This window comes from Propithecus coquereli, unplaced genomic scaffold, assembly GCF_000956105.1.
Source record: "Propithecus coquereli isolate 6110/MARCELLA unplaced genomic scaffold, Pcoq_1.0 Scaffold372, whole genome shotgun sequence".
Taxonomy (NCBI): Eukaryota; Metazoa; Chordata; class Mammalia; order Primates; family Indriidae; genus Propithecus; species Propithecus coquereli.
The window spans coordinates 2,166,947-2,239,035 of record NW_012149419.1 but is presented as its reverse complement, the minus strand read 5'-3'; the positions used below and the strand labels follow the sequence as shown (position 1 = coordinate 2,239,035).

The window sequence follows — 72,089 nt, the reverse complement described above, 5'->3', positions numbered from 1 at the left end:
AGTAACCGGGAATTTGTGCTAAGGTACAAAGCAGGCCAGTATTCCCACTTGAGGGACCATAACATTCTTCCCACATTGAAGCCAGCGGTGAGGAACCTGCAGCTTTAAGGTACACGTGGCCTTCTAGGTCCTTGAGTGCAGCCTTTTTTTTTTTTTTTTTTTGAGTCTCACTCTGTTGCCCGGGCTAGAGTGCCATGGCGTCAGCCTAGCTCATAGCAACCTCCAACTCCTGGGCTCAAGTGATCCTCCTGCCTCAGCCTCCCGAGTAGCTGGGACTACAGGCATGCGCCACCATGCCCGGCTAATTTTTTCTATATATTTTTAGCTCTCCGATTAATTTCTTTCTATTTTTGGTAGAGATGGGGTCTCGCTCTTGCTCAGGCTGGTTTCGAACTCCTGAGCTCAAACAATCCACCCACCTCGGCCTCCCAGAGAGCTAGGATTACAGGCGTGAGCCACCGCGCCCGGCCGAGTGCAGCCTTTTGACTGAATCCGAGTTTTACAGAACGAATCCTTTAATCTTTATTAATACATTTTTGTTCATCATTTATATTTTTATTTATTTTTAAAAAGAATATATTTAAAATACCAAAGAATAAAATAAGTTTCAGTGAAATAATCCTCCCAGACTGGCTGGCACGATTAGAGCATTAGCAAGCCGTAGGGGCTAAATTGACAGCTGCCACACTCATGATTCAGTTCTAACTTCCCCTGCCTGACTGGCGCCACCACCCCCAAGGCTGGTTGGCCAGAGTTTATGGGGGTCGAGTACGCTAGTCTGTTACCAGCTTTTGACAACGGTGCACTGTGTTTCTGTTTGTAGTGGAATTTGTGAATAGTTGCACAGCCCAATAGTATTTTTTTTTTTTTGAGACAGTGTCCCTCTGTCACCTGGGCTAGAGAGCCGTGGCATCAGCCCAGCTCACGGCACCCTCCAACTCCCGGGCTCAAGCGATCCTCCTGCCTCAGGCTCAATTAACAAATAGTTTTCATTTTTTGAAATTATTACATAGTACTTAGAATTTCACAAAATAATGTATATTTTTAGGTATATCTAATTGAAGTTTCTTGAATGTGGCCTTCTTTGATTACAGCTGAATTAATGTGGCCTTCTAACATGACAAGGTTCCCCACCCCTGATTTACGCATAGGATAAGATGTGGAGCCTGCCCTGTCAAAGAGGGGAACGTGAACAAAACTACCCTGGGTATGTGAATTATGCCTCAGTAAAGCCGACTGTTAAAACACTGCGTTGAGACTGATCAAGACAAAAAGTCCTGATAACAGGTGGCTATCGGAGGGCTCAGCGTCGTGGGAGTATCAGTAGTGCAACCTCTGTGGAAGGCATTGGCAAGATTCATAAAAATTAGTCACAGTCTTGCCAGTGGCAGTCAGTTATGGATTTCTGGCCCTCAGGGGCGTCGACCATCCCATCCAGTCAGCTGTGGCCAGGAGGTGGGGCAGAGGGTGGGGATGTGGCTGAGGTGATGTGGCGCATTTTTAGTGCCTTGAGGGGAAACAGTCTGTGCCACTGGAGTTGAGGAGGGGTTGGGAGCACGGGTGGGGGTGGGGCCAGGGCACAGCCTTGGAGCCAACAGACCTGTCCATTCATCCCACCTCTACTGCCTACTAACCACTCTGCTTCTTTGAGCTTCTTTTCCCCATCTGTAGACTGAAGATGAGACCACCTGCCATGAAGTGTTTACGTGAGGGTGAAATGAAGTCCACACGTGGCCTGGCCCAGTGTCTCGTGCGTGGCCAGCAAGCAGCCATTCATCCATTTATTGCTCTTCCTACCTGCTGTGCTAATGTTGTGTCACCCTCGAATGCACATGTTGAAACCTAATCACCAATGGGAGGGTATAGCAGACGGGGCCTTTGGGAGGCGATCGGATCACGAGGGCAGGGCCCTCATAAATGGGATTCGTGCCCTTTTAAAAGAGGCCCCGGAGAGCTGCCTTGCCCCTTCCACCAGGTAAGGACACAGTGCAGAGGTGCCGTCCATGAACAAAAGGGGCCATCACCAGACACTGAACATGCTGGCACCTTGGTCTTAGACCTCCCAGCCTACAAAACTGTGAGGAATAAATTTCTGTTGTTTAGGCCACCTAGTTCATGGTATTTTGTTATAACAGCCCCAAGGACTAAGACACTATCTTTGTCCCTTCACCTCTCCTCTGGCCCATTTTAGTTGGGGCCAACACACCACCATGTCACACCCCAGCAGCTTCTAAGAGCAAACTTCAGACAACAGCAGACCCAGGAGGCAATTTCTCACATTCTCACCTGTTCTGCCCCTCCATCCTTTCTTCCCTGCTTCCTACTTTTCTTCCTCCCTCCCTCCCTTTTTTCCTCCCTTCCTTCCCCCTCCCTTGTTCCAGATGCCTGGTACACTGAGTGAACTTAATCCTTGCCTTAGGTCCTGAATTTCCCCACTTCCTGACGGGGCCCCACCCCCTGCCCTGCCAGCCCTGTCTCACCTTGCTCCTCTGGCCATGGGCTCCTTGCCTTCCCTAACTGTGGGAACTCCCCCAACCACACACTTTATGAGAGATGGGGATTTAGACGCCATCACTACTAGTCATATTAATGGCAATGCACTTTAAAAAAAAAAAAAACTTCTATTTTAAAATACAGGAAGTCCTCAATGTCATCGATAGGTTCTCATAACCTGTTGTCAAGGACAGAAAAAACAAGTGAGAGGTAATGGAATGTTAGGGATAGAAAAACAATAAGAAGGAAATGGTTGCAGAAAAATAAAAAGAGGGGACAGTTATTTCGGTCTTAAAGAATGGGGTGATCAGGGCCACAGAGCACTGACCACAGTCAGAGGATGGTTACGGAATTTTGCCCACCGTACACAAGCTAGAAAATCGACTGGAACATAACCTTTAAGTCATGTCCCTACCTCGAAGGAATTCAGTCCCCAAAACAGTGACATATAGTTATGAATAATTACAACTAACCTTTACCTAAACATAAAACATATAAAAAGAAAAACACAGAAGCAGCCAGAGTCTTCTCCACTGGCGGAGACAGACCCATTTCCCCTTAGGAAATGTACTTTCACTTTGCACCCTCGAACTTCACCCCCGATCAATTCTTCACGCACACCTGCTGAGTGTCTGTCATCTCTCTGTCGTGTGAGGCAAGGCTTGGGATGCCTCCCAGCCAGGAGCCCAAGAACTGGGGCAACACTTCACAGTCCAGCCGTGGACTGAACCGTGACACTGTGACTCCAAGTGAAATGGTGTATAAAGAAACCAATTTTGCCACAGGCTAGTAGACGTAAACAAGAGTTTATGTCTTGTAAGTTATACCACAACTTACCAGCTCCTGTAGTATATTTCTCATTACAGAAATATCACCAAACTTCTAAATAAAGACCCAAAACACTTCTAACATTAAACAGTGAAATAGGCCACGTGCAGTGGCTCACGCCTGTAATCTCAGCACTTTGGGAGGCCAAGGTAGGAGGATCTCTTGAGGTCAGGAGTTCAGGACTAGCCTGGGCAACATAGCAAGACTCCATCTCTACAAAAAATTTTAAAAATTAGCCAAATGTGGTGGCAGGCATCTGTAGTCCCAGCTACTTGGGAGGCTGAGGTGGGAGGACCACTTGAGCCCAGGAGTTCGAGGTTACAGTGAGCTATGATCACACCACTGCACTGCAGCCTGGGCAAACTTGTCGTTTAAAACCAAAAAAAAAGACAATTTTGGGGTTCATACTTTGCCACTGCAAATTTTCTGCTCTATCCAACCCGCTGAAAGGCCTGGTCTTTCCCTCCTCCAGGACTCTGTCCGCTCACTGGTGCTGCCTGGAAAGCACTCTTTATCAGCCAGAGACTCAGCCTGGCTTTAGCTGAAACAGAATTTGCTGGAAAGATGGTGGGCTGTGCCAGAATCTCGAGAAGGCGGGGGAGCAGAGCAGGACCAGGGCATCCTGCATTCCCTGGCCAGGTCCTCAGGGTCCCCATGGCAGGGGATGAAGGCCTGCTGCTGGCTTCGTTTTGTTTTTCCGTCCTTTGCCATCTCTTCGCAAAGCATTTCCACGTCAGCCCAGCCGGAAATGGCTTCATCCCCCTCTGGGCCACCCCACAGTCCCTCCCAACCAGAATGTAGTTTCTTGGGGTCAAGGTCTCAGTCTTTGTATAGTCCATAATATTTACTTTCCAAAGTAGGAAACCAAGAAGTATTGTGAATGACTAAATCCTGCCTCCAGAAGCAGTTAGTTGTTTTTTTTATCAAATTCTTTGACATTCATACATAACAAAACTGAGGGCAAAACTGTCCTTTTTCATTTCATTCTTGACTCCTCTTCTTAATGGGAGAGTCAAAGCAGTCAGTAAGTGAATTAGGCTTTTGAAATCACTGACAAAGCTTTCAAGGAGCCCATGAACTTGCAAAAAACAGCTACAGAAGGTTTTAATTAACAAGATGGGAAGAAAAGTCGCTTGACCTCTACATGCCCTTCTTTAAAAAGTGGGATAATGAGGCTGGCCACCTGCCTAGTTCAGTGCGGCGCTGTGTTCATTAACGAGGCAGGTGGTGGCAAGGTGCTGGGAACACTTCGGACGAAAGAAGGAGGAAAAAGCTCTCCAAATACAAATTGTCATAATGATGGTTCTAGCCAAAGATCCCATTATATCCATTATATCTAGACTCCCCCTGGTGACCAATTTAGCACACGGAATATAATCAATTTTGAATTAATTGGTTTCTACAGCCTCTCAGAAGCCTGGGAATTGCAGATTGGCAGTGGTTTTTACCTTTGCTAACACCATGAACAAACTCTTCTCTCAGTGGGAGACGAGGAACAGCCCCCGGCCACCTCTGCAATGCCAGGCTCTCTCCGCCTCCACGGTGCTGCCTGGCTCATCTCAACAGGTTTTCGTCTGGAAGCAGGGGCTTTCGGTGCTGCTGAGCACAGTTTGGGGAACATCACCATCACCATCCTCGGATCTCTGAAGGGCGGTTAAATGGAAACAGCAGTTGACTCATTCTGTTTGGTCCCAGAAAGCAAAGCTGGGACGGGAGAACCAGGTGAGCACAGTTTTCAGCTCAACATGCAAGAAAACGTCTTTCATAGGCAGACCACCACACACTGGGGCAGGCACCTTGCGGAGACGGCGAGTCCTGTCGCCAGACAGAACCTGGGTTGGGTCTGGGTTCTTGCTTTGTAGACATCTGAATCTACTCCAGTTAACCGTAGCGAAAACGGCTTCATAATGCTGGATTGGTGCAGCCCCTGTAGGTCAGAAAGGTGAGTTGGTCCACAGTGTTTATTACAGAATCACTGACTTCTAGGGCTTAGAGAGATGTTAGAGAGCAGACAGGTTCAGCCTTGGCAGACAGATGGACTGGGGTTGTCCACGTAAGAACCAACGTCACAGCTGGTTGGAGACAAAATCCATGTGTACAAACATCTGTCTCAGTGCTCTGTCTACCTGCCTCACTATATCCCTCTGAACTTCTGGCAGAGATTCTAGGGAAGGAATTCCTGCATTTGTTGGGAGACTAGGCCACATATACTCAGTGTCCAGGGATCCATAATGTTTCCCCAAGAGGAAGACATTATGGGATTTGGAAAACTGCCTCTGAGTTAGACTGACCTGGGTTCAAATCCTCACTCTGCCACATATTATCTGGGTGGCCTCAGGCAAGTCACTTATCCTCTGAGCTTCGGTTCCTCTTAAGCAATTTGGGTAACATAGTGCCTGTTTTAATGGGTTTTTGTAAAGAACGAAGAGTTGAAAGTGCCTGACACATAGTAAGTGCTCAATAAATGTTAGTCCCATTGTTTCCAACTCTTTGGCATTCAGTCAACAAAAAGTTATATTTCTGTGCAACATAAAAGTTGCACAAAACCTTTGGTACTTCCTAGAAGCATAAGAGAATGTAAGGATTCTCAGAATACTCCACGGAGATGTAACCCTTGAGTTGCCATATAAGCTTGCAAACATCTTCAGGACCATTCTTACATCGGCAGTTTTCCCAGTATAAGCTGTATCTAAGGGTTAAGAGTTACTGGGACAGTCTATTCATTAAAAATCCAACAGGAGGCCCATTAGGACCTGTTGCAGAACACACATTGGCTAAGACTGTTCCTAAGGTATATGATTTGGAGCTGAACTGAAACAACCCATCGAGTTAGGACAATTTGATACTTCCCACAGGGAACACGAACTCTCCCAATCCTGTATTCTCTTTTATTCTTTCCAAGGTGAGGCTCAGAAAAGAGTTCTGCCCCAGGAATCACCAGGAAGCGGGTTGCACCTGCCCCTTCTCCTTCACCCTCTCTGGTGAGTCGCTTCCTCTCTCCGGGCCTCAGTCGTTTCAAAAAGAGGTCAGAACACTGTTGCATCCGGGCGCCAGCTCCCGGCTTCCTTGCCGTCATCAGGTCTGGGTTGAAGGGTCCATGGTGGGCTCGGGAGATAGTTTGCAAAGGTCTCCAGCTGTGCAGAGCAGCTGTTCCCCCAAATGGAGCCACAATCCCTAGTGATCGCACACTAGCCACAGCAGAGTCACATCTCCTACAGGGGCAGGTTCTAAAGTCAGCCCTTAAAGTGCAAATCCCATTTAGTCAAAATGATCCTTGAAAATCCTCTAGGATACCTATATACCATATATACTATATGATAACGTTATCGTTCAGCGAGATCAATACAGCCAGCTTTTCCTCCAGTCTGGGACAGACAGCAGCTTCTTCAGCTGAGTGCCAAATACACAAGTAGGCTTGTGTTCGGGGCTGTGTTCTATGAAAAATAGAAAATGTTCAACACTACAGATATCCCTAGTTCCGATATAGATGCTCACACCATGAAGGATTGCACTCCACTGAAGGGACAGGGCCGTACAGGCAAATCAAGAAGAGGTCACGATCTTTGACACAGGAGCTGACAGAAGGAGTAGGGCAGCACTCTGAAAAGCCAAAGGCCAGCAGGTTGGGGAAGGGCTCCAGAGATGGGGCTGGGTGCAGCAGTGGTGCAGAAGGGTGCTCAGAAGCCCTGCCAAAGCCTTCCAACCCAGCCTGCCTTCTGCTCAGAAGTGCCTGGCCTAAAAGGGAAACCTGTCAGGAAGGCTTGGATAACGACGTCATCTACATCGAGAAGATCGGGAAGACTTCGGGGCAAACATGGGCGCAGGGTGATGGAGGGGTGGGTTTGCCTAGCCATAGAGGATGGAGGTGGCGTCTGGCATGGGAGATGAGTAGGGGCAGGGGTGGAACAGCAGGAGGTGGGGAAGCTCAGGACCTGTGAAACGGCTAGACTAGGTGATGCATAAGATCCAGAAAGGTGAGACGTTAACAAGAATGGAAACAGGTGGCCCTGAGCCAGATATCAGAAGGCTCGAATATCAGGCTGGTGAGTTTGGACTTCGGCCTTTTGTGTGTGGACTGGGGGTTTTGAACAGGAAATCAAAGTTACAATCAAAGTTGGTACTTTTGGAAGTCCAGTGGGGCCACGGGGTACAGATGAAGTACCAGTAAGGAGGCCAAGGGTAATCCAAACCCAAATGGGGTGGTGGCCAGGGCAGGGAAAGGGCGAACATAGGAGGCTGTGGCGTGCTCTGAGCTAAGGGACCCGAGAGCCAAACTTCAGTTCCCTCTTTGTAACACCATGTTGATCTCCCAGAGTTCTCTTTGCATGTCAGGACCAAGTCACTACATTTTCAGAGACAACGCTTCTTGTTTTAACAATACACAAAGATATTCTGGGCCCTAAATCTAAGAGATCAAAAGCATGAGGTTGCATGACATCTGGCCCAAGAATGGGGTGTCTGCCCTAAGGCTGTGGGGCTCTGCTGCATGGATTTAGGGAGCCTCAGCTTTTGCTGCTGCTCAAATAATTTTCTACCAACACCCACAGGCACACCCTCAACCAGGAAAAACCTTTCCAATTTGCAAACGGAAGTGCTCACTTAACTGAAGTCACAGCGGTGGACATGACCAGAATCAAGAGAGGTGTCCTTGACTGATGTTCTCCACCCGAGGTTCAGAGAAACAAATCTCTCTTTGAGCTTGCCTGCAAAGGTTACTTGATTCATGCGTCTTTTCGACAAATACCTACCGTGTGCTACTTCTGGGCGCGGGGGATGTAACAGTGAACAAAGTAACCAGGTTCCTGTCTCCTGGAGCCTACATTCTAGCAGGAGACAGACAACAAACAAATGAGTTAAATGTACGTGTTAGGTCATCATAAGCGCTATGGAGAGGAATAAAGCAGGATAATGTGTATGTTTCGTGCTCAGGGAAGACCTCACTGGGCTGGGCAATTGGAGCAGAACCAGAGAAAGTGGAAGGACAAGCCTGTGGGAATCTGGGAGCGTTCCAGGCAGAGGGACCAGCAAAGGCCTAAGGAAGAGATGGAGCTTGGAGTTCCAGGACCAGCAAGGAGTGAGACTAGTTGAGAGCCATCGGGGGGATGTCGGAGATGAGGTCAAAGAGGAGAGTCGGAGAATGTTGGGCCTTGGAGGCCACAGTGAGGACTTTGGCTGTAACACCCAGTGAGCTGCAGCCAGTGCCGGGTTCTGAGCAGAGGACGGCGTGAGCTGGCTTCCGCTCAAACAGCGTGCCTCTGTCCCTCCGTTGGCTGTGTTGAGACGAGCAGGAGGCTGCCGCAGTACCCAGGGCGGAGATGACGGTGGCTCGGACTAGGATGATACATCGCATCAGTGGGGGAGAGTGAGGGTTTGCAGGAGAAAGGCCCCAGGCACCCGGGACAGCCAGGTTTTAGCCTCACAGGCTTTAGACGAACAGACTCCAAAGCCAGTGCTTGTCCTGGGGGCTGAGTCTTCTGGTCCCACCCCAGCCCCGAAGGCCATTCTGAAAGAAGAGTGACTGCAGCGCTTTCAGCAGGGGCAGCCTCATTCGAAGTAGATAGCTAGCCTCCTGAATAGCTGCTTTGAAAGGGCCATTTGGGTGTCTTAAGTGTAAAAAAAACATTTGTTGTTATTACCACACTAGCGGGTACAGTGGCAGCTTCACTCCCTTATTGTTACCTCAGTGTTGCATTGACCACCGGTGTCAGGCCAGACACAGTGCTCCTTGTCCCTGTTCACACCAGACGTCGGTGCTCCTTGTCTCTGTTCACACCAGACGCGGTGCTCCTTTTCCCTCTCTACCCCAGACACAGTGCTCCTTGTCTCTGTTCACACCAGACGTGGTGCTCCTTGTCCCTGTTCACACCAGACGTGGTGCTCCTTGTCCCTCTCTACCCCAGACGCAGTGCTCCTTGTCTCTGTTCACACCAGACGCGGTGCTCCCTGTCCCTGTTCACACCAGACGTGGTGCTTCTTGTCCCTGTTCACACCAGACACGGTGCTCCTTGTCCCTCTCTGCTGCAGACACGGTACTCCTTGTCTCTGTTCACACCAGACGCGGTGCTCCTTGTCCCTCTCTACCCCTGACACAGTGCTCCTTGTGTCTATTCACACCAGACGTTGTGCTCCTTGTCTCTCTCTACCCCAGATGCGGTGCTCCTTGTCTCTGTTTACGCCACCTCCAGAGATACTGCTGCTTCCCAGAGGCTACAATGCCTAACAGCAGCCCAAGCCGAACTCCTGAACACCTGTTACTTTCTGGACACAAACCATTTGGCTTGGCCTGCAAAACAGCATGGAAGAGCCCTCAGAGAGCTAAGAACAGAGGAGTGGTTCTAAGAGGATTCAGCTTGTAACCCAACCCAGGGCCACTGGCCTGCGTCCCCAGAAGGGATGTAGGACCAGGGCCGGAATCTGGTTTCATGTTCCCGCTCTGCCATTGTCTCAGTGCACAATTCACCGTGGGAATTTCAGCAAGCGCTATGCCCATATAAAAAGCCATTAAACTAGATAATTCCTCATCTCCCCTTCTTGCTCTGACATCTTTAAAATGTTTATGAAATCTGTAAATTAAATGGAACATGGCTTTGACATCATCCCAAGTTCCTTTTAGATTTCTGCACCCTTCTCTCTCTCCCTAAATATCCCACCCGGTACCCAGGCACTGTCCTCTGGCCATCTGGGAAACCACAATGCAAGGCCTTTTCTGGGCCTAACTTCCCTGCAAGTGCTCCAAGTTTTAGACCTGTTTTCTTTTGCTCTCATCAAAACTGACTTTTCCTAGTTCCACCAACTAATGAGTGCTAATGAGGGATTATATTTTTCCACATCTCTGAATCTCAGTTTTCTTATCTGTAAAAGAGGGCTAATAACAACATTTATATTCAAAGTTACTGTGAGGATTGCAAGTAGTTTATGCAACCTATCTGGACAATGTCAGATAATAAATGGCAGACTGTTTTTAAATGGATTCAGCTCAGGATACATTTTATCTAAGAAACCTTCTTTGATTCCCTCCAAGTGGGGTTAAATGTTCTCCATCCATGCTTAAAAGTCTATAGGAATGACTCACTGAGTGCTAGATACGTGTCTATACCAGAACAGACCTCTGCTGTAGGCAGAATAATTCTCCTGCCTCTTCAAAGATGTCCACATCCTAATCCCTGGAACCTGTGAAAATGTTATGTTGTATGGTAAGGAAGACTAGGGCTTAGAATGGAATTAAGCTTGCTAATCGGCCAACTTCGAGATGGGGAGATTATCCTGGATTATCCATGTGGGTCTAATGTAGTAAGAAGGTTCCTTATCAGTGAAAGAGGGAGGCAGGAGAGTCAGAGATCCAGATGTGAAGACAGAGACAGAGGTCAAGTGCTACCATTGCTGGCACTGAATATAGACGAGTGCTGCGGGCCAAGGAATGAGATGTTTTGATCCATGTGTACAACATGTAATGATCAAATCAGGGTATTTAGGGATATTTGTCACCTCAAACATTTATCGTTTTTTGGGTTGGGGACAGTCTAAATCTTCTCTTCTAGTTATTTTGAGATACACGATAACTTGTTGTTAACTATAGTCACCCTACTGTGATATCAAACACTAGAACTTATACCTTCTATCTAACTGTATTTTTGTACCCCTTAGCCAACCTCTCTTATCTCCCCCATTCTTCCCAGCCTCTGGCAGCCATCATTCTACTCTCCACCTCCGTGAGTTCCACTTTTTCAGCTCCCACATATGAATGAGAACATGGGATACTTGTCTCTCTGTGCCTGGCTTATTTCACTTAACATATTGTCCTCCAATTCCACCCATGTTGCTGCAAATGACAGAATTTCATTCTTTTTTTATACCTCAATAATATTCCATTGTGTATATATACCACATTTTCTTTATTCATTTGTTGATGGACACTTAGGTTGATTCCATATCTTGGCTATTATGAATAATGCTGTAATAAACCTTGGAGTACAGATATCTCTTCAATATACTAATTTTCTTTCTTTTGGATATATACCTAGCAGTGGCATTGCTGGATCACATAGTACTTCTAGTTTTAGTTTTCAAAGAACTTCCATATTGTTTCCATCATGGCTGTACTAATTTACACTCCCACCAACAGTATACAAGGGTTGCCCTTTCTTCATATCCTCACCAGCATTTGTTATTTTTTGTCTTTTTGATTAAAGCCAATTTAACTGGGATAAAACGGTATCTTTTTGTGGTTTTGATTTGCATTTCCCTGATGACTTGGGATGTTGAACATTTTTTTCATATACTTGTTAACCATTTATGTGTCTTCTTTTGTGAAATGTCTATGTAGTTCATTTGCCTGTTTTTAAATCAGATTATTTATTTTTTTGCTATTGAGTTGTTCGAGTTTCTTATGTATTCTGGTTATTAATTTTTTCTCTGATAGATAGTTTTCAAATATTTTCTCCTACTCCGTAGGTTGTTTTTTCACTCTGTTGATTGTTTCCTTTGCTGTGCAGAAGACTTTTAGCTTTATATAATCTCATTTGTCTATTTTTGCTTTTGTTGCCTGTACTTTTGAGATCTTACCCAACAAAGTCTTTTCCGAGACCAATGTTCTGAAGCATTTCCCCAATGTTTTCTTCTAGCAGTGAGATGGAGCAAGGACCCCTCTTAGGCCTGCTGAATGCTCCCACCCAAGCATGGAAATAAACTTCCCCCCTGAATCCCTTCAGGGAAAGTTCTGGGCACCTAGGGAGCCTTGAAAAGTGAATGGGCAACCTGATGAGCAGGAAGATGGTAACAATAATGGCCCTCTAAGCAATGTGAGTTGTTTTGGTTACCTATGGAAACAAAAAAATAGCATCTTAACTTATATTCTTGAGTTGTTTTCCAGACAAAAAACGCAAATAAGAAGGAACTGAAGAATTGAACTCTGACCACAATTCTTTGTTCTAAATTTCTCCCTGAGGGGCCTGGAGAGAGTTATACCCTTCACATTCCTTTCCACTAATCCAAAAATCCCTGAATCCACTATGACCTGCAGGCCCCCACTTCAGGATATCCTACCTTTTGGGGCCAGGCCAATGTATAACCTCCATGTATTGATTTACAATTTTGCCTGTAACTTTTGCTTCCCTAAAGTGTACACCTGCCTTTCAAAACCTTTGCTTGTAAGCCTTCTGGGAGTTTGGGCTTAAGTCAGTAGCTGCCCTTTCCTTGCTTGGTACCATGCAATAAAAATGCCTCTTTCTCTCTCTGTAACTCTTGGCTTCAGTGTCTGGTTTTGCTGGCAAGCAGACCCCATTTTGGTTCAGTAACAGTAGTTTCATAGTTTCAGGTCTTACATTTAAGTCTCTTGATTTTGATTTGATTTTTGTATAAGGTGAGAGATAGGGGTCTAGTTTCATTCTTCTGCATATGGGTATCCAGCTTTCCCAGCACCATTTATTGAACAGACTGTCCCCTCCCCCAATGTATATTCTTGACATCTTTGTCAAATATTAGTTGGCTACAAATTTATGGATTTGTTTCTGGCTTCTCTATTCTGTTCCATTGGTCTAGTGTCTGTTTTTATGCCAGTACCATACTATTTTGGTTACTATAGCTTTGCAGTATATTTTGAAGTCAGGTAATGTGATGCCTCCAGCTTTGTTCTTTTTGCTCAGGACTGCTTTGTCTGTGCAGGGTCTTTTGTGTTTCCATATGAATTTTAGGATTGCTTTTTCTATTTCTGTGAAAAATAGCTTTGATATTTTGAAAGGGAGAGATCTTTAAACTAAATTTGTTGTACTTTTATCTTTTGACACCATAAAGTAGAATGAGTGTTCTGATGAGCTGAACAGAGGAGGTTGGTTTTATAGGCAAAAAAGGGCTGAAGAAAGCAGAAACAGAGAACAAAAAGCAGATTGGTTGTTTCAAAGTTACAATCCTTGCAAAGGTTAAAGCAGAGGGGACTTCCTTATCATGCCTGCTACAACTGGCCTGTTTGGGGAAATGGCTATTTCTCTCTCTTAATTTCTTGGAAGGTCAAGTAAACAATTGGGTCTAGGCTGGTGGCGTGAGTGACTCCATTCTGGTCTGGTCTGTTAGGCATAGTGCAGGAGCTCAGTCCACACCAATGGCTTCCTATAAATTTTATTTAACACTATAAAAGGCGTTTGTTGGCTCACATGACTGAAAAAAATTCCAAAGGAAGTTATCGTAGAGAAAAGGCAAGGCTTGATTTGGAAGCTAAAGTATGACACCCAGGATTTAGAATTTCTCTATCTCTTGTCTCTGTCCTCTACAGTCTTGTCGCATTCTCAGGTAGCACCCAGTGGGGCTCACAGCTCCAAACTCACCACTGTGGCGGTAAAATGGCTGCCGCAGTTCCAGATGTGTCATGCCTCACTCCCACGACTCATAGGGTGAAAAGCAGAAGCTCCCTTTCTCAGAAGCCCCAGCAAGTCTTGCTGTGATTTGCTGCTTCTAACTAGGTTATATCCCTAATTTCTGATCCAAATACTGGGTCCAATCAATAGTGGCCCAGTGAATGGGAACTGGGGAAGGGTTGAATTGCCCAAGAGAAATTCAGAGTAATTTGGGCAGGAGAGAGAAACAGGAAATGGATATCAAATGTCCACAAAGATCCTGACTACGAAGTTTCTGAATTCAACTACCACTGCCTCTCAGTAACATCTTTTCTGCCTCTTTGACACATCATCATTAGCTGTTTACCTCTCAATGCCACAAACACACACTCCAGACTAAGGGACAATCCTGGAGCCATCCTAATCTCCTCTCTGTCCCCAGCCCTTAGCATAGGGCCTACCTGAGATCAGCCATCAGAGAAACATTTGTTGTTCAATGGGACTGCTCTTTCCTGGCAGGTGAGCCATTGACAAAGCTGCTCAAGCTCCACCTTTCCCTGACTCTGTAAGGGAGCTGCCCTCATGCCCATGCAGCTGGCTAAATGTTTCTGAGAAAACATAAGCACTCCACTTGGTACAAGCAGCGGCTCATATTTAAACCAGTTTGAGTTGGATGTTCTATTTAAGGCTGTTTGAATTGGATGTTTCTTTTTCATTTTATTTTTTCTTTCTTTTTCTTACCATACAATAAAGACCTCAGAGGATATTTCTTTTACCTGTAGCTAAAAGCATCCTAAGTGATACAATGCCTTCTAGGACTTTTTTGAGAATTTAAATGAGCTAATACATGTAACAAGGTTAATTAGGTTAACTTAACAAGGTTAATTAGGTGTTAGCTACTATTATTTTTATTATCACTTGTACTAACATTATCTATTTATAAGATTCTCAAGGGCAGGTCTCATCCTCCTCATTGTTCTAGAATGTAACAGATAATACTCAAATGGTGGTTGAACCAAACCAAAGTGTCCAGGCCACCACTTCACAGGAGTCAAGTTTCCACTAATTGAATTTTGAAATTCAAGTCAGATTTTTCAATTGACTAGTATAGCTTGCTATTTACAGAATTCCTATAGAAAATTACTTTTGAAAGATGAATCATTTCACAATTCAAATTATTTATGTCTAACTTGCCTGCTGTACGGATCTGGAAATTCTTATATGCAGGATCAGGTTTCATTCATTCATTCATCAGTTCACTCGTCCACTCATTTATTCAACAAGACTTTCTGGAGTAACTGTCACATGCTAGACCTGTCATATGCCACGTGCTAGGACATCAGGAAATAGAGTAAAAACTTAGTGTTGTTCAGGGAGTTCACCATTTAGTGAATGAACAGATCAAAAATTGCAGCATGGTGAGCTAAGTGCTGTGAGAGAGGAAGCATGGTGGGTTTGAAGGCAAGAAAGAGGGAGCCCAGGGTTGCGGTGGAGAAGAGTGAATAGGAACAGCAAAATCTTCATCAAGAGGAGCCTCTGCTGTTCCTGGAGGACAACTAGAAGTTAGCTGGTGAATGTGCAAAAGCTTGAGCTAGTACGAAGCTTCGTTCTGTGTGGGTGCAGGAGTAGGCAAAAACAGAGTTTAGGTCAAGAAGTAATTCTGGAGGTGAAGATGAGGCCGCAAAAGCCCTCAAATGCTGGGCTGGGAAGTTCTGGTTTCATTTTGAAGGTGGTAGGGAGACTTCAAAGAATTCTAGGCAAACATGATCAGATTTGCCTTTCAGAAAGAATACCCTGGTGGGGTTGTACGGGGTGATTGGAGCAATGATGAGAGCATGGCGGAGGCAAGCCTGAAGCACGGAGACCAGTTAGGAAATGACTCTTAGGTTGAAACATATAAAATCGCCATTTTTTTTTTTGGTCAAAAATTGTCAAATGTCATCAATTTCATATGGTCCAACCTAACACAATGGTCCAGGTAAGAAATGACCAGACCCAAACTAAGGCAGCAGTAAAGGAGATAAACCAAGAGATATTTAGGAATTATAATTTGATAGGGCATCATGGTTTCTTTGATGAGAGGGACAAAGGAGAGGGCAAATGCCTGAAACTGGAAATGTACAAACATAGACTATGTAAAATCATTCTTGAACCTAGAAGAAGATTTTCTTCAACTGATGAATTTGACAGCTGAGGCCTGACAGATTCATTCATTTGGGTATGGCCACACAGCAAATTTAGGGTTGGGCTGGGTCTGAAACCCAGGTCTCCTGACTGCTATGCTGCACAATTTTCACTTGGGTATTCCAAGAAGAGATTTGTATTAACTTCCTAGGGCTGCTATAACAAACTACTTCAAACTGGGTAGCTTATACAACAGAAATTTATGGTCTCGCAGTTCTGGAGGCTAGAAGTCAGAAAATAAAGTGTTGGCAGAGTTGGTTTCTTCTGATGGCTGTGGGAAGAATCAGTGCCAGGCCTCTCTTCTTGGCTTACAGACCTATCCCCTTGATCTCTGCCTTCATGGTCCCATAGCATTCTCCCTGTGCGCGTGTCTGTTTCTGCACACAGCCACCTTCCCTCTGTGTGTCTATGTGCCTGTCTTCTTGTAAGGACACCAGCCATTGGATTAGGACCAACCCACTCCAGTATGACCTTAACTAATTACATCTGCAGTTACTCTATTTCTAAATAAGGTCACATACAATTTGGGGGGACACAATTCAACCTATAACAGTAATTTTGACATTTATGTTTTCATGTCATTTTACTGATGGCAATTCTGTCTTTTCCCCAGAAAAGGGAATTAGGGTGTGAGGAATAAGGGGCTTTTCTATTTATTTTACATCCTATCACAGTTCCAAGGACAGTGTTCTGCCCTGTAAGCCTGCATCAACATTCTTAACCATCTGCTGGCAATAGACAAGGATTTCAGTAGTTTTTAAAAACTTTTAATGTATGGTCTACTCATATGGATGAAAAGAAAAAACTCTTATCTGCATTCCTCTTGACTAGATGGGCAGAACACACAGTTACCCTCTTTGGGTGTACAATGGTTCCCTTTGATTTCACATGTTCTGATCTTAACCCATGATCAGACTCAGCAGTGGCTTCGAAGTGAGCCACAGAATGGCAGGCATATTAGTTTATCATGGTTTTGATTTTTCAAGATATGACACTTATTCTGGAGCTATCAGTAGCCAAACAGGCTTTCTCTTTGTAGATCTAAAACATAAATTGGAAGAACATGAAGCACTTAAGGCTTAGCTACTGAGAGGTCATACTGAGAAGATTTAGAAAGGCCATGGGAGCCTCCAACCTCAGCCCCTGCAATAAGTGAGCCCACATTTAACCACAGGGTTGTAGATGGGTGAAAACATGGGCCCTACAGTCTGGAGGACCTGGGTTTAAAATCCTGTGCTGATTTTACATTAAGAGATGTCTCAGCTACCAAAAAAGGAAGTGAGTGAAATCAGGTGCCTCCTGATAGGATGTACTAAAAAGGACACAACATTACTTATGTAGCATTCCCATCAAAATGGCATAAACCAAATTTAATCATGAAGAAACAATCAGGCGAGCCCAAATTAAAGGACATTCTGCAAAACAATGGGCCGATACTCTTCAAAAATTTCAACACCATAAAAGAAAATGAAAGGCTAAGGAACCGTTCTGGATTATAGGAGACTAAACAGATATGCTATCCAAATGCAATGCTTGATCCTGGTTTGGATTCTGGATTGGGAGAAAAGTTTCTAGAAAGGGCAGTACTGAGACAATTAACAAAATTTGAATATAGATTGTAAATTGTATCAATGTTTGAATATGGATTATTCACCAAATTTGATGATTCAAATTCATAAAATTTGAATACGAATTGTATTGATAAGATACAACTGATTGTATCTTATCAATATTAAGTTTCCTGAATTTGATCACCACACTGTAGTATGTAAGAGATTGTCTTTGTTGTTAGGAGGTACATAATGAAGTAGTTAGTGCTTAAAGGTCATAATCTCTGAAATTTACTATGAAATAGTTCAGGGGAAAAAATTAGAATAAGAAATAATGAGGATCTTATTACGCAGTATGTAGTACAGAGAGATAAAGCGAATGTGGCAAAATATTAACAATAAATAAATAAATCTAGGTAAAGTGTATAAGAAGGTTTATTGTAATTATCTTGTAATTCTTCTGTATCCTTAAATTTTTTTCCAAAATAAAAAGTTTAATTAAAAAAGAAGAGATGAACCAGCCTGGATATTGCCCAGGACACTGATCTAAAAGGGTACTCGCTGGAAATGTAACTTGAAAAAAAATGAATTGTAGAAACATACAGTATGATTCCATTTGTATAACATTCAAAATGGAGGACAGATTAGCAGCTACCAGTGCATAGTGGATGAGGAAGCAGCAGCCTAGTAGGAAAGTGGATGTGGTTACACAAGGGCAACATGAAGGGTCCTTGGAATGCTCTGTATCTCGACTGTGGTGGTGGTCACACAAATCTATACATGTGAACTAAATACACACACACGCACACACACAAAGGAGTGGATGTATTAATAAAACTGCTGAAATCTGAATAAGGTGGAATGATTCTATCAATTTCAATTTCCTCATTTTGATATTGTACTATGTTACGTGGGGGAAGTCTGGGTGAAGAGTATATGGGATTTCTATTATTTAATACAACTGCATGTAAATCTACAATTATCACAATAAAAAGGTTTAAAAATGGAAGAATTTTATGGCATGTTAATTAAATCTCAGTAAAACTGTTTAAAAAAAGCAATGAGTCCAGCCACAAGGGGACACATCATGACTGATCTAAGTTAGTGCTTCTCAATGGAAGCAGGTCATTGAGAAAATGGGAGGGTATTTTTGGTTGTCACCATTGTGGCAGCACTTTCGGTATTTAATGAATGTTAGATTGCCTGCATTCCATAGTACAGAATTGCACAACAAAGAATCAAACAAGATTACCCCCTAAACATACCGTCAGATACTCAGGTAGGTAAACATATACACAAAAATAACAACAACAAATTTGTTTATAATTATCTAAGCCTAGAATTTAACCCCACTTACAAATAAAACAAGTAATTTGTGTATGGTTTTAATATACAATGGATTTTCCAGGAATACTATTATTGTGTAAAAAGAGGAAGGGTTGTATTTTATCTTGTTTAGAACTTTTCTAAGGGTTTAGTTTTGGAGATTTTGAGTCTGAGGTGCCTGTGGGATGTGGAGGCGGGTACTAGGATATACACCTCTGGCTTAGGAGATGGCTTGGGTTACAGGTAAACTGAGAAGGATCAACATGTTAGCTAATAACTGAAGCCAGAGGAGATCGCGAGATGGGCCAGGGAAAATGGAGAGTGAAAGGAGGAGAGGAGGAGAGCCCTGGGGTACACTTAAGGCCCAGTACATTTTAAGACTATGCAGAGGAGGAACCAGCAGAGGAGACTGAGGTGCAGCAACCTTAGAAGTAAGAAGTAAAAAAAAAAAAAAAAAAAAAAAAAAAAAAAAAAAAAAAAAAAAAAAAAACAAAAAAAACAGAAAAAAAAAATAAGAGTTTTAGGTCACAGCAGCCAATGGAAGAGTATTTTGAACAAGGGGAAAAAACAAGTAGCATAAGGATTGAGAAACGTGAGATTAGCAAGTGGAGTTATGGCTGACCTTGGTCGAACTCTAGGGGTGGAAGCCAGACTGGAGAAGGGATAAAGAGTGGGACAAGGGCGAGTGCAAACCACTCTTTCTGGGGAGTTGGCTGCCAACAGAGATAAGGCAGCAGGTGGAGAAGACTAGGGACCGGAGGAGCTGAAGCGGAAGGCCGGAGAAGCTTAAGCATGATTAGCAGCTACGGGGAAGAAGTCATCAGAAAGGGAGAGACTGAAGCTGCGGAGTGTAAGGAAAAATTAGTTCATTGAACAATTAGTTAAGCGCCTCCGACGTGCCCGAGCGTCTCCCCACCTTCCGTAGAGAACGCACACGCGGGCTACCCACATACGACAAGCTAATGCAAGGCTTTATCGTCAGGGGAAAGCGGATCTCCTAAAGGTGTTTTTCCTAGGAGTTCCTATTCCCACTCCTACTCCGGAAGACACCCTGCAGGAACCCACACAGCGCTCGACCTGACCACCCGAACTGGGCACTTGAGGCTACGCTAGTAACACCAACGTTACACCCTCCCCGGCGCTCTGGCCCTGATCGCGAGAACAGCGGCGACTGCGCCGGGAATCGTCTTTAGACTAGCTCCGCCCCTTCTTTCTTTGTTTTCATGTCCGAAGATATCGCGGAAGTTAGGCTCAAATCCCGCGAGCGTAGATACGGGGCCTGCTCCGCAGCTCTCGCGGTGTTTGCGCGAGACTGCTTCCTTCCTTCCTCTCTTGCCAGTCCGCCCGTCTTCCTCCCCCTCCTCCCCGTTAGGCCTCCCCACCTTACCCCGCTGGCCCCCTCCCCGCAGGGATAATATGGTCTCCGGCGATGGACACCCCAAGTGCAGGTCAGTTTCGGGCCGCCGACTTGGGTCTGGCAGCTGGAAACGCGCGCTGTCTGGGCGCCGTGTTCCTTTCCGCTCTCTCCTAGAGTCGCCCGACGGGCGCCGGGGGCCCTCAGGGCTCCCCTCGGGGCCTGCCTGCTGGGCCGCATTCTCTGCGCCGAGGCCTCGGAGGCCGGGCCTCCCCACCCCGCCTCCCAGAACGACCCCAGCAGGGCCGTCCGCTCCGCTGCTGGCCTTGACGCGCACCCATCTCACCCCGGTTGCCGCTGCTTGCTGCCAGCGGCTTCCTGGCCCCCGTCAGTAACAGTAGGGGCAGAGAGAGGCCCACCATCTTCCCCACACCGCCCCCCATTTGTGAGAGATGCGGGTGGGGGCCAGCGTCTCCTTGCTTGGGTTTCACGCAGCTTGTTGTTTATTCCAGTGTCTAGCCTCGAGCCCCTCCGTCTCTCTTAGCCTCTGGAAGCGAATAAGGGGCAGTCAAGGTTGTACGTTGATCAGCCGGTTCCCCGACTGTTTATTGCAGCTCTGAGTCTCCTCCCAGCCCACCTCTCTCTGCAAAAAAAAAAAAAAAAAAAAAGAGAGGGAGGGATAGAAACACTTTTCATTCTGAAAGTAGGCTGCGCTTATCTCTTCTCATTTTGGACGAAGATCCCAAAATTTTGAGGGTCCTGCCCACCCACCGTAATGAGTCTGCACAAAAGATCTTTTCAGCCTCAAGGCTGCGTCCCCGCCACTTCCCCCCAGAATGTTAGGAGCTGGGGCACATTCAAATGAGACCCCTGAGTCTTCTACTTTGTAGTTCAGGCTTCAATTCGTGCAAAACCAGAAAGGCATGTCTCTTTTAGGGGAGAATATGCTAATTTACCTAGATATTTTGTTCACTTTTATCTTCAGTCTTTTAAGATCTATTAAGGTCTTACTTGAGAAATTTTTGGATTGGTTTGGCTTTGATTTTGTCTGTGTTGTTCAATGCTCTGTAAAAATACGTCCTTTATTATTGTTTTTTAATCAGTCCTTCTAACATAACTGGAGTTCGCAAATTGTTCTGCACGCAATTTTCAGAGCAGTGTCTTTCCAGAACATCCCTATGCTTTATTTAAATCATTTTTACTGTTCCTTTCCAGGTATTCTTAACACATTTCGGGAGTAAATTATCTTACTAGTTTTTACTTGACAGATTAGAGCTAGCCTAGCCAATGTGGTGAATACTAGCTGTGTATGACTTTAAATTAATTAAATAAAATTAAAAATTTATTTCCTCAGTTGCTGTAGCCACATTTCAAGTGCTCAGTAGCCACATGTGGCTAATGTATACCTTACTGGACAGCACAAACATGGAACATTTCTGACATTGTAGAAAATTGTACTAGACAAAGCTAGTTTCCAGGTGTTTTTACTTTGGTTAAGATACTTTGTAGCTGTGTTTAATGCAGCATAATTTTTTTTCAGGATACGCCTTTGAATACCTTATTGAAACATTAAATGACAGTTCACGTAAGAAGTTCTTCAATGTATCTAAACTTGGAGGCACCAAGTATGGTAATGTTGCTTTACATTTTCTTGGGTTTGTTGAGTTTCGAATAATTAAAATGCATTTGTCAAGCTGAGCTGAAGAAATTTAAATTTATTTTCCTGTAGGTGTAACAGGTACACCTACACACATCTCTACCATTTTAAAAATGCTTGGGACAGCTTTTGTTTGAGGAAGATGTAAGCCCATACTTTAACTTCTCATTTAAAAGTCTAAATTAGGCAACTATTTTTTTCCCCGAAGAAACTACTAATGCAATTTTTAGAAAAATCTGACTGATGACATTCTACACCAATTAAATGTATGTTTTATTTTTTCAAGTGAACAGTGCCCACATTTATTATTTATACCATCCTTTGAATAGGAATAATCAACAGGCCCACTGATTTGAGTTGTCCTCTGGTACTGAGCATGGTTTTCCCTGAACTGCACACCAACATTTTTGTTTTTAAGGTGATTTGTTTTAAAGGTGATTTACCTTTACTGGTTCAAAGCACACCAGCACTTGGCAGCCATTTGCACCTGCCTGACCAGGGTCAAACCTTTCACTGTGGTATCAGAAGAGTGAACTTGGCTGATGGCATTGGATGGAAGTCTTGACTTTATTGACAGTTGAGTAACTTTCTCAACCAGCCCAATGAAGGAAAGGCCTGTTTGGAAGACTGATTATTCTTCATGAATTTTTCAGTGAAAACGATATGAAAGATAAGTCAAATGCCAAATCTACTGCAGTCATAAAGAGGATTGTTCTTGTAATTTTTCTGTAGATTTGATAATTTAAATATTCTAGACTGCCATGTGCCTTTGAGATTTAGATATTTAGGAGTATCTAAGAAAATCCCCATCTTAGAATTAGGTTGCCGTATAAAAATAAACAGTTTTCCCAAATAAGAGCATTATCCTTTACCTTGCATGTTTAGTTGCAATGATTTGTCTTGAGATGTTTGTTAAGAGCGGTTGGTCATTTTCTTTATGATGTATGTCTTAAACATTATCCTTCGCTGGTGATAAGTTTGCATTAATTTTGAAAAGGAAGCAGCTAAGTTGATTGTGTTCAAGAAAGGTCTTTTCCCGTTTACTTCTCAAAATATCTAGTGATTCTGGCCTGGAAGTTTTTTAACCCAAATTTTATACCATGATAAACTAAAGAGCATATATAATGATATTTTAAAAATTGAGTATAAATACTTTATGTGAATAATTTGTAGACATGTACTTACTTGAAGATAACCTTTATTTCCCAGATTTAGGGAATCAGTAGGAGACTATAAAATGCATTGAAAGGGAACAATTAATAATATAAAAGTTAAATTATCTCTGATGGAAAATAAGCTTTCATGGGCATCCGTACTTATAACTGTACAAAGTGTATCAGTACATAAACATGATACCAGAGTTTTTATAACCATGATAAATGCAATAATAGAATACCTATAAATACAACTGCCTTCAAAACAGAAATTTGGTCTTTATTTCTGTAGGGTCAATACCTGAGTTTTTTCGGAGTGGTTATTATGAGAGGTTTATTAATAATTAGTAATAGGGAATAAAATTTGAAAGAAGAATTGACTTTGAACGAAAGGAGCAACTTGGGCAGGAAGTATTTTGTTTGTTTAGCATCAGAACAAAAAATCCTTATTGCATTTTTGGAGGCACCAGATTGAGATGCCTCTCAGATAAATGGTTACAAGGAGACGTTGCTTTGGTGGTCACCAAGGCTCAGGGCCACTGTCTTTTCTGCACCCATTGCACATTCGATGCCTGCCAGGTTGAGAGTCACTGCTGTCATAGTAACTGTTGATGAAAGGAGTGTGCTCTATCCCTCATGTATGTTGGAGAGGCAAGATAGTTGAGAAACACTGTTCTAAGCGCCACGCTAACTATATCAGGAATGTCCACAGCTGCAAAGAACTGAAAACCTGCTGTCCAGTGATTTCAATGAATAGGGGCTTATTTTTCTCACAAAACAAGAAATCTGGGGGTGGGCAGACTGGGACTGGGTAGCCACCAGTCTCAGCAAGGATCCAGGTTCTTCTTTCTTTTCCTTTTGTTTTTATTCTTCTGGTTGCAGAATAGCCGCCATACCTCCAGGCATCATGTCTCTGTTCCAAGCAGCTGGAAAAGCAAAATAGCAAGAAAAGCCCTTCTTAGGGGCTTTTAGATTTTGGGCCAGAATGTCAGTGGCCACCATTAGCTTCAAAAAGGCTGAAAGATAAAATAGTACAGTAGCCCTCTCTTACCTGCAGAGGATATATTCCAAGACCCCCAGAAGATACCTGAAACTGTGGATAGCACCAAACTCTATTATATACTATGTTTTTTCGTATACATACATACCTAGGATAAAGTTTAATTTATAAATTAGGCACAGTAAGAGATTAACAACAGTAGCTAATAATAGAATGGAATAATTATAACAACATCCTATAATAAAAGTTATGTGAAGGTTGTCTCTCTCAAAATATCTTATGGTGCTATAGTGCAGTAACTGAAACCATGAAAAGCCAAACTGCAGACAAGGAGGGGGACTACTATATTTTAGCTCTACAGCTTTCATAGAGAAGAGGGAGAAGCAGTTGGTGAGTGAACCAGCCTAGACTATCTGCATCACCAGTTAATACCCTCTCTTAGTCTGTCTTTAGAGAGAGTCCAAAACAATTATTTGACCCTGCTTTTTTACTGCTATTTTTATCTTTTTGCTTCCCAGGTTTATACTCAAGTTATCTTCAAACACATCTTAAACATTGATTACATTTTGGTCTTATAAGATTTCACTTGTGTGGAACTGTTTTTTAATGTGCTGGAGCTACCTATCTGGCACTCCAGTGCACTGACTAGTGACTTAGAGATTTTGAGTGAGTCTTTCAAGTAGATCTCTGAATTCAAAACTATAGCTATTGTTCAAGGAGAGTAGAAATTACTTGTTGCCTGGAATAGTCAGACTGCTTTCTGAAGGGACTGAGACTTGAATTGCTATTAAGCAGAGGGCATGACGGAGGACAGGCAACACCAGAGAATTAGAATGAATTAGAATGAACAGCATAATGGAAACATGAATGAGTGTGTTGAGTGAAGGGGAAAACAGTGAAGAGACTTGCCTGGCTGGAGTGAAAGGTTTATTTTAAAGAATAGCTGTTATTGGACAATAAGGTCTTCGACTGGTATAAAGCCCCAGGCCCTATCCTTGATCTCATTCACCTTTTCTTTTTTCTTTCCTGAGTGTTTGCTTTTTTTTTTTTTTTTGAGACAGTCTCGCTTTGTTGCCCTGGCTAGAGTGAGTGCCGTGGCGTTAGCCTAGCTCACAGCAACCTCAAACTCCTGGGCTCAAGCGATCCTCCTGCCTCAGCCTCCCGAGTAGCTGGGACTACAGGCATGCGCCACCATGCCCGGCTAATTTTTTTTTCTATATATTTTTAGCTGTCCAATTAATTTCTTTCTATTTTTGCTTGCTCAGGCTGGTCTCGAACTCCTGAGCTCAAACAATCTGCCCGCCTCGGCCTCCCAGAGTGCTAGGATTACAGGCGTGAGCCACCACGCCCAGCCGATAAGTGTTTGCTTTTTTGACCACATTACCACTCATCCTACAATAGAACCAGGACGTGGTCCAAATTGTACCTTGTAGCTTCTGAAAGAAAATCTGTATTTAATTTTTTAGTAGAGTTTTTGTTGTTTATAAGAGCCACAAAAAGACAACATTGCAGATAGTGCAGAAACAGTCTCATTTTTGTTTATATACAAATATATGTAAATGTGCTACTTTTAACAAAAATACAGTATATATTGTTTTGTAGCCTTTTTTTTTTCACTTAATATATCATGAATATGTTTCCAAGTCATTGAATACAAGTAAGTATCCCTTGCTATCTGAATCTCTTTGGCGTGTGAGGCAGAGAGCGTGAGTTTGGGTAGAAAAGGATACCTATGCTTTTTTACAGCTTCTAATGGCTGCACGGTATTGCCAGTATGAATGGAACATGGTTTAGTTAACAGACCTTTGAATACGGAGCTTGTTACCAACTTTTCTCTATAAATAAGGCTACTCTATGTGCTATTTAAATTTTTGTGCAAGCTTATCATTATATAGAATTGTTGGGTTGAAAGTGTCCTATTCCCTCCACCCTCATCATACACTTTTATTTTTATACTTTTACTATATACTTGTCTGTTCCAGTCTCTACCCCTGGACCATAAAGAACAAAAGTGTCTGTTTTACTCAAGTAAAAAAGATGTTGCAGGCCGGGCGCGGTGGCTCACGCCTGTAATCCTAGCACTCTGGGAGGCCGAGGTGGGCGGATTGTTTGAGCTCAGGAGTTCGAGACCAGCCTGAGCAAGAGCGAGACCCCGTCTCTACCAAAAATAGAAAGAAATTAATTGGACAGCTAAAAATATATAGAAAAAAAAATTAGCCGGGCATGGTGGCGCATGCCTGTAGTCCCAGCTACTCGGGAGGCTGAGGCAGGAGGATCACTTGAGTCCAGGAGTTTGAGGTTGCTGTGAGCTAGGCTGACGCCACAGCACTCACTGTAGCCCGGGCAACAAAGTGAGACTCTGTCTCAAAAAAAAAAAAAAAAAAAAGATGTTGCAGTTTCCAGACATCCAAAGAAGACAGAAGAAAGCATAGCCAGGCCTCATAGGGACCAGAACAGCCATGGGCAGTTTCTTTTTGAATCTCTACTCTAGGCTTAATCTGTATTCTAGGCTTCATCTCTACAGCTCACTTTACTTACTAATTTTGTGTAATGCCCGATACAGCCACTGCTGACCCTTTGTATGTTATGACTACATTACCAGCCAGTTAAGACTGTACCTCTAGGGGACTTTTTCACCAATTGTTTTAACCTATTTTGACTGGACTTACCAGGTGTCTATTGCTGGTTCAGTTATCTTGCTGAAAGGGATACAAGTTTTCTAATCTTGTCCTTTTCGTGAACTCTGGAAAGGGATTTGGGATGGGTAAGCAATGAAGTAGTTTGTTACTTTTACCTAACATGATCCTATGATTCCAGGTACAACCATGCTCTCACCAACCTTCCACATTTTGTTCAAGAGTCTCTTGATTTTGACTTTCCATTTATTGCCAATTTCTATTATAGATTAGGCCTTTGTGATTGTAAGGAACAACATCCACTAGCTCAAGTGAGCAAGGATTTATTGCAGTGATACAGAGCTCCCAGGCCAATGAGATGTGGCTCACTTTCAAGAAAATGACAGTGGGCTAGAATTGAGGAAGCTCTTTATTTTTTTCTCTCAGGGGCTTTAGATTTCTGCCCCCCTCCACTCTTTTGCTCCCTTCATTTCATTGCAGACAAGCCTCCTCTGTCTACTCTGTACATGGTCCCAAATGGCAACTTCAGTCCCTAGCTTAGCTCATAACACCTTTCTAGCTCAGTCTGTGCGCTGATTATAAATTTCTGAGAGATGAATCTAATTGGCCCAGTGTCTCTTTTCTCACTAGGCTATTAGTTATCGACCTGCCAAGGGATTGGCTCTTGATTCAGTACTGTACCCAAGGAGGCAACAGGACACTGAGAACTGTCATTGCATGGGTAGTAGTTTGGACAGGCACTATGAAACATCTGTTATGTTAGCAAATAGTGCCAGTATACATGCTTACCAGTAGTGGATGAAAGGAGGATGTGCTTCAGCACCTTCATCGATAATATATATTATTTTTCTTGTTTTCTCAGTGAATGAAGAAAAAAAATCTTAAGCAGTAATCTGTTTTCTCTTTTTCTGCCTCCTTTGACTCTCTATGGCAGTGTATTTTAAAAAGGAAAAAAAATAAGGTCAGAATTTCTTTATTGAAAATCCTACCCAGCTTGGTTCTGGTTAGAAACAAAAACAATACCTTGACTCTAGTCAGATATGGACATGAGTTAATCCTGTTGCCAGGTCCAGTAGGTTTTCAGGGCCTTCTGGAACAGTTTCCGATTAGGAAACTCCAGGCCTCTGGCCTTAGCAGGGTTTTTAGATTCACCCTGTGGCTACGCTAGCTGGTTCTTGCTCCAGTCCCCTGTCCCTCTTTCCCAGTCTGGACTCCAAAGATATCATCTCTTTGGAGCTTTTGGCAGTTCTAGAGTACATATGGCTCCAGTCTTTGAGTGTTTCCCCCTTCAGTCTGGTGTATTTCTCTTTCATATTTAGTTAGGAGAAGCCTGCTTACTAGCCAGTTGTTAATACTGATATTCCGTATGGGTGATTTCTTCATCTAGTGTTTAAACCTGGGATTTTCCATTTTACAAATAACAAAACCCTTTTACTTCACTACATTGCTTCATGACAGGCAGAAAGATAGTTTTAAATCTACTTTATACAGATGAGGAAAATGAGGTTAAAAGTCTAAGTAATTTGCTTAAGGTCACAAAATGTGTCTTCTAAGTGAGGAAACCTAGTCTTAGACCCATATCTTCTAATTTCAAGACCAACACTTTTTCTCCCCATACCGTTGTTTCCCAGCTTAGTAATCTCAGTAATAAAATTGCTAGTATTTATTGAGCACATATTTACTGTATCCAGTTCTGTAAATTATCTTATTATGCACTTGGCCAAGGTCCCACTACTAAGTACCATTACCGACAAAATGGTGGAAGAGAAACGTGAACAAAAATCTGTGATTCCAAAGCCTGTGGTTATAAAAACCTATTATAGCGGGAATTGCAAGCTCATGCTTACTACAGGGAGGCAACATAAACAAGTGAAATGGCCCTGACGGGAATTGCATGGTGAACAGGGGAACACATGTCTTACATAAAGAGGTAGGTGCCTACTAAGTTCCAGCAGAAGGGTGAGGTTGGTGTTGTAAAATTTTCTGATTTTTATCTTGAGAAGCCAAAAATTTGGATTTTCATGTGAAAAAAAACTCTGTTTTAAAAAACATGGGTAGTAGTTTGGACAGGCACATTTAAAAATGTTGGCAATTAAAATTTTAAATGTTAAAACTCGGCAGAAAAAAACAAAACATGTCTTCAGAGCAGCAGTTTGTGACCCCTGTACTGAGAGATAGACTGTATTACCTAATCTTAGTAGCAGCAGTTTAGCCTTGAGTAGTAGAGTCTACAATCTTGGAAACCTGGGTATGCCTTTCATCAGCTGTCTTCCATATAAAATAGCAGACCTCAGCATCTTTTTTCAGAGCCTGAACCACCTATTGGATATTCCACTAAGTAATTGATCAAAAGGGTATCTATTATTATCAGCTCCTTTCAGAAGTATGATAATACAAATTATCATACTTTACCAGTTTAAGTTACCAGCGTCCTGATTCCCATGTCTTTTTGATTACCTTTCCTTAAAGGATTAGCTTTCTGAATTCATAGAATTCTAGAAATTGCTGATTAAAAGAGGAAGAAGTAATCCAGTCCATTTTTCTACTTGTTGCATGAATCTCTCGACAACACTGTTTAATTCATTTAGCTAACATTTATTGATATTTATGTGTTTCTGGCAAATAAAAGATGGCTAAGGTAGCATCTTTATGCTAAAGAAAGCGTGTAATTTAGTAATGGTGACATACATGGAAAATGTGTTAAGTACGGTGCTTTAGTGTGTTGTAGCAGTCTGGGTCCAGTCAGGAGATAGAAACTACATAAGAGGTTAAACAGAGGAAGTTTAATATAAATAATTATAGCATCTTTATGCTAAAGAAAGCGTGTAATTTAGTAATGGTGACATACATGGAAAATGTGTTAAGTACGGTGCTTTAGTATGTTGTAGCAGTCTGGGTCCAGTCAGGAGATAGAAACCACATAAGAGGTTAAACAGAGGAAGTTTAATATAAATAATTATAAACTATGATAAAAGTTATAAGACGTAAGGAAACTGTATATGATACCATAGAGCTAAACCAGAATACTTAAGGAAGGACAAACTTGGAAAGGGTTCAGAAGTCACTGGAGAAGGTGTGGTTTGCCCCACAATATAGCAAAGAAGCTGCTAGTTTGGGCCACTTGGAGCTGGTCTGGAGTTGCTGGGCAGGCAGTAGGCCACCCTCTGGAGTGCAGGCAAGGCATCAGGCAATCAGTGACCTGTCGTGTGGGCATGCATTGGGAGAATAGGTGCTGGTAGGGGGCAAGAGCCCTTCAGAGCTCATGGACCATGTGGAGGCTTGCTGGAGGAGTGGCAGCTCATGTGTGACCCTCTAAGCACCTTGCAGATGGAATGTAGGCACTGGCAGGGCAGTGGGCCTTCTGTGTGGGAGTGTCTCAGTCCAGGTACTGGCACAGGCAGGAGGCCTTCAGACTTTGCAGTCACACAGGGACTCTGGTTTCCACGTTGAGAGGGCTCTGATATTAACAAATGTGTGTGTATTTTTATATATACTTTTAAAATATAACATGTAATGTGTCCACATTTGGAAGTTCAGCATAACTCAGTGAACCTTTATTTCTCAAAGGCCAGTGAATGTAACGAGCAGACCGGAAGAACTAGATAATGAACAGACAAGCTCACTTCATTTGTTTTTGAGAAACTTTCTGCCAAATAACCTACGTTTGAATGACCATAGTTTATCAATTGTTTTTTCAAGCGAAATCAGTGTTCTTTGAAAAAGTGGCTATTTTAGCTTGCAACTTGAACAGTCATACAAGTGTTTTTCCTCAAACAACCATTGTATTTGATATTGAGCAGAAATGCTGTATACATACATTTCATTTTTGTCAAACAGAATATTAAACAGACTTGACCTCAGCAGTAGAGGTTTAATAAAATTAACAGTTTTTCTGCTTCATCAAAGACATTCTTAAGTGAAACTGATATTTTGTGTGATAATAAACAATATGAAGAGCTGGGCTTGGTGGCATGTGCCTGTAGTCCCAGCTACTGAGGAAGTTGAGGCGGGAGGATTGCTTGTGCCCAGGAATTCGTGTCCAGCCTGGACAACATAGCAAGAAACAAAAAAAAAACAGTATGAATACTACAAGTTGAATATACCTAACCTGAAAATTCAAAATCTGAAACTTCTTGAACACTGATGGGATGCTTAGAGGAAATGCTCATTAGAGCATTTTGGATTTTGGGATCAGGGATGCTCAACCTCTAGTACAATTTAGTGTCTTGACCTTGAGTCCTGCTAAAGCATCAACAGTTTACTCACCATTGCTTTTGAACCATCAGTGCAAATGTCCAAATGTTGAAAAAAGCAAATAGTATCTCAGTTGACCTCACCAGATCAAGGGGTTTGCAGGGCCCCCTAGATGTCCTGGGACCACATTTTGAAAACCACCGGTGTGGGGCAGGTATGGGGTTGGAAAGACCACCTGGCGAACCTAGATGACAGATGATGTAATGGTGGTTTGGACTAGATTTAGTGGTGGTGGTGATAGAAGACAAATTAGAAAGCTGTGGGAGAGTGGTGTCAAGGAAGATGCCTAGATGTTTTGGCATAAGCATCAGGGCAGATGGTGGTGCTATTGACTGTTCTAGGGGACAGAAGAGGAGGTGATGATAAGGGGCCATGCAGAGGGAAAATCACTGAGTTCTGTTCAGATACAGTGAATTTGGGAACATACCAGATTTCAAGCAAAGATGTTCAGGAGGCACTTAATTAGGCATATGGTTTTGGAGCTCAGGATACAGATCTGGGCTGCAGAAAAATATTAATATTTTGGGATTATTGGTGTAAAGATAGTCATAATTGAAGCCATAGGAGCAATTAAACCCCTTAGGGAAAACAGCATAGTAAGAAAAGAAGTGAGCCTAGATATGAACTGTGAGGAATTCCTACATTTAAAGATCAGGTAAAGGAGTAGAGGTTAGCAAGGAAAACAAAACAAGGCTACCAGAAAGTGTTAAGAACTATAAAGAATCTAAAATTTTATTCTCCTTGCAAGTTATTATAACAAGTTAGCTTGACATAGTTTCATGGATATTGGCAGAAGGCACGTAACTCCTGGATTAGAGACAATGGGCAGTTTATTACCCACAGCAGTGTTACAGTATCAGCCTTTGTGTTGGTTTCCCAACTCCAGTTTCTATAGGGTGATGTTGAAGAGGGCCAAGTAACACCTGCACACACAGTGATTGTGTTACAGAGAAGGAACTGTGGCTTAGGAAACCCAAATCTTCTGTGAGTAATAAGCACGCCTGCTCTGTGCCCCAGAGGGAGACACTATCTTATCTTTCAAGGCTATTCACTATCTAGCTGTCTTTGAAAAAATAGTCTGGAATAATGGTAGTCGTTGCCTCTGTTCACAAGTCACATAGAAATGGGGGATGGGAGACATGGAAAATTGTCTAACAACAACATGTCCGCAGGAAAACTGGAGTATTTCAAGGAGGAGGAAATTATTAGCTCTGTCGAATATTTCTGCAAAGATACTGGCACTCTAGCTAGACCTACACTGTTGGTGTTTTAAGGATAGAATTCAGATTGGTGTGGGCTGAGGAATGAATGGAAGGTGGAAAAGTGGACATTGGGAATACAGATAATTCTTTCAAAAAACTTGGTTGAGAATTTGAAGAAAGCAGTACATGGAAGCTTTTGTTGTTAAACTGGGGCTAGAGGCTGTTTAAATGTTTGTTGGAGGAATTCAGTCGAAGGGTCGATTGCAAAAAAGGAAAGAGGAAATAATTGATGACTCATGGATCCTAAAATGGTCAGTGGGAGTGGGATGTAGAGCTCCTATAGAGAAGCTGGCATTTAGTAGGAGGAGTTCCACAGCTTACTTAACTGGGGAAAGGGTGAATCCAGACATAGCAAGATTTGTGAATATAGTTGGAGGAAGCTGAGGTAGGTTAGGAAGTGAGGCTAGGTCCTGTAGGAGGTAAATAGAGATTAAATTTTAAGGAGAACGGATAAAGATAAGAATTATTGTGAAGTATGGAAAAATAAGCAGATCAGAGAAACAAAGTAGGATTTCTGGGTGAATAGTGAGGACCCAACTGAGGTTATAATTATGTACTTATATTGGTACTAGTTTCACTGGGTTGGTGCTTTAGGTCCCCCCCTTCTCCCCCTTTACATACCGCCACCATTAAAACCACAATGATTATCTACCATTTCATACTTACGAGAATGGGTATTATATAAAAGACAATAACAAATGTTGCGGAGGATTTGAAGAAATGGAAACCCGCATACATTGCTGGTGGGAATGTAAAATGGTATAGCCACTTTGGGAAATACTTTGACAGTTTCTTAAAAAGTTAAACATAAATGTACCATATGGCCCCCAGTTCCATTCTTAGGTATCTACCTAAGAGAAATGAAAACGTTTATTCACACTAAGATTTGCAAACAAATGACCTTAGTACCATTGTTCATAATAGCTGAACATTGAAAACAACCTAAATGTCCTGCAGTGAGTAAATGGATAGACAAAATTTGGTATACAGTGGACTACTATTCAGCAATAAAACAAAATTAACTATAGATACATAGTATATAACACAGATGACCTTCAAAGCATGCTCAGTGAAAAAAATCCAGACACAAGAGACCTTATTGTATGATTTCATTTATATGGAATATCTAAGAAAGGTAAAGAATAGATTAGTGGTTTCCTGGGGATGGGGATTAACCATAAATGGGTATAAGAGATCTTTTGGGGTGATGAAAATGTTCTAAAACTGATTTATGGTGCTGATTGCACAACTTGGTAAGTTTACTTAAAAAAATCCCTAAATTGTACACTTGGATGAATTATAAGATATGTGAAATACACCTCAATAGAGTTATTTTTAGAATAGGAAACAGTTCTTGAGCAGGAAAGTGATGTAGATGGACCAACTGAAAAAAAAAAAAAGAATTGGTGTTTTCTTGGGCAGATGGGATAAAAGAACAGAGGCAAATAAGTGTGGGGTTTGGGGAGATGAGAGCTTGAACCATCTAGAACCCAACTGCATAAGCAGAGAAAGCATGGACAGGCAGGTGCTGACGGGTAAGGGAGAAAGTAAGTCGCTGTGGTGAGAGTGGGATCAGAAAGGTCTTCAAGTTTAGGGAACTTTGCAGATGGTGTAGTTGGAGCATCAGAGTGTATGTGGAGGTGGGCCTGGGAGAACAGGGAAGAAGAAAGAGATTAAGGGCCTTCCTGAACTTTGTGTCTGTTCCAAAGTGGGGGTGTAAAATTAGTGCTGCCAAAAACCAAACCAGAGCGTGCGTCCATTTCTTAGCATCTGCTAGTTTACTCTCTGCTGTTACAGCCCTTCTACTGGAATATCTACCTATAGGTTTACTTTAAGGGTTAAATGAGATAATGTATGTAACTCACCCAATACCTGCCTCTTAGTGGGTCCTAAATAAATAACAATAACAAAAAAGAATGGTTAAAGTTTAAAAGTAAATTGGAATGCTTAGGTGAGTGAAATTCATTTCATGAAAACTTTCATTCACTCTTTTTTTTTTTTCGTACAACAACAACGAAAAAAAATGGTTAAAGTTTAAAAGTAAATTGGAATGCTTAGGTGAGTGAAATTCATTTCATGAAAACTTTCATTCACTCTTTTTTTGTTATTGTTGTTGTTGAGACAGAACTTCACTCTGTTGCCCAGGCTAGAGTGCCGTGGCGTCAGCCTAGCTCACTGCAACCTCCAACTCCTGGGCTCAAGCGATCCTCCTGCCTCAGCCTCCCAAGTAGCTGGGACTACAGGCGTGTGCCACCATGCCCAGCTAATTTTTTTTTTCCTATATATTTTTAGTTGGCCAGCTTAATTTCTTTTCTATTTTTAGTAGAGATGGGGTCTCGCTCTTGCTCAGGCTGGTCTCGAACTCCTGAGCTCAAGCGATCCTCCCGCCTTGGCCTCCCAGAGTGCTAGGATTACAGGCGTGAGCCACCACACCCGGCCTAAATTTTAACCATTCTTGATGGACATCTTTTAAATTTATTACAAACTTTTATACAGTTTAGCCATTTTTTGCTGTACAAAAGGATGTCTTCGTTATTGTATTTAAGTAGAATATTCCGTGCTTTTCAATTTTTCTGTGAATTTCCTGACTGTGTCAAGTATTTATTTGTCATGGTTCTAGTCTGATATTCCCAAATTAATGCAACTTTGTGTGAAGGCTTTTATCTCTGCCTTTTCAGGGCCTTGGGCTCATGTATAGGAAAGTTGATGTTACAAAAACGGTTTTATACTCCATGTTTATTAGAATAAAAAGTGAATTTTTTAAATTGAGAAAACAAGGCATATTTGTCTTTAACTTTTTACTATTGTCCCTTATTAATAGTAATATTTTCTCTTGAATCAGACGTTCTGCCTTACTCAATACGGGTCCTGTTGGAAGCTGCTGTACGAAATTGTGATGACTTTTTAATGAAAAAGGAAGATGTTATGAACATTTTAGACTGGAAAACCAAACAAAGCAATGTTGAAGTGCCCTTTTTCCCTGCCCGTGTTCTTCTTCAAGATTTTACGTGAGTAATAGGTTTATTTTTCATGAATGAATTTTTGCAGTGTTTCCTTTTTAAAATTTAGACTCCCTGATAGATGGCTCTATTTTTAATTTTGAAGGTTAGTTTATAAAATTTTAAAAATTGCCCTTTCTAAACTGAAGCAATTCATTAAAAATTAGGTACCTGTATCTTAGACTATTTATTCAAAAACTGCTTTTGCTTAACTGCCTGCTTATTAAAATTTAGACTCCCTGATAGATGGCTCTATTTTTAATTTTGAAGGTTAGTTTATAAAATTTTAAAAATTGCCCTTTCTAAACAGAAGCAATTCATTAAAAATTAGGTACCTGTATCTTAGACTATTTATTCAAAAACTGCTTTTGCTTAACTGCCTGCTTATGATCTCTGCATAACCGATAAGTTTCTCAAACTTAATATGTCCAAAATTCGATTTCTTGATTGTCAACCTCACCTCACCTGTTTCTTTTTGGGGGGAAGAGGGGAGAGATTGTTATTGTAATTCATAATAACAGCCAACATGTATTGTAGATAGACAGCATGCCCTGGCTCTAACTTACTAGTTGCATGAGCCTAGGCATATTACTTAACTTCCTTGTGCCTTGGTTTCCTCATTTATAAAATGGTACTAGCCTTACCATCATGAGGGTAGACTGCATTCACACATGTAATGCCCTTTAAACGGTGCCTGAAACATACGTGCTCTAGGAGTCTTGGTTATTATTTGTTTACATATTGTTTGTTCACTGGTAGACTCCTTACTGAAACTGTAGATGCACAGAGAGGTCAAATAGTTTGTCCAAGGTCACAAAGCTGGGAATGGTAAAGCCAGAACTCAATCCAGGCAGTCTGGCACCAAAGTTGTGCTCTTAACTAATGTGTCATTCTTCTTTAATAATAGAACATGCAAGGCACTAATCACATGATCAGTCACCCATCCAAATAAATTCCATACTATCTCCATTTCTAGAAAAGGACTAGAGGCACAGAAAGATGCATGACTTGCCCAAGGTTACGCAGCTAGAATCTGTGTCGGGGAACCAAATTCCTTTCCCCATTCCATGGCCTGGGCCATGTCACCTCGCCTATTTCTTTCTGAGTCATCTTTGTCATAGTAAATGGCACCATAGTTTCCCATTTGTTTAGGCCCCAAATCTAGGAGTTAGCCTTGATTTTTCTTTTTCTTTAAATATCCTGTAACCAGTCTATCAGCAAGTTTTGTCGGTTTACCATCTCTGCCCCTGTCATCCTGGTTCTAGGCCCATTCTCTTTTACCCAGACTAAAACTGCAAATATTTTCTTATCCTTACTTTCACATTTGGGATCAATAATCTCTTCTTCACACAGGATTTGGAGTGAGTTGGTTAAAAATGTTTAATCAAGTCATATCATTCCTCCATGAGCCAGTTGGCATCCATTACACTTAGAATAAAATCCATAGTCTTTACCACAGCCTGAAAGACTTTGTCTGATCTGGGTGTCCAGGTTTTATTTATTGGAAGAGTTAACCTTGAGCTGGGTTTGGAAGGAAGTAAAGGAGTTGGCTAGAACATCCACTTTACCCAGCCACCCACCCAAGTCTGGTTTGTTGGCCACTGCTCTGTATACTCTGTATGCTGCTATTAATAGTACTTATGATACCATTCTGCAAACTTTATCTGCCGTACAAATTCCTTGAGAACCAGAACTATGTCTTATGTGGCCTTATACCATCAGTGTCTAGCACACTGAAGGCATTTGGTAAATGCTTATTATGTAGTTGGCTGGATATGTGGATGGATGAATGTAAAATGTCAAAAGCTACTGTGGATAGCTTTGGGGTAGCAAAAAGGCACTGAGGGAAAGGGGCTGGAGCTAGGGAAAAGGGAAGAGGGGCATCAAGAAATATAAGACAAAAAAAAGAATGCCACAGACAATTCCCATAAAGTTCACTATGCCTCCAAAAATCATCTCTTACTTGATTTTTGGCACATCTGCCCCTGAGCACTCAAGTTGTCACAATATTTAATGTTAATTCTCATTAAACCAGGATGCATCTAATTTTGAATAATGTAAGTATGTTATTAAAAATGAATGAATGTAAACTAAAGGGATACTTTTAAAATATAAAATGAATAAGAGTACATGTTAATCTTTTATTAAGCATATATAAAAATAACTAGAACTATAATTTGATCATTCTTTATTTCTTAGTGGAATACCGGCAATGGTGGATTTTGCTGCTATGAGAGAGGCAGTGAAAATTCTTGGAGGTGATCCTAAGAAAGTCCATCCTGCCTGTCCAACCGATCTTACAGTTGACCATTCTTTACAAATTGACTTCAGTAAATGGTACTTCAATACAGATATTTGTAGCCATGCAAGTTAACTGGTAACCAACCCATCGGACGTGTGTAGAGGAAAAGGAGTAAAAGATAATGCCGGAGTAAAGTGTGCTATGTTTAGTATTGACCAGTGTATAAAAAGAAAGCCTGGTGAAAAGTTTATGGATTGGTGACATTTTTTTGTACTCAGTCTGAGTTTAAAGTTATTTTCACATTTGTGTATTTCTACCACCATTTTTGATAAAAAATATATAAAAACCTAAAGTCTGCTTTTTGGAGTGAACATCTGAATTCAGTCTTCATTTCTTTTTTGTTTTTTAACCTATTTACCTTTCAGAATGATGTGAGCCATGAATTTCTTTAATTAATTGGTGATAGAAAACACCAAGCTCACTAAAGCTGTTTTCCTTCCACTGAAAAAAGTTTCTTAGAATTTATAAGGCCCTTTTGACCAAAATCATCCTAGAGAAGACATATTTCTGTTATCGTACATCAGCTTGCTTTTGCATTCCCTGGAGTGGTGGAAAGACTGAAATTTATTGCAACCCATGAGAGATTTTGCCCTCTAGATTAAACTGTAGCTCTGAGCTTCTTTTAAGTTGTTAGGTGGGGAAAAAAATCTATTTTGGTACTTGCTAAAAGTTATTTAAATTGGTATAGAGTACATGAAAATGATCTTATTAGACACTTAGAATTACGTTTTCATCTCTATAAATGTTAATTACCTGTTTCTATTTTTTTTTTGTAATCTAAGATTTGATTTTGAAACCCGAGTAAAATGATATATTAGCTTCTGAACATCATTTAGTTACTTCCAGATAGCATTGCTATTAATAGTGTACATTTTTTTGAAGAGCTAAATTTCTGTCACTTTAAATGACTTTATTTTGTTTCCTTTTTGGAATGATAGTGCAATACAGAATGCGCCAAATCCTGGAGGTGGTGACCTACAGAAAGCAGGAAAGCTCTCTCCACTTAAAGTGCAGCCTAAGAAGCTTCCCTGCAGAGGCCAGACTACCTGCCGAGGATCATGTGATTCTGGAGAACTAGGTCGAAACTCAGGAACATTTTCTTCGCAGATTGAGAATACACCCATCCTGTGTCCTTTTCATTTGCAACCAGTGCCTGAGTATGAAATTGTTTTTGTTAATATTTATTAGTGCCCGGTTATTTTGCAGTTAAGGAAATCAGATTTATTCTCCTTCCCACTCAATTCTTATTACATTACCTTCATATAAAATCTGGGTTGCATTTTTATACGTATTTCCTATTTTACTGAAGCAAATTTAATTAACATGGTAGTCTCTAAATACTATTCTCTGTTTTTCTGTTCTTTAGGAAGCAAACCTTCCTTATAATTTATCTGTAAATATATTTCATTTTTATGACTAATGCAGGCAGAAAAACAGAGTCTCATTTTAAATTGTGAATATTTTAGTGCATTTGTACCATTTATATGCTCACTAGTCATTCATATTTTTTTTGTGAATTCCCTATGTGTATTTTTAGTATTTTTTTTCCTACCAGGGGGTTTTTTATTTTTTCCTATTGTATTTAAGAGCACTATGTTAAGAATATAATTATTATCAAATCTAATAGGCCCTTTCAAATGAGTGACTTCCTATATGGTACCATGGAAAGTATAATAGTGAACATACATAGAAAAGAATTTTATTCTTAGGATTTGGCTAGATTTTCTTCTAGATAATTTTTCAAAACAAAAAAAGTTCTGTATCTTGAATTTTTATATACTATAAAGTTTCCAGTCTTATTTTTAAGTGAGTTATGTTGTTTATCCCATTGTTAATAGACTGTCAATTTTTTTTTTATTTAATAAAAAATGACTTATACTTTAGGTTTAAAAATTTTAACACATTTAAGATTTAGAGTAGCTGAGAATAATATCCACTCTTATTTATTCTAAGTGCCAAATAATACACTATTTCCTTTGTCTCCCAACTAGATTTTTCTAGTTCTAAAATTTGGGGCTCAGTATTTTTATAAAGCCTCAGGTGATAGTGACCTCATCATGTGCTCTTCCTTTCTAAGAATTTAGTGTGGTCTATGAGTTCTTTATAATTGGCAAAGTGTGAAGTGCTTAGTGGTATATTTTTATTTCTAAAAATCCAATGTGGTGTAACATTTCCCCTCAATTTTGACTCTAAATTACAAAGTATTAGGATAGGTTATATTATAGTCCCTGGCTATGTGAAAATAGTAACTCTTTTGTGTTCTTTAATGCATCAATGAAATATTAATTATAGACTTAAACAAGAAATTGAGGGGTAGAAAGGTGAGAGCTTAACATTTGGCACTTGAAATTACTACCTGATTTGAAATGAGGTTATGAGCTAATAAATGTTTGTATGATACTTTGTAGCCATAAGTGCTATGGAAAGGTAGAATAATTGGGAGTGGCTCTTGAAAGCTGTGTTCCCTGAGGTCCTGAGAAAAATCGCACCAAGATGTGCTTAGCTTCAAGAGATCACTCAGCCATGAATTATTAAAGCAATCTTTGTTAAAAAAAAAAAGAAAAGAAAAAAGTTGACAATTAAACAACTATAATTATCTGGACCCTGGAGGACATGTATAATTTAAGTTATATTGACATTCTCGTCGACACTTAATCACCATCTGGCAGGGAAATAAACAAAGCTGTTTGAAATAATTTTTTTTAAAATATCCCTTAGATAAAAATCGTTTTCTAAAATTGGTAGTATGTTTACTGCTTAGAGATGAGTTGTTTTTGTCTCTTAGTTTAAATAATTCATGTAAAATGTCTTTATAATCTGTGTAAAGTAAACTACTACTTATACATAATATAGAGCCTTCCATTTGGGGTGAGATGAATAAAAGATTTTGCCAGAAGCTTTTTTTAAACTATAAAATGATGTTGAGATGTCAGTCAACACTCATCTCGTTTAACTGGCACAGGAGTCAAGTGGGGAGGAAAAAACATGCTCATTTTTTAATAAGCTACTACCCTCCTTTTTTCTTGCATTGGAAAACCCATCAAAGCTTACTATTTTATTTTTACTAATGATTTTGTACAATTTTGTACACTGGTGTGAATGTGGCTTTATTATACTCAGTAGTAAAATAATAACTGCTTTCCATAGCTTTCTAATGTGTTATTTAAAGCAGAACTTGTTGAAAAAAACAATCCTGAGAAGGCTAGTAAATTGTTCTTCCAAGGATTTTAAGAATATGTTTGTATATATTTCCACATAAAATGATGACTTAGAAAGAAACAAGGCGAATCTTCTTTTGTAATACCCGTATTTAATGCCAGCTCTTCTTTCTTTTAGACCTGAAACAGTGTTAAAAAATCAAGAAGTAGAATTTGGCAGAAATCGAGAGAGGCTTCAATTTTTCAAGGTATAAATGATTAGGAAAAATTTTGCATTGAAATTTATAAAATGTTGATAGGTACAATTTTTATATCTTTAGTGGTATTTAAAGGCTTTATAGTAGTAGAACTCTTTTGTTCCTTCTTATGAAATCTTATTGGAAACCCCAGTGTATAAAGAAAGATGAAAACAGTGGCTCTAATTTAAGAGACCTTGGAGGGCAAGCCTTTTGTACATTGGACCTTACTTTCTTCACATCCCAGAGAAACCTTAGAACATTGTTGACTACTGCCATTTATCTGGACTATTTGAGCATTTTCATTTGTCCTAACTTTGTTTGAATAGCCTGCACAATGAATATATTTAGTTTCAGTATCTGTATACTTGTTTTTAAGTATATGATGTCAACCTTAATTTACCATATTGAACATTGTTTAAAATATTTTTAGTGTCAATATTTATATCTTGTGAGCACAAATTCATATAAAATGCTAACATATGTATTTCTTAAATTTAAACAAACTGCAGTGGAGTTCAAGAGTTTTTAAGAATGTAGCTGTAATCCCTCCTGGAACTGGAATGGCTCATCAAGTAAACTTAGAATATTTGTCAAGAGTGGTTTTTGAAGAAGAGAACCTCCTCTTTCCAGACAGTGTAGTTGGCACAGATTCACATATAACGATGGTGAATGGTTTGGGAATTCTGGGGTGGGGTAAGTAAATGGCTGAATATATTTAATTTCTTTGGGGGTGAGGATGTGAAGAACATTATAAAAGAACATAAATAGTGGGTCTTTATGGCCCCTTTGAGGCTTCGTTTTTTTCATCTGTAATAGCAGCAACAGCAACAAAATCTTAATTCAAGGGTTTGTGAGCAGTGTGGTAAAAGAGGATTTATGAATAGAAATTTGCACAGTGCCCAGCACAGCACTAGCATTTGTGAAGTAATTGAGTGATGATGATGTCTACAAAGGTTATTCCTTTGTTTAAAGTCCTTCTGAGGCTTCTGGCCTTCTTCATAAATACAAATTCCTTAGCATTTTATATGTTCCTTTCACAACCTGGTACCCCTTTGGCCATTCACCCACACCCATCTTAGAGACTAACCATTTATTTACCTGAGTGGGCTATTCTCTTGTACCTCATGGCTTTGCATAGATTCTTCTGGCAGAATGCATGCTACTGACCTTCCCTTTTATTGTTGAAATGTGGGATTACTATTAACTCCTTCAAGACTAACCTCAGGTGTCTTCTGAAAGCCTTAGCTTCCCTCACTGGGTTAAATGTACCCCCACTCAGTACTTACTTTTTTTTTTTTTTTTTTTTTTTTTTTGAGCCAGAGTCTCACTCTGTTGCCTGGGCTAGAGTGCTGTGGCATCATCATAGCTCACAGCAACCTCAGACTCCTGGGCCTGGGCTCAAGCGATCCTCCTGCCTCAGCCTCCCGAGTAGCTAGGCCTACAGGCATGTGCCACCATGCCCAGCTAATTTTTTCTATATATGTTTAGTTGTCCAGCTAATTTCTTTCGATTTTTAGTAGAGACAGGATTTCGCTCTTGCTCAGGCTAGTCTCGAACTCCTGAGCTCAAACAATCCACCCGCCTTGGCCTCCCAGAGTGCTAGGATTACAGGCATGAGCCACTGCGCCCAGCCTGGTACTTACTCTTTACGGGTGTTATAATTGCTAATTTTCTTTCTCTCTATCTCTCTTTTTTTTTTTTTTTTTTTGTCTTTTACATTAGACTGAGCTGCTTGAGGTTGACAGGGACTAGGTTCCACTCATATCTGTATCTTGAGCGTAATACAGTGCCTAGCATAAATACTCACTAAATGTTTACTGAATTTAATATAAAGGTAAAATATCAGTTTTTTTCCAACCATGCAAATAGAGTCATCCTTTTGAGAAGGCTTGGGTTCAATGTCCACATGAATAGCAATGTAACAACTCTGTATAAGATACTATGTAAGACAAGCTTGTGAAACACCTAGAGATGTAGATGTTACAGGGATAACTTAAATTACCTTTAAATACACTGTGCTAATATACCTGTCTTTATTACTTTAGGGGTTGGAGGCATTGAAACAGAAGCAGTTATGCTTGGTCTGCCAGTTTCTCTTACTTTACCAGAGGTGGTAGGATGTGAGTTAACTGGGTCGTCAAATGCTTTTGTTACATCCATAGATGTTGTTCTTGGCATTACAAAGGTAAGCTAAAGTTGTGATAGGTATATGACTTAGTGGACATTATGTAAGTGGAGGAGCCCCATGAAAACAAGGATTTTGGTTCATTACTGCATCCTCAGGTCTCTGACATTAGCCATGTCTTTATAGTTATCATCATAGTAATAACAGCAAACATAACAATTGCTTTTTACTACTAAGTACAAAAAATTTGTCGTGTCATTATTCACTTGACATATGTCATCTCATTTATTCCTCATAACAAGCCTGTGGCAAAGGTACCATTACTGTCCTCATTTTAATTCTGAGAAAATTGAGACACAGGTTTAATAACTTAACCAGAGCATCATAGGGCTGAACAGTATGTTGGGTTCTTGAGTCCATGCTCTTAACCATTATGCTTTATCAATGCCTTGTTACCTCAGTAAATACTTGTTGACTGAATTAATTTTAAATATCATATTTAATTGTTGATTCTGCCTCCTTTCTTTGACGTATTTGCCCATTAGAAACCATTACTAGATAATGTTTTCAAAAATACAGACTGTAGAAATGTGATGTGTCAAGTTTTTCTATTGCTGTTTTAACATTTCTTTGAAATATTATGTAGAAACTTTTTCTCTGAATTTTAAAAATACTGGCTGCATGCCTTTAATACATAGACTGAGCTGCTTGAACATATCAATACATATGCTCAAGGGTTTCCTAGTGAACAGTTATTTGTAACTCTCCATCCCAAATTTCTGGTTTTCACTAACTTTATTTTAATGATTAAGTCCCATTTTTTTGGTTGAAAGTGTTTCACATATCATTCCAATTTGGATCCCAGCATCTCAATATTTTTGGTTAGATTATTGGTCTGAAGGCTTTCAGGGTACTCTGAAAATGATAATACCTCCCTCAGCATTCAGTATTGATCCTTCTTACATAATTAGAAAAAAAATTGGCATCTTAAAGAAATGATTGATTCAGTGTATGGTACCAAAAGATCAAGAAGTTAAACTGGGAATTGCAGGATTATTCCTAAAGGAAAAGGAATATCCCATTATGTTTTTAGAGAAATCAATTCTTTACTACGAACATCCTGAAAATTAATGCTGCTTTTTAGACTTCTCTCACTTTGTTTTTTCTTAACAACATTACTGTGTTTTTGACATTTTAGCTTATTGTTACAAAAAATTATGTATGTTTGCATTTACTGAATATATTATTGCTTCTTTTTTGAGGTCCTATTCTATTCGTGATCTTTATAGGATTAATCATGTACTTTTTTCCAAAATGTAAATATTGTGGTATGTCATTAATTTGATAAAAGCAGCATTTGACTTTGTGTGTCTAATCTGTATTTCTCTCAGTTTTAAAACTATAACCATAAATACAAAGAAATATCTTTAAGGTTTGAGTTTCTGTATCTATAAAAAAGAGTTAAATACTACCTAGCACCTCTAAAATGTTAGGACTTAATATTATTCACAGGTTGAGGGTAGTTTCACTCTTACTTACCTCCCTAGGCACTTTCCTAATACCCATTTTTCAATTTAGAAAAGATGAGTAGCTGTTTGGGTTACTTGATAGTAACTAAGAAAAATAATTTTAAAAGGAAATAAGTTTGAAACAACGTGTTATAAAAATTCTAATAAATTGGAAATTACCTGTAATTATTGTTGCTGTAAATATTTGGGCCAGTAGTTGTAATTTGAAGAATTTTTTTAGCTAGTATGTAATTTTTATTTAAATACAGTTTCATCAGTATATTAGTATTTCATTAAGTATAAGATGCCACCAGTGGTTAAAAGCACCACTGTTTAATGTACTGCTAAGACAGAAAAAGGACTGTCAGCTAAACAGACATGCCATTGAGTCTAAGGTGTATTCTGATTTCAGAGATGGTAAAATGTGAATCATAGCCATCTTGAGTTTTCAGGCCCTTCTTCCCTCCCTCTCCCCCTCCCCTCTTTCTTTGTTTCCTTTTTTATTTTTTTTTTTTGAGAGACAGGGTCTCTCATTCTGCTGCCCAGGCTGGAGTGGAGTGGAGTAGTGGTATGATTGTAGCTCACTGCAGCCTCGAACTCCTGGGCTCAAGCAGTCTTCCTGCCTCAGCCTCCTGAGTAGCTGGGATTACAGGCACAAACCACTGCACCCTGATAAACAGTGACATTGGACCACTCTCCTGTTGACTATTTGTCTTAAAATACCTGCGAAACCAGAATGAGTTGATATTTAATAAGAGCAGTGAAGTATCTTTTTCCTTCGCCATCACCAGTGTTGGTTAAAAATTAGATTTTATAGTTTTCAGGAAATCCATGCTAATCTTGTCATTGCTGGTTTTGTGTGTGTTTCTGTGTATCTCTTTATGTAGCACCTCAGGCAAGTAGGAGTGGCTGGAAAGTTTGTTGAGTTTTTTGGAAGTGGAGTTTCACAATTGTCTGTAGTTGATCGAACTACAATAACAAACATGTGTCCAGAATATGGTGCTATCCTCAGCTTTTTCCCTGTTGACAATGTGACACTAAAACATTTAGAACATACAGGTAAGAAGATAAAAAATCATTAAAATAAATGTGTTACATTTCCAGTGTATCTGCCTGACAATATTTTATAATAAATTACTACCTTATACATGTTATTTAGTATTTGTGAAATTATCTTCTTTTTAAACAGTGGCTCTCCAACTGTATCAGATGTCTCTGAAGAGTGTTGTCTTCTCAAACCCTAGTTCCCTGTAACCCACTGACAGCAATTTAAAGGAGTTATTCAGACCCCTGATCCTCATTTCACTTTTCCCCCATAATGATGGATACCTCTGCCCTTTCTTAAGGATCAGAGGTTACAGTTTAATGGAAGTCAGCCTTGAGCATATTCACAGCTGTTCCCTTCCACATCCAGGAGTAGAGGAGCCACCAGACAAAAGGACTTGGGAATCACTGTTCTAGCTAAAGAACAAGAAGCACATAATTTTGCAAAAAGCAGCATAGGCCTGCAGGTTCCAAATCTTTTTGTAGCCTGATTACTAAGAACTATGATCTTCTGTTGATTGTTTAACTTAAAATAGAAAGTACCTGCAAAACTAGAATGTGTCGCTATTTCATAAGGCGTCTAATCATAGATATTTGGGGGGGATATATACTAGTATTCTTCACTTTGGGGAGAAATTATTATAAGTTAATGAATCAAATGACAAAGTGGTTAACTGGTCATATGGATCCCTGGAGGGAATGGTCCCCATGAAATGCAAAACTTCTGAATTTTGATTGGTAGAACATTAAAGAGAAATGCTTAGAGGTACCTTATTCCTTGCATATTTACCTGAGTTAAAGTATTAGTGATCTGTTACTATGTAACAAATTATCCTAAAATTTAGCGGCTTATAACAGCAATAATTATTGCCTCACAGTTTCAGTGGTTCAGTAATTCAGACAGGGCACAGTGGGGACAGCTTGTTTCTGCTTCATGAAGCCTGGGCCTCAACTGCAAGATTTGAAAGCTGGTGCCTGGAATCCTGAAGGCTTGTTCCACTCACCTGTCTAACAGTGAATGTGTGCTGTCAGCCGGGGACTTGGCCAGGGCTGTCAGGCTAAACACCCACATGTGGCTTCTCCATGTAGCTCTCTCAGATGGCAGATTCTCAAGAGTAAGGAGAGTGAGAAAGAGAAATGTAAATAAATATACAAGTAACTTGTTTCTTGCTCGCCACTGGAATTCAGGACCCTTTCCCCCAAAGATTTCAAAATTCCTTACTGGATTTTGCTTTGTTCATCATTTTTTTTTTTTTTAGGTTTCGACAAAGCTAAACTCGAATCAATGGAAACATACCTTAAAGCTGTGAAATTGTTTCGAAATGATCAGAATTCTTCAGGAGAACCTGAATACTCCCAGGTATATGCAAATTAAGCCATCTAGTAGTAGTTAAGAGTGTAAATTCTGGAGCCTGACCACCTAGGTTTGAATCCCAGCTCTGAGACTTATTAACTGCATAACCTTTGGCAATTTATTTAGCCTTTCTGCTTCAGTTTCTTCATCTCTTAAATGTGACAATCATATAAAACATAGAATTCTTAGATTAAATACAAATTCATAGGACAGTTCCAGGCACATAGTGAGTGCTTAAGAAGGGGTGGTTATTATTTTAGAAATGCATTTGTGGCCCAGTCCTTTTATTCATTAATTTTACATTTTTATTATGAATTTTGTAACATTTTATGAAGTCTCATTTTTTAGTGTTTAAAACATAATATTAACTCTTAATTCTTGCTCTCATTTTTTTCCTACTTTATGATAAGAGTACTATATTATCTCTCCCAAAATAATTTTGATTATGTCTGTATGTGGTTTATGACTGTATTTTGCAAAATTCCACTGTTAAGGAGATATCCTGTTATGTGGTCTTAAATGTTAGTTTTAAAATTATTTTAGCAAATATTTCTTATTTGTTGGAAATTTATATTGAAATAGGCAGAAATCACCTTCAGGAAAATTTTAACTTTAGTAAAATTCATTTTCTAGGAATATGTCAAGGATCTATAACTTGGTGTTATCATGGGTTTGGTTAACTGTTAAGCTATTTTTTTTGTGGGGAAATCTGTTCTCTTGCCCAGCTTTGTTTTTCTTCACAGCATGTTCCTACCTGACATTATCCGTTAATTGGTACACTCGTTTGTCTTTCCCGCACTAGAATACAATTAAGCTCCATGCAGACAGGAACTTTGTTTTGTTCAGTATTATATCCCCAGCTCCTTAGAACAGTGCCTGGCATATAGTAAATATTCAGTAAATGTGTTAGGTGAATAAATGAATACATATAGATATATTGAAGAGCTAGTATAGAACCGTAGGAATTGGATTTGTGTGACACTTTTAACTTCTCTGATCATTTTCTGATTGTTTTCACCTCTATTTATTGAATGTAGTGCTTTGTCCACATTTTTAAAAAAGACATATTGAAAAGAATAAGAAATATTAGATGGAAAAACTCGAGTGGTAGAATAAAATGAAATAAATTTGCCGGTTAAAATACCCTGACTGTATTAAGAAATAAAACTAAAATCATCAGGACATGGATTTCAGGAGAACTTCCTTAAATGCATACTTGAGGGCAAAGACTAGCATCACCTGAATCCATTCAGTGAAAGTATAAGAAAGGTAGTTAGGGTCGGTCAGAATAAACATGGCTGTTAAATAATAATGAAAACTATAGTGAAGAGAAAGTTTCAAATTGGCTATAGCCACATAAAATTCACAAAGGAAATAGTAGAAATAGCAGAAGAAATAAATAGAAACCTAGTTGGGAAGTGGGATTTTAACAAAATATGATTTTTTAACCAAGGAATAAAAGCCTGATCTGTAGGAGTCTGGCCAGCAGGACTTCCGGAACCAGGAAGAGAAAGCTCTTTCTGCTGTATGCCGCCAGCACCCTCTGGTGGCCGGGCTTCACAGCACGCAGAAGGAGAAAGGAGAAGGGCTCACTAACCGCTCGCCTCCGTGATCACAGAGCAGGCAAGGAAGGTGAATTTGGCGCTCGGAGGCAATAAGTTGATAGCTGGCATCGGCATCTACTCTGTCATTGGACATTTGTTAAGACAGTGTTTATCTTTGTGGGAAAAAACATACTTGGGAAACCAGAGATTTTATGTAGAGAATACAATTAGTATTGTAGTAGTTTGGTTATATACTGATCCGCTAGTCTTGCTCTTAGCAAATTTTCATGTTATATTTCATAAATTTAAATGGACTTATTTTAAAATCCTTATTTTCACTATTAAAACAGATTGCATTAAAATAAATGAATATACTCATTCGGCGTCAGAAAGTTATGCTTAAATCGGAATTTGTACTTAGGAATTCTAATTCCTTCTCTTCTTCTTCTCTCACATTTCCTAGGTGATCCAGATTAATCTGAATTCCATAGTTCCGTCTGTCAGTGGTCCAAAAAGACCTCAGGATAGAGTTGCTGTGACAGATATGAAAGGTGATTTCCAGGCGTGCTTAAATGAAAAGGCAGGTTTCTTTATTGCTATCCTTATTGGTCAATATGCTTTGTGTTAAGTAATAAAGAACCAACAAGGTGACCCAGGAACTCAATCCACTGCTATATTTTATATATTATGGCACACACCAGCAGCCCCCTTATTTTCCTGCTGTCTGATGTGCAAGTCAGTCATTTGGTGAGTTATTTCCGCTTCTAGTGTGAGAATCGGAGTTTGATTGTATCTATTTAAATTAAAATATAAGCTAATTAAAATTAAATAAAATTTAAAATTGAGTTTCTTAGTCACAGTAGCCTCATTTCGAGTGCTGAATAGAAACATGTGACTATGGCTTTTGTATTAGACAGAACAGGTATTGAATACTTACATCATCACAGGGAGTTTTATTAGATACCGCTGTTCTAGTCTTTTGTAATTTCCTAGACTAGGAAAAAAACTACGACACTGTAATTACTCTTATAAAATTTGGTAAAATGTAAGTGATCTCTGGATTTTTAGGGTTTGTGTTTTCTGTCTGAGAATCATGGCGTCAATCTCATCACTTTCTCTGTTCTATAATGAGAACTAGTAGTTGCCCTTCTTATCATAGCCTTTTTATGATTTGACTCTTTATTTGGAAAATGTTAAACTTGTACAGAAGGAAAATAGTGTAATGAATTGCCGTATGGCTATCATCCAGCTTCAGTAATTACCAACTCACAGCCTATTGTGTTTCATCTATACTGCACCGACACACATAGGATCATTTTGGAGCAAATCCTGAGGGCCATTTTTAATAGAAAAAAAGTTTGTACCATCTCTTGAGAATTACTGTAAGTGGAAATGGATAAAAGACAGCAAATCCAAATAAGATCTGGATTCTGGATAGTTGGCTGAACTCACTTGGAAGTTTTGCTTCTGAACACCACCAGACTCCCATTGTAACTATTCAAATTCATGCTTTAGTTAAATTACAACTATTGAACGTTACAGGCCTTCAGCATCACTCACAGTTGGAATTTTGAACGTTAAATCATCAGTGCCAAGTGTCTGTTGTATTTCTACCAGATTTTTTTTCCTATACTTATCCAGAATATTTCATTTATATTTACACGCAAATTTGTATAGGTTGGATTTAAAGGCTTCCAAATTGCAGCTGAAAAACAAAATGATATCGTCTCTATTCATTACGAAGGAAGTGAATATAAGCTGTCTCATGGATCAGTGGTCATTGCTGCAGTTATCAGTTGTACCAATAATTGTAATCCATCTGTCATGCTTGCTGCAGGTAGGTTGTGGTTTATGGCCATATATTTTTTTCCCCTAAATTATCATATGCTTTCTGTTTTATTCACTTTCTGTTTCTTAGATTATGCATGAATATCAGTAGCTAACATTTGATATTCAGAGACTTCCTAAGATTTTTATTAGGTCTTAAGTTTGACTTATGTTGCTAATTTTGTTTTTATTACATAGAAGGTAATTTTTTTTTTATTATAACTTACATGTCTATTAATTTTAGGTCACATCTGCTTCTGTTAATTTAGAAGTGTGTATAGTTAATTAGCAGGTATTTCTTGATTATCTACTAGAAGTTGGCGATAACTGCTAGATTTCATTGAGAGTTATAAAAGAAGTAAAAAATCATTGTATTGACAAAGATTATAAATGAAATCTATTTTTATACACATTGGAACAATTCATTAATTGTATAAAACTGTATATAGTAAGTTTTAAATTGCCCTTAGTTTAGTGTGATTATGGCATTAAAAAATGGTTCAAGGCCAGGCGCGGTGGGTCACACCTGTAATCCTAGCTCTCTGGGAGGCCGAGGTGGGCGGATTGTTTGAGCTCAGGAGTTTGAAACCAGCCTGAGCAAGAGCGAGACCCCGTCTCTACTAAAAATAGAAAGAAATTAATTGGACAACTAAAAATATATAGAAAAAATTAGCCGGGCATGGTGGTACATGCCTGTAGTCCCAGCTACTCGGGAGGCTGAGGCAGGAGGATCGCTTGAGCCCAGGAGTTTGAGGTTGCTGTGAGCAAAGATGACACCACGGCACTCTAGCCTGGGCAACATAGTGAGCCTCTGTCTCAAAAAAAAAAAAAAAAAAAAAAAATGGTTCAGTTAATATCCGCTCTCTATGTGCATCCTTATTTTCCATTTGTGTGAGTGACGCAATGATGTCAGCCTGCACCTTATTAATTTACAACATAAAGGCTGATATATTTACTACAATTTTTAATTTATTTTAAATGAAGCAAATCAATAGATAAAATGGATAAAATAATGACAGTAAATTTGTAAATTTGGACTTTTGTTCCAGTCTGAAGTGGAGACCTATCTATTACTGATAAATAGACCTTTTTCACCTCTTACGTTAGTATGAGTGAAAGAAGGAAAGAAACATTGCCATAAAAAAATCATTGTTTGTTGACTGTGCAGGTCTTTTGGCTAAAAAGGCTGTTGAAGCTGGTCTGCGTGTTAAACCTTACATAAGAACAAGTTTATCTCCAGGCAGTGGGATGGTTACACATTACCTCAGTTCAAGTGGAGTATTACCATACCTTAGTAAGCTTGGGTAAGTGACAGTTATTATTTTTATTGACATTGTATTCAGTAAGTGTTGATGCTGTTTATTGGGGCCTTTCATATACAAAGAGAAGATAGGAAAAATATACTTTAGCTGTATTTGTTACCTTGCTATTGTCATGCAATCTTTGAGCCCTTGTCACTCAGCAAATATTTATTGGGTATATCTAGTGAGCAAGGTGCTGTGTTGGCTACTTACAAGATATGATCTTAGCTTCAGGATACTTAGTTGGTGCTCACTAGTAAAATTAGTAAAACCAAGTAACAATGAAAGATAGTAAAAGAGATGGTACCAAGTAGTGCATAATTTTCATGAGTTGTATAGATCAGTTCAGAAAAGAATGAAATCTTATAGATTGTATTTATTGAGTAAATTGTCTTAATTGAGGTTTTGTGAGGTATTAGATTTATAATACATAGGTTAAGTTGTCCCTGGACTTTGAAGAAAATAACTTTCATATTTTTTATGTAATCAAAAGCAATAATTGATATTAGTTGTGTTTTCAGTGTACATTTTGGATTATCTTACATATATCATCAATTCCTTTGCGAAACTGATAAATTTTGGATTATTTGCTTTTAGGACAGCATCTGAAAGTAATTTAGAGGATTATACCTCTAATCTTTTAGTTATATCATCTGGGAATCATAGTCAGGGACTCTTCTTGGGTTTAGTTGGTTGAGAATTGAAAGATTTACTCCTATCAGGGTGCCCAGTTACAATGCCTCTTTTGAGTCCTTTGGTCAGATTATTACAGTCAGATCCTTTTGATACTTTACAGTTTAAACCCATTTGGATGGAAGTCCAATATCAATTTTTTAAAAGGTCATCTTATATTCCTAGCAAGTAGTACTTGAGAAATTTTCTTGTGCAGTGTATGATAGGTGCTATTGACCTAACAGCAAATGTCCTAAATGTCAAGGCTCTCTGAAAGGTTTGTATTCACTACAAATAGCATGCCTGAGAGTTAGACTTGATTGCTAAAATGTGAAAATGAATGTATCGATGAAGGTTAATCCATGTGTCATGAATATTCTTTTAAGTAACGTTATTGCAATGATGCAATAACCTTATTGCAAAAGACAAAATTTGTCCTTTCTTTATAAATGTTGTGATGTGCCATCCAATCACATTTGTTTTTTGAAATGCAGATTTGAAATAGTTGGCTATGGATGTTCAACGTGTGTGGGAAATACAGCACCCTTATCAGACGCAGTTTTAAGTGCAGTAAAACAGGTAAAATGTGTGGATCGGCAAGACATCTAAATTTTCTTAACTATGTTTTGTTATTAAATTATAGAAAATATATATTGATGTATTTATATTTCCATAGTCTTTCTACCTCTTGGGTAGAGTGACTTGTAAATGTTAAAATGATTCAAAGAATCATTTCTAGATCCTTGAAATAATTCCTGAATAATATAAGGAATTAGTTTTGGGGTTTTTGGTTTTTTTTTTTAGTTTATTTACAGGATTGATAGTTCTATATCTAAAAATTAGTAATGTGTTTTTTGATTGTCTAGCCCTCAGACTGTAATATTTGATATTGCTTATACATGATTATCCAAATTTGTACCATCTCTTGGATTGAACATATTTGTATGTGTGTTTTTTTTTTTTTTCAGGGTGATTTGGTTACCTGTGGAGTTTTATCTGGAAACAAAAATTTTGAAGGTCGCCTTTGTGATTGTGTTCGTGCCAATTATCTTGCCTCTCCACCCTTAGTGGTAGCTTATGCCATAGCAGGCACAGTGAATATAGATTTCCAGACAGAGCCTTTAGGTATCTTTTCCTTTACATATACGTGTACCTACACACACTTTTCCCCCCAGAAGTTGCTATATTTTTTAACTGTTTCTTAGACCATCTATTCTTTGAATTATTTCAGGAAAACTTGTGATAATGCATAGTTATTAATTTCTCTGTTCATGTGAAGAAAATAAAATGCAAGTAATTAGTTCTTCCAGCTGCTTAAGCCTGAAGCATCCTGTTGCTGAATAATTTACTTGGTTTCTGTGGTATGTCTTTGAAAAGTTGCGAACGTTTTGAAGGAGTTATTTTTACACTGAGTATCATGTTCAAATTTTTTAACCAGGTACTGACCCTGCTGGCAAAAACATTTACTTGCATGACATTTGGCCTAGTCGAGAAGAAGTTCATCAGGTAGAAGAAGAATATGTTATACTATCCATGTTTAAAACATTAAAAGAGAAAATAGAGGTAAGAATCTTATTTGTTTCTTTAGTAATTTAATGAAGTTGCAATGTTCTTTTATTTCATGCATCTTTCTGAATAAAATAAAAATTAAAATTATATTGTATGCACAGGTTTTTATAATGAGTAATGGTCATTTTATATCTGGAATCTGTAATTACAAAGGGAATGGCTTAGAGTGTTACAATTGATTTTATTTACTTGCTGGAAGTGTATAGCAAGCACTTATAGTTGACATCCTGAATGTGGGTACTCTTCTTAGAAACTGCCCTTATTTGTCACTCCCATTCAGATGGTTCCAACTTTGAAAGAAATGAGAACAAACAATGAAATCTCACTCCCACCAATTTCCTAGCTATTTACTTCACCTCTGTAGAGCAACCAGTGATGTCTGAAGCATCTTTCCAGAGATGTTTTTATGCACATACAGGCAAATACATATGTTTTTAAGACAGACAATATAAATGTGAGGGGAGAAAAGGTACTTAGCAAATATTTATTGAGTCCCTTCAAGGTGTTTGGAATACATCAGTGAACAAAACACAAAATTCTCATGGGGAAAGGCAGACAATAAACTGTAAAGAGAATTAGGTAAATTATACAATATTTGTTATTTGTTAAAAAGTAGTAAATACTATAGGAAAAGTAGATGAGAGTAAAAAGGATCAATTGTGTAAAATTTGGGGAGCTGATTGAAGTTTTATATAGGGTAGGTGAAAAGATGACGTTTGAGCAAAGTTTTGAAGGAGGTGAATGAGTTAGCCATGTATCTGAGCAAAGAGCAGGGCTTTCCAGGTAGAGGGGACAATTCGAGTAAAGGCCTTAAGGAGGAAACCTTACAGAGGGCAGTGCAACTAGAGCATAGTGAATAAGGATGATAGTAGGAAATGATGTCAGAGAGAACATGGAGGCCCAGTTCACCTAGGGAATTTTAGTGCATTATAAGAACAATCTTGGCCAGGCGTAGTGGCTCACACCTGTAAGTAATCTCAGCACTTCAGGAGGTCGAGGAGGGAGGATTGCTTGAGGGCAGGTGTTCAGACCAGCCTGGCCAACGTAGTGAGACGCTGTCTCTACAAAAAATAAAAAAAAGAAAAATTAGCCGAGCATGGTGATGTGTAGCTGTAGTAGTCCCAGCTACTTGGGAGGCTGAGGCTGGAGGATTGCTTGAGCTCAGGAGTTCAAAGCTGCAGTGAGCTATGACCGTGCTACTACGCTCTAGGCTGGGCAACAGAGCAAGACCCTATCTCTTAAGGAAAAAAAAAAAACAATCTTATACCCTGAGCAGGGTGAGAAGGGGAGTCATTGGAAGACCAATTGCAGTAGTCCAAGGTAAAAGATGTTGATGGGATGGACCATTGGGGTAGCAGTGGGGGTGGTAAGAAATGGTGAGATTTTTTGATATAGTTCAAAGGCAGTGATGTGAGACAAATATATTGGAAAAGCAGAGGTTTTTCTCCATGATGAAATTCTTAAAAATTAACAGCATGTACGCCACACATTTTTAAAACCCTTTAGTGACATACATAAATCTTTCTAAATTCTTTAGCTTTGGGGCCTCTGGAAAGACTTTATGTTCAGTTTGTATTGAAACTTACCTCTTAGGGTGTTCCCGAAGATCTGGTGTGCTAGAATTTGATGAACAGATCTTTAATTATTCTGTCCAAACATGTTATTGTTTTATTGAATACACTGTTTTAGCTTTCTTTCCATATGGATTAGCCCTTTTTTTTTTCATTCTGACCTACATACTATTTTATTCCCTTGATCATTTTTATAAGCCTCTTTTCTGAGTTCTTTTTGTCTTTCTTTTGGTTCATCAACCAAAACCATATTCATAGATGGGAAATAAACGGTGGAATTCCTTAGAAGCACCAGATTCAGTTTTGTTTCCATGGGACTTAAAATCTACTTATATCAGATGTCCTTCATTTTTTGATAAACTTGTAAGTACTGTTTTACTATTTGATCTTTTAAAGATTGTTACAAACTCAGATCTTGTGAAGAGTTAAATGCCTTGAACTTTTACCTTTTAGACCAAAGAGCCAGTTGCACTCCAGCGTATTGAAAATGCCCATGTCTTACTCTACTTGGGAGACTCTGTCACGACAGATCATATATCACCTGCTGGAAGTATCGCGAGGAATAGTGCTGCCGCTAAGTATTTGACAAACAGAGGGTATGTGTACATGGCTTTAGAGTGTTTTTGTTTTGTCTTCTTCTCACTGATTAAGAGGCTTCAACTGGTCATGTTCTTTTATCCAGTAAATACATGCTATCATAGGTGTCTGATTGTCGTTGTATTTGACTTAAGCAAGAACTGGGGGTTGCCTGTTGTACCTTTGCTTATAACTTTAGAAATTGAAGTATCTGTTTTAAATTGAGTTTATAAAATTATAGTCTGTATAAACAACTGATCAGAAATAAAATTTTTCTTTTTCAGTGCTACTTTGTTGAAAAATCAGCTTGGTTTGACCTACCAAATGAAGCCTGATCATTTGGTTCTAACCAGCTTCCCATTATTGGAGTACAGAATCTAAATGTGTATTTTATGAGCTATAAAACGTACATACATGAGGCTAGGATTGATGTGTATCAAACCAAAAGATAATAAATTTCTGCTTCTTGAACGTAAAATTTTACAGGAACAATAAATGTGAATGTAAAAGCCATTTATTATTGAAAATATCTAAAACTATGCAGATTTTATTTCATTTATACATGATTAATAAAGTAGAATTATTTTGTTATCAATGGACTATTTTGACACGAGAGACAAAGTTTTGCAAAAAGCAGAAGTTGCGGTGCTGTGCCTGATTAGCTTTTGGATGCTTATTTGATGCTTGAACAATTCAAATGACAAGATTTTTCATTGAGATGTTTTATAAGTATCAGTGCTGTGTTCGACATGTAATAATAATGTATAGCTTTACTCAGGATCCAACTTGAATTTGTTACTGCTCAAAGATGGGACATGTTGAGCATCAATAAGAATAATAACTGGAAGGGATTGAAACATAAGTATATTTAAATTCATGAGTTTATAAATAATATTAAAAGAAAAAACAAAAATCATCATACTAATTACTTTCGGAAAATGATAGGGAACCAGCTCATTATTTTGAAAACTGGTAAACAATCAAGTCTTTAACCAGCCTTTCTTCTATGGGATGTATTGCAGTATAACCAAATCCTTGATGAAGGAAAGTTTGTCTTTATAGAAGTTTTCCATCTAAAAAATGAAGAAGAAATGATTGAATTAGAGAATCACCATTTTACAATCTCTAATGAAATCATCAGTGTAAACGATGATCAATCACTGATAATATTGCAGAAAAAGACAATTGAATATCATGTGCTTCCTGAGCGAAGTGCATACAACCTATGAAACATTGTTGCCAAAAAGTAAAAACTCTAATCTTATCAAGCCACTGGATCTGACATCTGGTTTACAAGAAACACAGAAGACAGAAGAACATGTTAAATGATACCGTGGAGGTGCAGTAAATACAATCTATTATAGATATAGAAAGCTATATAACAGATGACCTAATTTCTTCAGATAAAGTACAAGAGGGTGGGGAGGAAAGGGAACATACACAGTTGTCCCTCGGTGTGTGTAGTGGGTTGGTTCCAGGACCACCCGCATATAGCCAAATCCATGCATATTCAAGTCCTGCACTATGTTCTGCAGAACCCACATATATGAAAAGTTAGCCCTCAGCATATGTGAATTTCTGCATCCCATAAATACCATATTTTCGATTCACGTTCAACTGAAAATCCATATATAAGTCGACCCTCACAGTTTAAACCTGTGTTGTTCAAGGGTCAACTACAGATTAAAAGAGACTTTAGATCAACTGAATGCATTTATGAACTGCATTTGAACCCTGATTTGAACAAAGCAACTTAAAAAAAAATAGAATGGAGAAAAATCAGGGATGTTTGAATATTGACTACCTATCTGATAGGAAGAAATTATTGTAGTTTTTTTTTTTTTTTTTAGTATGTATACATAAAGATGGTGGGTTTTGTATGTTTGTTTATTTAAGGCAGAGTTTTGCTCTGTTCCCCATGCTGGAGTGCAGTGGCATCATCATAGATCACTGCAACCTCAAACAATCCTCCTGCCTCAACCTCCCGAGTAGCTGGGACTACAGGCACATGCCACCACGCCCAGCTAATTTTTTCTATTTTTAGTAGAGATGCGGTCTTGAACTCCTGAGCTTAAGCAGTCCTCCCGCTTTGGCCTCCCAGAATGCTAGGATTACAGACGTGAGTCGCCATGCCCAGCCCAAAGATAGTATAAAGAGTCTATGGAAAAGGCCAGGCACAGTGGCTCACACCTGTAATCCCAATTTGAGATCAGCCTGGGCAACGAAGTAAGACCCTGTCTCTCCCCCACAAAAAAAAGAGTCTGTATCTTTTAGAGAAACATGCTGAAATATATACAGTTATAATGTATCTGAGCTTTGCTTCAAAATAATCTAATGGAGGTGACTATAGAAGAAACGAAGAGTCCATGAGTTGATTATTATTGCTTGGTGATAGGTGCATGGACATGCACTGTTCTGTTGTTTTTACTTCGTACATGCTTGAAATTTTACTTATTAAAAAAATGTTTTTGAATAAGTTTTACAACTCAATAATATGTCATTATTTTCCTTCTGGAATGAAAACTGACTTTCCATAACTTTCTTGTAGCCTTACCCCTCGAGAATTCAACTCTTATGGAGCCCGAAGAGGTAATGATGCTGTGATGACAAGAGGTACTTTTGCAAATATCAAGCTTTTTAATAAGTTTATTGGAAAGCCAGCTCCCAAAACAATTCATTTTCCATCAGGACAGTCGGTAAGGATGCATACAAAGTGTTTAGGCAATTGTTCACTGGATCAAAATTTTGTATTAAAGATTTTTGTGTTTGTTTTAATCTACAGCTAGATGTGTTTGAGGCTGCAGAGCTGTACCAGAAAGAAGGTATCCCGCTGATTATTTTAGCAGGAAAAAAATATGGTTCAGGAAACTCAAGAGACTGGGCTGCCAAAGGACCATATTTACTGGTACTGATTCTTAAAATTTATCATCATAAGCTTCAAAGGGTTTTACATATTCCCTTTGGTCAGTAATATCCTGTCAAAGTTTATTTTGCTTATTTGGATTTTTTAATGCTTATTTGAATCTCAGGTTTTTTTCAGTGTTCTTAGATAATATTTTGTATTCATCTAGTTGTTAGTTGCATTTTAATACTGTGAATTTGATTAAACATACATCAGTCTTATGTGAAGAAGTCAATATGGTAGAGGGAAAGGAGATTCTGTCTTAAACTATTACTTTATAATAATTGTTTATACCTACTAGTAGTTTTACTTGCCTCCTTTTCATTTAATTTTCTCTGATTTGCTCTATCAGGGGTTAAGAGACTCAGAGGTAGTGGGCCAAGTGTCACTTCTCCCCCACCCTCATAGGAGATTATTGGTACCTGGCTGTTGGCCAGGAAGACATTTCTTCTGAGACGGTTTACTTGTTGCAGGGCAAATAGGCCATCTACTGGAGGCAATAGTCATGTGACATATGCTTTCTGCTATTTCATACTCACAAGCGCCTCTCTTTACAAATTGTAGCTATAAAAAGGCCGACCAAAACACAACCCTCATGGCATATCACAAAAACTTCATTCTTTTTGAATCTTTAGTTTCTCCTTTAAAATGCAAATATTCTGAGAATTTACAGGAATAAACCAAATTCTTATCCTTCTGAGATATTAATTATAAGTATTAATTATAGGTATAGGTTCTTTTTATTCTGAAAATTTATTTAGTCTGTTTTTTATGTTGGAGGCTTTCCTCATGTAATGGGTGATCCTTGGCTGTCCATTTAGTTAGATGTTAAAAAACTGATTACGAGCTGTGGGTGGGGATTGGGTTTTGTCAATTGGTGGTGCTTGCTATAGATGATTGGGTGATAAGCTACCATTTTCATTGAGAGAGCCCTGTGTGTCATTATCTGTAAGTACTTTTTCTGAGGCCATTCAGTTTCTTCAAGGAAGTAGACTCATTCAGGGTGCAGACTTACTTTAATCCCCTGTTTCCAATCTGGTATTCTGACCCCAGCCTTCCCCTTGGCCTGTGTTCCTTAGTCTAGAAAATGCGTTATCAGCAGCGGTAATGGCACTCCCAAGGGATGAAAATTGATTCTTAGGTGGTTAAAAAAAAAAAAAACAAAACTTTTTTTATGTATAAAGTACAGATAAACATATCGTATATAAACAGATAAACAGTATGTGGTATCAGAATTTCAGAGGGAGAGGAGGTGAGGAGGAATTCATGATTAAAGAAAAACTGTCTTAAAGGGCTCCTGAGGTAACAATAAGGAAAAATTTTGCAAAACACAAGTCTAGAACCTCTCTAGCTCATTTTCTCCAGAGAATAAACCTCTGCTCTTTTGGAGTGGGGATTGGGCTGGAGATCTTACTGCTTTTTATAGACTTGACTTCAAACCAGTATTCCCAGTGTGCCGAGATCCTCATGCCTCTGAGTCTCAAGTTTTTCCTGGGTTTTATGTTGCAGGTTGACTCAGACCTTATTGATATCACTCTGATCTCAATTTATCATTCTGTAGTTTCAACATTGTCTAAGTCAGTTACCAGTGTTCCAAATATTAATATTTATAGAATTCTCTCATCCTATTCCCTTTGTTGCTGTGAGTTTATATCTTCTTTATTCCTTTATTTCAGTGGCATTTCAAGAGACTGTTGAAGAACACATGTGTTAGATCTGCCATGTTTGAATAGCAATCCTCTTGAGCCCTATTTGAGGTCAAAGCAGCCACCCCGTTTATAGAGCTCATACTATGTGGTAGGCAGGGGTAGTACTTAACCCTGGAGCAGCAGAGGGGGAGTCAGAATAACTTAGGAAACACCTTAAAAATCCAAAAAAAAATCTATAAAAGCCTTGTATAAATACTTTGATAGAACATGATTCATAGGCGGTATTAGATTAAAAGTGTTTATAGAAAGGCAAAGTAGATTTTTCCCCCCTTTAAATGCTCAGTGAATCAACTTTTACAAGTGGCTGCAGGAAATAAAACACACATTTGTTACAGGGTGTAAAGGCTGTTTTGGCTGAAAGTTATGAAAAAATACACAAAGATCATTTGATTGGAATTGGCATAGCTCCACTTCAGTTCCTTCCGGGAGAAAATGCAGATTCCTTGGGCCTCTCTGGCAGAGAAACATTTTCTTTAACATTTCCTCAAGAACTGTCTCCTGGGATTACATTAAATATGCAGGTATTTCTAGAATTCTCAAATACGTGATTGTGCATTCTGTACTCAAAGAAATGGTTATAAATCAAATAAGAAACAATTGCTATAAATTGTATTCTATTCTAATGTCACTTAGTGAACATAAGTTGTACTTTAAGATGACTCTGTTTCTTACATACTTAAACCTGTGTTAATGTAGTTCATGTTCTCTGGGGAAAAGTAGAAAGAACTGGATGCTTAGTGCAGAAAAAAGACACTTGGAGGGGTGTCTTGACTTCCAGTTACACATGTCAACTTCCTTTTCCTAGTTTTCAACTCTTGGTGATCTAATTTTAACCCAAGTGTATACAGTCTTCCAAAGAGAAGGCAAAGCTGAGCATTCAGGGTTAGAACAACACAGATATTACAACTAAGAAAATGAAGGAAAAGAGTAGGAGTTACCATGTGCAATGAATACTTGGTGTAAAATGCGTATGAGTAGTGAGTATAACTTCCACAATTAATGTCAAAATCTAAATGCTTTGATTTAGATGTTCTACGTAGTATACTTATTTAGAATTAGGGATGAAAATAACTGTTTTTCTACCTAGATATGAAGCTCACGGTCAGGTATCTCAGATGTTTTCAAGCAGCAGAAGGGTTTCAGGTGATCAGAATATATGAAATTAGAACCAGGAAAATCAGACAGACGGTGTGGCAAGTAAAGTCATTAAATATGAAGACAAATGTTCTTAACTACTAAGTAGCACTTGTATTTTACAACTCATATAAGATGTTTTTGTTTGTTTAAAGACAAGCACTGGAAAAGTATTCAGCGTGATTGCTTCGTTTGAAAATGATGTGGAAATAACATTGTATAAACACGGAGGATTATTAAACTTTGTGGCACGAAAATACTCATAGTATCTACTCACCATGGATACCTTTCATAACTGGTAACTGCAAAGCCCTTTGTGCTGGACCCAGGAATCCTTACCATGGAGCTGCAGATAGTCCCAGTATACTCACTTATCTCATCCATGGATGTAAATGATTATGAATCAACATAGTGACTGAAATGAAATCTTCTTGATTTTAAATAATATACGAATGGTGCTATTAACATTGCTAAAATCAACGTGTGAAGTGTGTTGTGGAAGAGACCTGTAAGTATGGGTGGGGGGGATATTTTATCAGACCATTTTGTAAATAAAGGCAGAATTTGAACTTGTGTTGAAGATTCTTATATGAGTAGCCTTCCTGAAGTTGTTTGTTTAGTTTTGCACCTATAAAACTGTACTACTGTTTGTTGGTTAAGAGTATCAGATTGAAATATAAGAAGCCAGATTAAGACTCTAAAATTATGGACATCAGAATCTGATTTATAAATGGACTTTTATTGATTCCTTTTCAGAATTCAGCTGGACACATTTGGCATTCTTAGTTTGTCATATAAGCCAGGTTTATCCTCAGTCTCAGTCTAACTACAAGGGATAAAACCTGCCCCAGATCACAATCATTCTGTCCAACAATCCAGCCAGGGTTTCCTCCACATCTGAAGATGGACCATGGCAGAATACAACTGATTGTGTGGTACCATGTATTAGCATTGGAAATATGTATCACATATGGTGCAGCCTTTAATTTTTCAGTAATTTGCCACTGTGACCCTCTGGCAAGCCTCAAATGGCATTATATTATAATTGGATTAGATTATTTTGCTTACCTTATGTGATACTACAGTTTCCCGTAACCTAATATTTTAGATATTATTAACCAAAATTCCACACTCATTTTATAGTTGATAAAGAGAACTCATTTAGTCATTAAACTCTAAACTGATTTTCTCTAGACTTCTAAATTATCCATCCTAAATTATATAGGTGCTCAACCGTAAGCATTTTTTAAATGTTGCTGTTTCTTAATTAAATTGATTTCCTGTCATTTTGAATCACTGTTTTACCTTGCCTGCATGATTCTATTAATTTTGTTATGTTATTGTTTTAACCAAAGCTGACTGTAAGGATAAAACACTTAAGTTGTTGCTATCTGAGTACCATATATTCTCAACATGTGTGTCTGTCCACCACATCAAATGTTCTATTAAAAAGATGTTTGGCAACTTGAAAAGTTGAATAATTAATTCCAGAAGGTTCTATACCTTTTAAAAATTATGAAATTAAACTTAGCACCCTAAAAGTTAATTGTAGTAATTTTGTTTTCCCCCATGTGGAGGTCTTTCTATGACCTAGTTAATTGCAATTTAGAATTAGCTCACATTGCAGAATAAAGAATTACTTGTTTTAAGCTAAAATGCTGAAACTACCAAACCAGTGGATGAAGACCACTGAGAACTTCGCACATAATCATACAATCTTTTGAAAATGTTTTGCAAATATGTGTTTGGATTTTGCAAACAGTTTCGCAAACGAATTTGACAAAATTTCCCCGTTACTTAAATTTTTTATAAACATATTCTTTGGTACTTTAAAGTTATATCGTGTTTTTGATACATGCTGTATATTTGTCAGTGCATGTGTTTTTAATTTACATGAAAACATGAGTTAGGGATGGAGAATTTACAAATTTAATGTTAAAATACCTGTTATGTGCTTTGAAAAAATGGTAATTCCACATGGTGTGTGGGGGAGGAGGAATATGTATTATTTTGAAGGCATGCCATATATATAGTCTATGGGCAGAGGCACAGGCATTAATCGTCAACAGCCGATCCAGGAGATAATAATCAAGCCAGCTAGGTATGAATTAAACATTTACATTTCCAGTCTGCCTAGTCCAGTATTAATACAAGTACATCTTCTATTTCAGTACAAAGTCAAGGTTCTCATAATTTTTGTGTATATACAATGAACCAAAAGCTTGATAAGCATGGTTTTAAATTGGGAAAGGATCATGGATGTATGTTCCAATGTGTATACCTTATAATTCTGCTTCTGGCCAAATGCTGTGTCTGCAAAAATCTGGCATCTGTTGGTTTTCATTGTCTTACTTACCTCCTTTGTTGACTATATCTGGATAATTTTGTGTTACCAAAAAAAAAAAAAATGCAAATGTTGTGAAAAGGAAGTATAATAGCCACAAAAAAAAAAAAAACAAATCAGTGTTGCAAGCTTAAAGCACAATTTCAAAGGTCATTACCCATGGCAGCATTTGTAAAAATCTTTTAAAAACATTATACTACATATCATTGTCATTTTCATACCTTTTTGGCTTTTGCTACTCCTATAAAAATCAATGAAAATGTCATCCAGCCACTGAATTACCATGTTATACCTAAAAAGTTTATAAGATGACAGTTGTCATTATTTCCTGTTTTATCTCCATGCTGACACTTGAATGAGAGCTATCAAAATCCCTCTAGTCAGATGGCTCAGTTTTTTGCTGGTAATCAAACTGCAGTTGTACCAAAGGAAAGTAAAGCTAAGACCTACATCAGAATCCCAGTTTATTGCATATATGGTAACAATGTTGTATGCATTTATCTTGTCTCAGTGATGAGTGACAGGATGAGGAGAAATTATTTGACATTTTTCTATGGTTGAATTAAAAGATACCTTTCTTTTGCCTTTAGGTTTAGAAGATAATAAGATACTGGATGTTGACCCTATCTTAGTTTGATTTGGAGTAATAAAGAGAGGAGAAGGGGATGGACTTTGGCTTTTTCAGTGGTTTTTTCCCCCCCATAAAGGGTGGTAGTGACAATGTTTATATCAATTTTACACGTAATACGTGGCTATGAAATCATATATCTCAAGTAACTACAAATCATTGTCTATTATTTAAAGCCAACAAAACAGTGTAACAGTTTTAAGTTCAATAATGTTAAGTATTGTATAGAAATATATTGGAGGCAAGTTCAGTTGATGACAATTGTGTATATGTTACTGATGCTGTAAATTATTTTTAATAAAGAAAATTGTATTATCACATTTGACTCTTGTCATAAAATATTTTGTGGTAATTGAAAATAAAACACCATGACTTGAAAAGGAATCTAGCAATTCCTTTCTACTCTGGGGCTAGTGAGAATGAAAACCAAGGTAAAGGCTTGAAGTAGGAATAGCCTTAAACAATAAAGTTGAATGCGATTTAAGGGTCATTCCAACAGATAATTAGATTCACAAGAGTCACATTTTGAATTGAAAAGACTAATCTCTCACCCAAAGCAGGATCCCTTGTACAAATAACATCTCCTAACTGGCCGGCCTTATCTTGAAAAATCAAGAGCTTTCTTGAATACTCTGTACTGTGCCAGACAACCCATCCTATTGGCTGAAATTTTGTTGTTTAGAAAGTCTTTGTGGTACACACCTGTAATCTCAGCTACTTGAGAGGCTGAGGTAGGAGAATTACCTTGAGTCCAGGAGTTCCAGGCTGTAGTGTGCTATGATGGCACCTGTGCATAGCGACTATACTCCAGCCTGGGCAGCATAGCAAAACCCTGTCTCAAAAAAAAAAAAAAGTATTTCAAGCTGAAGTCTGCACCCTTATAGCTTATATGTGTGTGTATGTGTATATATTGCCACTGATTTTGGTTCTCCCTAATCTATGTCTCTTAAAGAACTTTTGTACAACTAAGCATTAATACATATTGAATGGATAAACTGGACCTTTCACAAATTGCACTGCACATAACCACCTTTTATTATGGAGGTAGTTTGTTAAAGTGAACATTGAGGACAGAATTGGAAGTCTGCTATGAATTGTGTATTATAGGAGGAAGTGGCCTTTTCTGGATGATGCCGGATGGAGGTGTTAAGTATTCCTGTGCTCTATGCCACGGAACCAAGCTAATGGGGCTGCCTGCTCCCCCTGCTGCCTGTTCATTAGTGCTCATGAAGCAAGTCATCTGGAGCTGGGAGCCAGGACCACAGGTCTGTCTCTACCCTAAAGGAATGTTTTGTAAATATGGTCGGCTCCCCACTTACCTAAAAAGGTAAATCCCACTCTTAATAGCAAACTAAGTAAGTGGTTAAGGTCCATTTATTAACCTTTGGCATTCATAAACCATAATTGGCACATTATTAAAAAGCCTTCTAAGGATTCCAATTTAGTAGTACAAATTTGCATTACAAAGGCTAATACCAAAATAAACACTGCCCATAGTTTGAATATCCAGTGTTGGAGGAAACTTAGAGCATCATCAGTGTTGCATTTAGTTGGTTTAGTTTTCACTTGATGCCAGTTTTGCTTTTTAATTGTACATTAACTTCAACTCTATTGTTTTGATATGAGTTACTTGGCTGATAATTTTTCCAGAATACTAAACTACAAAGCCTCTGTTCAGTATACTTGAAAAATGTATCTATTGCAAAAGCAGATGTTTATGTAATCCCCACAAAAATCTGCTGGTATGATGACACTTGTCACTGAATTTTTAAATTTTTGCATGGTGTTAGCATTGAATTTTAAACAACCTGCAATAGGTTGTTTAAGGAAGTATCATAAAACTACTGGGCTATTATGTTCTGGAGAGTTTTTTGTTTGTTTTGAGACAGAATCTCGCTTTGTCGCCTAGGCTAGGGTGCAGTGGCATCATCATCTCACTGCAACCTCAAACCTGGACTCAAGCAATTCACCTGCCTCAGCCTCCCAAGTAGCCGGGGCTATAGGTAGGTGCACGCCACTGTACCCAGCTAATTTTCCTATTTTTTACAGAGACAGGGTCTGGCTCTTGTTCAGGCTGGTCTCAAACTCCTGCCTCAAGGAAATCTCACACCTTGACCAAGCTATTATGTTTTATAGGACATTGTTTTATAATATAAAGTCGTGTATAATCTCACTGCAAATTGTTAATTTTGTTTCACTCATTTTTGATCACAGCTCTCTTGAGAGCCACTACTTAAAGTGCCTCAGTGGTCAGGTGGAGAAGAAAGACTACAAAAATGACATTTTTTTCCCCCTAGAGATGAGGTCTCACTATGTTGCCCAGGCTGGTCTTGAACTCCTAGGTACGATCCTCCTACCTCAACCTCCTCAGTAGCTGGGACTCCAGGTGCTTGCCACCATGCCCAGCTTAACATGACATTTCTTAGCTTGGTGCAATTTTTTTATCATGACATCAGTGTTGGCATTATTGAAGAAAAACATGATTTGGCAGCATGTATTAAGAGCCTTAGGAGTGTTCATTCTTACACCCAGTAATATGACTGTGCAGTTTATCTTAAAGACAATTTAAAATGCACAAAAGATTTACATATGAGGATATTCTTTAAAACAAGGAAATGCTCACTTAAAGTGAAAAAGGCAATTTACAAGTACAGTATTTCTAAAGGAGGTGCAGGGAGCAGAAATGGACACATTCCAAAGAAGGCAGCTGTGTAACCAGTAGCCCTGTCTCTTCCATTCTTACAATTTCTGCAATCTTCATTCCCATTCCCTCATCCTAAGAGGAGTAGAAAAAGACCAATAAAGGTGGAACAGTGAGAAGTGGAGAGAATTCAGGAGCTACCTGAGGGAACAGCATGTAGAGGGGTCTAAGGGGGCTAATGGGATCCCAATTCTTGTTACAGAAAATTCAAGTCAAAAGTACTTTTTGACAACCGAAAGGTTTACACCCCCCTGGGGCTATAAAAAGACAGCCCTGCTCCTTGGAGATTAGAGGTGAAGCAGGTAAGATCCATACCCAAAGGGGAACTAGAGGCCTCCCTCAATAGGTGGCGGATAGAGGTTTGAGAATCATCCAAGGCAATCAGGGGGACTATAGATAACCAGAATGTGCTATATTCTGACGGAAAAAAAAGGGTAGTACGAGCATTGGCAAAAACAAAATAGAGACCAAGTTGCAGGCATGAGTGGACCGGTATCCAGAACACCACTCTCCTCCAGCAGAGACTGCTCTGACTTATCAGAGAAGTCCTGCTTGGCTGGAGAAGAGCATCAAGCTACTTAACAGAGCTTTGCGCCCTTGACAGTGAAAATTATCCAATTAATCTGGCTGTTACCTCGTGAATCCCATGCGGCATTCTGAAAATCATGTGATTTCTGCAGACTTTCCTGCAGCGGGAGAATCCACTGATTGCACTACCTACATAAGGATTCTGACCCAATTGTCAGTTCTGTTTCTCACTGTAAATGACTCATTCATCACACAAACCTCAGCTGTGGCGACCTCACCCCCCTGGGAAGCCTCTGGGGCAGCCTTCACTCCCCTCTGCCCTCCGCTATGTTGAATTAAACAGCTTGGGAAGAGCGGTACTGCGGGGAGGCCGAGCTGGGACTTGGTGACCAGGTCGGTCGAGCGTCTGTGCCCCTCGGCTTCAGTTTCCCGTCCGTGCGAGGAGCCTGTGGGCCTACGCGACAAGTAAGACCCTTCCGGGCTCGAACACTCCGGGTCCAGGGACAGCCCGGTCCCCTGCGGAACGCCGCCACCGGATGGTCAGAACCTCCTGTCGGACCCGGGCAGTTCCTGGGGCTGGGATGGGCTCGAGTCTACCGCGGGCCGCGCTTTGGGAAGGCGCTCCGGCCTCCGCGCTTCTAGAAGGCGGAGGGACAGCGAAGAAAGAAAAGCGAGGACGCTAGTCCCTCCCGCACACTCGGAACGCCGAAAGCAGGAACCCGCGCAGCCTCCACGCCTACGTGAGGGGAACTGCGAGGCCGAAAGCCTGCTAAATGGCTACTCACAGCCAGGGGGCGGGGCGTAACTCAGAGAGCCAATCAGAAACAAGAAGTCCAATTCGCGAAAAGGTAGCCGGATTCTGACTGGGGCATTCGCGGAGAAAGGTGGAGGCGGGACTTCAGACAGCCAATCAGAAGCCAGATCTTTGAATTTCTGCGAGGCCTCCTGGGCGGGGCTGGGAAAAGCCCTAGTCGACCTCGCTGGGCGCCGCCTTCCAGTAGCCTGCGCTGACTGGGCGGCGGACGGTCTGGACGAGCCAATCAGAAGTCAGGGCTCGCGGGCTCGGAGGTGGGGCGGGCCGAGGCCCGGCGGCTCCGGCGCGACGTGGCTGCGCGAGCGCTGGGACGCGGCCGCAGCACCTGGCTGCTGGAGAGCGGGATCTTCCCGGACGCCGGCTTCTTGCTGGTGAGCCGAGGCGGGGATGCAGGGGCGAGCCCCGGGCCCCCGTGCGGGAAGGGACGCCCCCGAGAGCAGGGAGGCTCTCTGCGAGTCTGCAACCCGGAGCGCTTCAGACTCGCTGCTTGAGTGACGGGCGAGTCGCCCTGCCCCCGGGGCTGGGCCGGGAACCCGGAGTGAGAGCGCGGCGCCCTAGGAGACCGTGTGGGACCTGGCAGCGGGAAGGCGCGGCGCCTGGCGCCCGGGCCGGGCATCCGGTGGGCGCAATTTCTAAGGCTCCCCGAGACCTCACTGATAGAATGGCGTGTAAACCTGACTCGTGTGCCCTCCTCCTCCCTTATTTTCCTGACTCTTGGGTCAGCAGCCCCGCTGCAGCCGGCTGTCCCACCCCTCTTCCTCCTCCACCCAGCAGGAAGACCCTTAGAGCACCTAATGCATTGTTGTCTTTGGAAAACTGTGGATTCTACGTACCCCACCGTCTTGCTGTTTCGTGACCCCCTTGAGGGCGAACAGCTTAGTGAGCCTGTGGAGCGGAGGCAACACTTGGCTCATTGTTTAATACTAAATAAGGGACCGAGCCAGATGCTGGTAATGCAGAGATTTACTGGGTACAATTCCTTGGAAGGACACAGCAAAAGGGGATGCAGGAGAAGAAAGGTAGATCTGGAAGACATGCTAAGGTAGAATGTACTGGACTTTGTAACACTTTGGGAATGGAGAACAGGAAAGAATCGGGAATGACAGTTTTTTATCTGGTATACCTTGCACAAAGTGCAGAGTTTAAGGTCCACTCCCGCTAGTTGTAGGACAGAGGTTGTGAGATTCTGCCACAAACCTTGCTGTTGGAAAACACTTGCTTCCTAAGGGCTTTTTTTCCTTTTTTAAGTAAAATACTGTCCACAGGATATATAGACCAACAACCTATAGGATTTGGATTCCCCTCCTCCCTCGACACTCAGGAGACATTTGGTTAAGGCAGACATCTTTATAGTAAACACATTTCTTTCTTTGTATGTATTCACTTATGGGAGCTGACTTGATCTGTGCCATTAGTTCTATGATTTGGAGTCCTTTTACAAAGAAAACAGGCAAATTTAAGCTCAAAAATAAAAAACTTTTGAAGCATAGAATCTTAGAGCTAGAAGGGACTTTAGGGATGATCTAGTCCAACTCTCTTTTAGAGGAGACATAACTAGGCCAACGTTTCAGAGGTTAAGTAGCAGAGCTAGGAATAAAATATGTCTTATTTCTGTCAGCACAGCAACTTTTATTATATCAGGCTGTCTTTTGATGGCCAGAGCTGCCAACATTGCTTTGCACTGCTGCAGAAAACAGGGCTCTCCAAACAGAGGCTTAACAAGCCCCATTCAAGGGTGCTATAGGAAAATCTTCTAGACTTGAAAGGAGATTGGCCTTCACCAGTTGTCTCTAAGGTTCCTTCCAATTTTAAGAACTTATCATTCCTATGCAATTCAGAATTATTCTGACATCCTTAACGCTTTGGGAGTTGGAAAATTACCCCAGGATTTCATCTTGGAGTTAATGCTTCAGTTCGTATTACACCAGTTTTCATATCTCTCAGAAGGAATGTTAAAATTCCATGTGAAGTCTTAAGCCCAAATACAGTGTGACAGGATATACTGGTTCCCAGAAGTTTCAGGTGTAAAGATTGTTTTGAAATTCCATTTAGGCTTTGTCACAATATCTTTAGTGAACAAAATCTGAACAGCATAACTTGCTTCTGAAAACAAAGGCTCTGCTTAGAAAGTAAACATGAGAAGTGATTGTCAAGAATGCAACAGCTATGACAGGTGGTGGAAACCAACCACTGGCACAAGGGGCTCTGCAAATTTAGAGGCTGGAGAAATCACTTTGGGTAGGAGGATCAGGGGAGGCCATGGAGGATGGCATGGGGGTGGTTAGCATTTGAGGTTTACACGCTTATTATCACTGGAGTCATCAGGCTATTGTCCTGGGGCTGAGGCAGGGAGGGGGTCTTATAGGAGAACCCTGGTACACCTCCCTGAATTTTATTCCCTTCCTCACACTGGAGTAAGTTGCACTTTTGCCGTGATAGAGCCAAAGATATTTAGGCATTGACAGAAATTTGGCCTGATTTTGGGAGTTCCAAGAAAGTCCTAAGACCCATCCTTTCTTGTCTTAAACAATCTCTCAGAAGGGCTCTTTTTTTTTTTTTAAGGTAAACTTTACATTCAGCAGGAGTCACAGATCTTAGTTTACTTAGGATTTCAATGCAGTTTTGGCAAATGTATATGACTGTGTACCAAAGCCTACTCAAGATACAGAATATTTCCTCTTAGAAAGTTCCCTTGTGCCTCTTCCCTGTCAGAAGAAACAGCTCTTTCAAGTTCTATCATCAAAAGATAACCGTTCATGAGATTGTTTTTATATAACACCGCATCCCCTGAACAGCAATCAACATCATACCTTAAAGCCAGGCGTGGTGGCTCACGCCTGTAATCCTAGCACTCTGGGAGGCCGGGGCAGGAGGATCGCTTGAGCTCAGGAGTTTGAGACCAGCCTGAGCAAGAGTGAGACCCTGTCTCTACAAAAAATAGAAAAATTAGCTGGGTGCGGTGACGCTTGCCTGTAGTCCCATCTACTTGGGAGGCTGAGACAGGAGGATCACTTGAGCCCAGGAGTTGCAGTTTGAGGTTACTGTGAACTAGGCTGACACCACGGCATTTTTGCCTGGGCAACAGAACAAGACTCTTTCTCAAAAAAAAAAAAATCATACCTTAAAATGCAACTCCCTCCCCCTGCCAAGATGTTATCAATTATTTACAACTTAGTATGAAGGATTAATAAAACTATTTTGAGAAAAAAGGGAGGTGAGATTGTAAGGACCTTAAATATTTGGTTCCTGAAGGATGTTCAGAAGAAGCCCCACATTGTCTTTCATTTATACCTGGACACTCAGGAAATGTGCCAGGTATGTGCAGCAGAGGGTGGAATTACCAAGTGAAAGAAAACAGTGCCCTCCACTCAGTCTGTCCAAATAAAAAAATCTCAAATCCATCTTCTCAAGAATATCTTTCCTTGGGCTGTAGTAATTTCTCTCCCCTCTCTATGTCATAATTTTGGCACATATTAGTTTCAATTGTCACAAACTCAAATGTAACTTTATTTTTTGT

The 72,089-nt window shown here is 39.7% G+C and overlaps 2 protein-coding genes across 2 annotated transcripts in view; both read left to right on the top strand.

Annotated features, from left to right (window-relative positions):
• The first annotated feature begins 19,987 nt into the window (after positions 1-19,987).
• On the top strand, positions 19,988-62,843 carry IREB2 (iron-responsive element binding protein 2). Its single transcript, XM_012651897.1, has 22 exons — positions 19,988-20,154; positions 21,601-21,690; positions 34,866-35,031; positions 37,222-37,359; positions 38,263-38,481; positions 40,661-40,730; positions 41,231-41,414; positions 42,767-42,906; positions 45,242-45,413; positions 46,658-46,758; positions 48,760-48,876; positions 49,974-50,133; positions 51,292-51,427; positions 52,591-52,675; positions 53,065-53,221; positions 53,535-53,659; positions 55,495-55,599; positions 55,690-55,832; positions 58,361-58,508; positions 58,595-58,717; positions 60,759-60,944; positions 61,713-62,843. The coding sequence occupies exons 1-22, from the start codon at positions 20,136-20,138 to the stop codon at positions 61,821-61,823; spliced, it is 2,895 nt and encodes a 964-aa protein (XP_012507351.1). The 5' UTR covers positions 19,988-20,135; the 3' UTR covers positions 61,824-62,843.
• Positions 62,844-68,867: 6,024 nt separating this feature from the next.
• The window catches only part of HYKK (hydroxylysine kinase), a 22,816-nt gene continuing 19,594 nt past the window's right edge, over positions 68,868-72,089 (top strand). The window contains exon 1 of the mRNA XM_012651870.1: positions 68,868-68,943. The gene's annotated coding sequence lies outside the window, so the exon portion shown is untranslated. The remainder of the gene's footprint in view (positions 68,944-72,089) is intronic.

What these genes read in the sequence shown, in the direction of transcription:
- IREB2 (XM_012651897.1), top strand. An exon ending in ACTTGGAGGCACCAAGTATG is followed by an intron (nt 21,691 to 34,865) that starts GTAATGTTGCTT and finishes CTCTTGAATCAG; the next exon opens with ACGTTCTGCCTTACTCAATA. An exon ending in TTTTAAGTGCAGTAAAACAG is followed by an intron (nt 52,676 to 53,064) that starts GTAAAATGTGTG and finishes TTTTTTTTTCAG; the next exon opens with GGTGATTTGGTTACCTGTGG.